This window comes from Chelon labrosus (assembly GCF_963514085.1).
Source record: "Chelon labrosus genome assembly, contig: SCAFFOLD_36, whole genome shotgun sequence".
NCBI classification, from domain to species: Eukaryota; Metazoa; Chordata; class Actinopteri; order Mugiliformes; family Mugilidae; genus Chelon; species Chelon labrosus.
Genome location: NW_028181555.1, coordinates 361,448 through 433,026, shown reverse-complemented (window position 1 = coordinate 433,026; position 71,579 = coordinate 361,448).

Here is a 71,579-nt window from a genome sequence, read left to right as displayed (position 1 = left end):
GACCTCATCCAAATCACACATTGCAGCTCAATATTCAGTGAGGACAGGGCCTTTTTAAGTCGAAATGTGCAAAAAAAGCATCCTCTCGCTCTGAAACGGCTGTTTTGCTCTCCACCACATTTCACTGTCAGACTGGCCGAATTAGACCGATTCTGCCTCTTTCTTGCCTCTACATGTGAAGAACAGGGCGCTTGTGAGCATATTGTGCAGTTTCAAGCAGGTAGCTGGCTTGGAACGGGGCCGGTGGGGCAGAGCAATCCTAGCGGCTCGCCCGAGCAGTGGAAGCCGGCGAGGGTGCGCGTTCAGCCGGATGAATGGGGCGCTGTCAGGGCCCCATTCATGTCGTGGAGGATAAAAATCATGCTTTTTCCCTCATTACACATCCCATGCGAGCTTGTAATGATAAGACCTCATCCAAATCACACATTGCAGCTCAATATTCAGTGAGGACAGGGCCTTTTTAAGTCGAAATGTGCAAAAAAAGCATCCTCTCGCTCTGAAACGGCTGTTTTGCTCTCCACCACATTTCACTGTCAGACTGGCCGAATTAGACCGATTCTGCCTCTTTCTTGCCTCTACATGTGAAGAACAGGGCGCTTGTGAGCATATTGTGCAGTTTCAAGCAGGTAGCTGGCTTGGAACGGGGCCGGTGGGGCAGAGCAATCCTAGCGGCTCGCCCGAGCAGTGGAAGCCGGCGAGGGTGCGCGTTCAGCCGGATGAATGGGGCGCTGTCAGGGCCCCATTCATGTCGTGGAGGATAAAAATCATGCTTTTTCCCTCATTACACATCCCATGCGAGCTTGTAATGATAAGACCTCATCCAAATCACACATTGCAGCTCAATATTCAGTGAGGACAGGGCCTTTTTAAGTCGAAATGTGCAAAAAAAGCATCCTCTCGCTCTGAAACGGCTGTTTTGCTCTCCACCACATTTCACTGTCAGACTGGCCGAATTAGACCGATTCTGCCTCTTTCTTGCCTCTACATGTGAAGAACAGGGCGCTTGTGAGCATATTGTGCAGTTTCAAGCAGGTAGCTGGCTTGGAACGGGGCCGGTGGGGCAGAGCAATCCTAGCGGCTCGCCCGAGCAGTGGAAGCCGGCGAGGGTGCGCGTTCAGCCGGATGAATGGGGCGCTGTCAGGGCCCCTCTCGTGGAGGATAAAAATCATGCTTTTTCCCTCATTACACATCCCATGCGAGCTTGTAATGATAAGACCTCATCCAAATCACACATTGCAGCTCAATATTCAGTGAGGACAGGGCCTTTTTAAGTCGAAATGTGCAAGAAAGCATCCTCTCGCTCTGAAACGGCTGTTTTGCTCTCCACCACATTTAACTGTCAGACTGGCCGAATTAGACCGATTCTGCCTCTTTCTTGCCTCTACATGTGAAGAACAGGGCGCTTGTGAGCATATTGTGCAGTTTCAAGCAGGTAGCTGGCTTGGAACGGGGCCGGTGGGGCAGAGCAATCCTAGCGGCTCGCCCGAGCAGTGGAAGCCGGCGAGGGTGCGCGTTCAGCCGGATGAATGGGGCGCTGTCAGGGCCCCATTCATGTCATGGAGGATAAAAATCATGCTTTTTCCCTCATTACACATCCCATGCGAGCTTGTAATGATAAGACCTCATCCAAATCACACATTGCAGCTCAATATTCAGTGAGGACAGGGCCTTTTTAAGTCGAAATGTGCAAAAAAAGCATCCTCTCGCTCTGAAACGGCTGTTTTGCTCTCCACCACATTTCACTGTCAGACTGGCCGAATTAGACCGATTCTGCCTCTTTCTTGCCTCTACATGTGAAGAACAGGGCGCTTGTGAGCATATTGTGCAGTTTCAAGCAGGTAGCTGGCTTGGAACGGGGCCGGTGGGGCAGAGCAATCCTAGCGGCTCGCCCGAGCAGTGGAAGCCGGCGAGGGTGCGCGTTCAGCCGGATGAATGGGGCGCTGTCAGGGCCCCATTCATGTCGTGGAGGATAAAAATCAGGCTTTTTCCCTCATTACACATCCCATGCGAGCTTGTAATGATAAGACCTCATCCAAATCACACATTGCAGCTCAATATTCAGTGAGGACAGGGCCTTTTTAAGTCGAAATGTGCAAAAAAAGCATCCTCTCGCTCTGAAACGGCTGTTTTGCTCTCCACCACATTTCACTGTCAGACTGGCCGAATTAGACCGATTCTGCCTCTTTCTTGCCTCTACATGTGAAGAACAGGGCGCTTGTGAGCATATTGTGCAGTTTCAAGCAGGTAGCTGGCTTGGAACGGGGCCGGTGGGGCAGAGCAATCCTAGCGGCTCGCCCGAGCAGTGGAAGCCGGCGAGGGTGCGCGTTCAGCCGGATGAATGGGGCGCTGTCAGGGCCCCATTCATGTCGTGGAGGATAAAAATCATGCTTTTTCCCTCATTACACATCCCATGCGAGCTTGTAATGATAAGACCTCATCCAAATCACACATTGCAGCTCAATATTCAGTGAGGACAGGGCCTTTTTAAGTCGAAATGTGCAAAAAAAGCATCCTCTCGCTCTGAAACGGCTGTTTTGCTCTCCACCACATTTCACTGTCAGACTGGCCGAATTAGACCGATTCTGCCTCTTTCTTGCCTCTACATGTGAAGAACAGGGCGCTTGTGAGCATATTGTGCAGTTTCAAGCAGGTAGCTGGCTTGGAACGGGGCCGGTGGGGCAGAGCAATCCTAGCGGCTCGCCCGAGCAGTGGAAGCCGGCGAGGGTGCGCGTTCAGCCGGATGAATGGGGCGCTGTCAGGGCCCCATTCATGTCGTGGAGGATAAAAATCATGCTTTTTCCCTCATTACACATCCCATGCGAGCTTGTAATGATAAGACCTCATCCAAATCACACATTGCAGCTCAATATTCAGTGAGGACAGGGCCTTTTTAAGTCGAAATGTGCAAGAAAGCATCCTCTCGCTCTGAAACGGCTGTTTTGCTCTCCACCACATTTAACTGTCAGACTGGCCGAATTAGACCGATTCTGCCTCTTTCTTGCCTCTACATGTGAAGAACAGGGCGCTTGTGAGCATATTGTGCAGTTTCAAGCAGGTAGCTGGCTTGGAACGGGGCCGGTGGGGCAGAGCAATCCTAGCGGCTCGCCCGAGCAGTGGAAGCCGGCGAGGGTGCGCGTTCAGCCGGATGAATGGGGCGCTGTCAGGGCCCCTCTCGTGGAGGATAAAAATCATGCTTTTTCCCTCATTACACATCCCATGCGAGCTTGTAATGATAAGACCTCATCCAAATCACACATTGCAGCTCAATATTCAGTGAGGACAGGGCCTTTTTAAGTCGAAATGTGCAAGAAAGCATCCTCTCGCTCTGAAACGGCTGTTTTGCTCTCCACCACATTTAACTGTCAGACTGGCCAAATTAGACCGATTCTGCCTCTTTCTTGCCTCTACATGTGAAGAACAGGGCGCTTGTGAGCATATTGTGCAGTTTCAAGCAGGTAGCTGGCTTGGAACGGGGCCGGTGGGGCAGAGCAATCCTAGCGGCTCGCCCGAGCAGTGGAAGCCGGCGAGGGTGCGCGTTCAGCCGGATGAATGGGGCGCTGTCAGGGCCCCTCTCGTGGAGGATAAAAATCATGCTTTTTCCCTCATTACACATCCCATGCGAGCTTGTAATGATAAGACCTCATCCAAATCACACATTGCAGCTCAATATTCAGTGAGGACAGGGCCTTTTTAAGTCGAAATGTGCAAAAAAAGCATCCTCTCGCTCTGAAACGGCTGTTTTGCTCTCCACCACATTTCACTGTCAGACTGGCCGAATTAGACCGATTCTGCCTCTTTCTTGCCTCTACATGTGAAGAACAGGGCGCTTGTGAGCATATTGTGCAGTTTCAAGCAGGTAGCTGGCTTGGAACGGGGCCGGTGGGGCAGAGCAATCCTAGCGGCTCGCCCGAGCAGTGGAAGCCGGCGAGGGTGCGCGTTCAGCCGGATGAATGGGGCGCTGTCAGGGCCCCATTCATGTCATGGAGGATAAAAATCATGCTTTTTCCCTCATTACACATCCCATGCGAGCTTGTAATGATAAGACCTCATCCAAATCACACATTGCAGCTCAATATTCAGTGAGGACAGGGCCTTTTTAAGTCGAAATGTGCAAAAAAAGCATCCTCTCGCTCTGAAACGGCTGTTTTGCTCTCCACCACATTTCACTGTCAGACTGGCCGAATTAGACCGATTCTGCCTCTTTCTTGCCTCTACATGTGAAGAACAGGGCGCTTGTGAGCATATTGTGCAGTTTCAAGCAGGTAGCTGGCTTGGAACGGGGCCGGTGGGGCAGAGCAATCCTAGCGGCTCGCCCGAGCAGTGGAAGCCGGCGAGGGTGCGCGTTCAGCCGGATGAATGGGGCGCTGTCAGGGCCCCATTCATGTCGTGGAGGATAAAAATCATGCTTTTTCCCTCATTACACATCCCATGCGAGCTTGTAATGATAAGACCTCATCCAAATCACACATTGCAGCTCAATATTCAGTGAGGACAGGGCCTTTTTAAGTCGAAATGTGCAAGAAAGCATCCTCTCGCTCTGAAACGGCTGTTTTGCTCTCCACCACATTTAACTGTCAGACTGGCCGAATTAGACCGATTCTGCCTCTTTCTTGCCTCTACATGTGAAGAACAGGGCGCTTGTGAGCATATTGTGCAGTTTCAAGCAGGTAGCTGGCTTGGAACGGGGCCGGTGGGGCAGAGCAATCCTAGCGGCTCGCCCGAGCAGTGGAAGCCGGCGAGGGTGCGCGTTCAGCCGGATGAATGGGGCGCTGTCAGGGCCCCTCTCGTGGAGGATAAAAATCATGCTTTTTCCCTCATTACACATCCCATGCGAGCTTGTAATGATAAGACCTCATCCAAATCACACATTGCAGCTCAATATTCAGTGAGGACAGGGCCTTTTTAAGTCGAAATGTGCAAGAAAGCATCCTCTCGCTCTGAAACGGCTGTTTTGCTCTCCACCACATTTAACTGTCAGACTGGCCAAATTAGACCGATTCTGCCTCTTTCTTGCCTCTACATGTGAAGAACAGGGCGCTTGTGAGCATATTGTGCAGTTTCAAGCAGGTAGCTGGCTTGGAACGGGGCCGGTGGGGCAGAGCAATCCTAGCGGCTCGCCCGAGCAGTGGAAGCCGGCGAGGGTGCGCGTTCAGCCGGATGAATGGGGCGCTGTCAGGGCCCCTCTCGTGGAGGATAAAAATCATGCTTTTTCCCTCATTACACATCCCATGCGAGCTTGTAATGATAAGACCTCATCCAAATCACACATTGCAGCTCAATATTCAGTGAGGACAGGGCCTTTTTAAGTCGAAATGTGCAAAAAAAGCATCCTCTCGCTCTGAAACGGCTGTTTTGCTCTCCACCACATTTCACTGTCAGACTGGCCGAATTAGACCGATTCTGCCTCTTTCTTGCCTCTACATGTGAAGAACAGGGCGCTTGTGAGCATATTGTGCAGTTTCAAGCAGGTAGCTGGCTTGGAACGGGGCCGGTGGGGCAGAGCAATCCTAGCGGCTCGCCCGAGCAGTGGAAGCCGGCGAGGGTGCGCGTTCAGCCGGATGAATGGGGCGCTGTCAGGGCCCCATTCATGTCGTGGAGGATAAAAATCATGCTTTTTCCCTCATTACACATCCCATGCGAGCTTGTAATGATAAGACCTCATCCAAATCACACATTGCAGCTCAATATTCAGTGAGGACAGGGCCTTTTTAAGTCGAAATGTGCAAAAAAAGCATCCTCTCGCTCTGAAACGGCTGTTTTGCTCTCCACCACATTTCACTGTCAGACTGGCCGAATTAGACCGATTCTGCCTCTTTCTTGCCTCTACATGTGAAGAACAGGGCGCTTGTGAGCATATTGTGCAGTTTCAAGCAGGTAGCTGGCTTGGAACGGGGCCGGTGGGGCAGAGCAATCCTAGCGGCTCGCCCGAGCAGTGGAAGCCGGCGAGGGTGCGCGTTCAGCCGGATGAATGGGGCGCTGTCAGGGCCCCATTCATGTCGTGGAGGATAAAAATCATGCTTTTTCCCTCATTACACATCCCATGCGAGCTTGTAATGATAAGACCTCATCCAAATCACACATTACAGCTCAATATTCAGTGAGGACAGGGCCTTTTTAAGTCGAAATGTGCAAGAAAGCATCCTCTCGCTCTGAAACGGCTGTTTTGCTCTCCACCACATTTAACTGTCAGACTGGCCGAATTAGACCGATTCTGCCTCTTTCTTGCCTCTACATGTGAAGAACAGGGCGCTTGTGAGCATATTGTGCAGTTTCAAGCAGGTAGCTGGCTTGGAACGGGGCCGGTGGGGCAGAGCAATCCTAGCGGCTCGCCCGAGCAGTGGAAGCCGGCGAGGGTGCGCGTTCAGCCGGATGAATGGGGCGCTGTCAGGGCCCCATTCATGTCGTGGAGGATAAAAATCATGCTTTTTCCCTCATTACACATCCCATGCGAGCTTGTAATGATAAGACCTCATCCAAATCACACATTGCAGCTCAATATTCAGTGAGGACAGGGCCTTTTTAAGTCGAAATGTGCAAAAAAAGCATCCTCTCGCTCTGAAACGGCTGTTTTGCTCTCCACCACATTTCACTGTCAGACTGGCCGAATTAGACCGATTCTGCCTCTTTCTTGCCTCTACATGTGAAGAACAGGGCGCTTGTGAGCATATTGTGCAGTTTCAAGCAGGTAGCTGGCTTGGAACGGGGCCGGTGGGGCAGAGCAATCCTAGCGGCTCGCCCGAGCAGTGGAAGCCGGCGAGGGTGCGCGTTCAGCCGGATGAATGGGGCGCTGTCAGGGCCCCTCTCGTGGAGGATAAAAATCATGCTTTTTCCCTCATTACACATCCCATGCGAGCTTGTAATGATAAAACCTCATCCAAATCACACATTGCAGCTCAATATTCAGTGAGGACAGGGCCTTTTTAAGTCGAAATGTGCAAAAAAGCATCCTCTCGCTCTGAAACGGCTGTTTTGCTCTCCACCACATTTCACTGTCAGACTGGCCGAATTAGACCGATTCTGCCTCTTTCTTGCCTCTACATGTGAAGAACAGGGCGCTTGTGAGCATATTGTGCAGTTTCAAGCAGGTAGCTGGCTTGGAACGGGGCCGGTGGGGCAGAGCAATCCTAGCGGCTCGCCCGAGCAGTGGAAGCCGGCGAGGGTGCGCGTTCAGCCGGATGAATGGGGCGCTGTCAGGGCCCCATTCATGTCGTGGAGGATAAAAATCATGCTTTTTCCCTCATTACACATCCCATGCGAGCTTGTAATGATAAGACCTCATCCAAATCACACATTGCAGCTCAATATTCAGTGAGGACAGGGCCTTTTTAAGTCGAAATGTGCAAAAAAAGCATCCTCTCGCTCTGAAACGGCTGTTTTGCTCTCCACCACATTTCACTGTCAGACTGGCCGAATTAGACCGATTCTGCCTCTTTCTTGCCTCTACATGTGAAGAACAGGGCGCTTGTGAGCATATTGTGCAGTTTCAAGCAGGTAGCTGGCTTGGAACGGGGCCGGTGGGGCAGAGCAATCCTAGCGGCTCGCCCGAGCAGTGGAAGCCGGCGAGGGTGCGCGTTCAGCCGGATGAATGGGGCGCTGTCAGGGCCCCATTCATGTCGTGGAGGATAAAAATCATGCTTTTTCCCTCATTACACATCCCATGCGAGCTCGTAATGATAAGACCTCATCCAAATCACACATTGCAGCTCAATATTCAGTGAGGACAGGGCCTTTTTAAGTCGAAATGTGCAAAAAAAGCATCCTCTCGCTCTGAAACGGCTGTTTTGCTCTCCACCACATTTCACTGTCAGACTGGCCGAATTAGACCGATTCTGCCTCTTTCTTGCCTCTACATGTGAAGAACAGGGCGCTTGTGAGCATATTGTGCAGTTTCAAGCAGGTAGCTGGCTTGGAACGGGGCCGGTGGGGCAGAGCAATCCTAGCGGCTCGCCCGAGCAGTGGAAGCCGGCGAGGGTGCGCGTTCAGCCGGATGAATGGGGCGCTGTCAGGGCCCCATTCATGTCGTGGAGGATAAAAATCATGCTTTTTCCCTCATTACACATCCCATGCGAGCTTGTAATGATAAGACCTCATCCAAATCACACATTGCAGCTCAATATTCAGTGAGGACAGGGCCTTTTTAAGTCGAAATGTGCAAAAAAAGCATCCTCTCGCTCTGAAACGGCTGTTTTGCTCTCCACCACATTTCACTGTCAGACTGGCCGAATTAGACCGATTCTGCCTCTTTCTTGCCTCTACATGTGAAGAACAGGGCGCTTGTGAGCATATTGTGCAGTTTCAAGCAGGTAGCTGGCTTGGAACGGGGCCGGTGGGGCAGAGCAATCCTAGCGGCTCGCCCGAGCAGTGGAAGCCGGCGAGGGTGCGCGTTCAGCCGGATGAATGGGGCGCTGTCAGGGCCCCATTCATGTCGTGGAGGATAAAAATCATGCTTTTTCCCTCATTACACATCCCATGCGAGCTTGTAATGATAAGACCTCATCCAAATCACACATTGCAGCTCAATATTCAGTGAGGACAGGGCCTTTTTAAGTCGAAATGTGCAAAAAAAGCATCCTCTCGCTCTGAAACGGCTGTTTTGCTCTCCACCACATTTCACTGTCAGACTGGCCGAATTAGACCGATTCTGCCTCTTTCTTGCCTCTACATGTGAAGAACAGGGCGCTTGTGAGCATATTGTGCAGTTTCAAGCAGGTAGCTGGCTTGGAACGGGGCCGGTGGGGCAGAGTAATCCTAGCGGCTCGCCCGAGCAGTGGAAGCCGGCGAGGGTGCGCGTTCAGCCGGATGAATGGGGCGCTGTCAGGGCCCCATTCATGTCGTGGAGGATAAAAATCATGCTTTTTCCCTCATTACACATCCCATGCGAGCTTGTAATGATAAAACCTCATCCAAATCACACATTGCAGCTCAATATTCAGTGAGGACAGGGCCTTTTTAAGTCGAAATGTGCAAAAAAGCATCCTCTCGCTCTGAAACGGCTGTATTGCTCTCCACCACATTAACTGTCAGACTGGCCGAATTAGACCGATTCTGCCTCTTTCTTGCCTCTACATGTGAAGAACAGGGTGCTTGTGAGCATATTGTGCAGTTTCAAGCAGGTAGCTGGCTTGGAACGGGGCCGGTGGGGCAGAGCAATCCTAGCGGCTCGCCCGAGCAGTGGAAGCCGGCGAGGGTGCGCGTTCAGCCGGATGAATGGGGCGCTGTCAGGGCCCCTCTCGTGGAGGATAAAAATCATGCTTTTTCCCTCATTACACATCCCATGCGAGCTTGTAATGATAAAACCTCATCCAAATCACACATTGCAGCTCAATATTCAGTGAGGAGAGGGCCTTTTTAAGTCGAAATGTGCAAAAAAAGCATCCTCTCGCTCTGAAACGGCTGTTTTGCTCTCCACCACATTTCACTGTCAGACTGGCCGAATTAGACCGATTCTGCCTCTTTCTTGCCTCTACATGTGAAGAACAGGGCGCTTGTGAGCATATTGTGCAGTTTCAAGCAGGTAGCTGGCTTGGAACGGGGCCGGTGGGGCAGAGCAATCCTAGCGGCTCGCCCGAGCAGTGGAAGCCGGCGAGGGTGCGCATTCAGCCGGATGAATGGGGCGCTGTCAGGGCCCCATTCATGTCGTGGAGGATAAAAATCATGCTTTTTCCCTCATTACACATCCCATGCGAGCTTGTAATGATAAGACCTCATCCAAATCACACATTGCAGCTCAATATTCAGTGAGGACAGGGCCTTTTTAAGTCGAAATGTGCAAAAAAAGCATCCTCTCGCTCTGAAACGGCTGTTTTGCTCTCCACCACATTTCACTGTCAGACTGGCCGAATTAGACCGATTCTGCCTCTTTCTTGCCTCTACATGTGAAGAACAGGGCGCTTGTGAGCATATTGTGCAGTTTCAAGCAGGTAGCTGGCTTGGAACGGGGCCGGTGGGGCAGAGCAATCCTAGCGGCTCGCCCGAGCAGTGGAAGCCGGCGAGGGTGCGCGTTCAGCCGGATGAATGGGGCGCTGTCAGGGCCCCATTCATGTCGTGGAGGATAAAAATCATGCTTTTTCCCTCATTACACATCCCATGCGAGCTTGTAATGATAAGACCTCATCCAAATCACACATTACAGCTCAATATTCAGTGAGGACAGGGCCTTTTTAAGTCGAAATGTGCAAGAAAGCATCCTCTCGCTCTGAAACGGCTGTTTTGCTCTCCACCACATTTAACTGTCAGACTGGCCGAATTAGACCGATTCTGCCTCTTTCTTGCCTCTACATGTGAAGAACAGGGCGCTTGTGAGCATATTGTGCAGTTTCAAGCAGGTAGCTGGCTTGGAACGGGGCCGGTGGGGCAGAGCAATCCTAGCGGCTCGCCCGAGCAGTGGAAGCCGGCGAGGGTGCGCGTTCAGCCGGATGAATGGGGCGCTGTCAGGGCCCCATTCATGTCGTGGAGGATAAAAATCATGCTTTTTCCCTCATTACACATCCCATGCGAGCTTGTAATGATAAGACCTCATCCAAATCACACATTGCAGCTCAATATTCAGTGAGGACAGGGCCTTTTTAAGTCGAAATGTGCAAAAAAAGCATCCTCTCGCTCTGAAACGGCTGTTTTGCTCTCCACCACATTTCACTGTCAGACTGGCCGAATTAGACCGATTCTGCCTCTTTCTTGCCTCTACATGTGAAGAACAGGGCGCTTGTGAGCATATTGTGCAGTTTCAAGCAGGTAGCTGGCTTGGAACGGGGCCGGTGGGGCAGAGCAATCCTAGCGGCTCGCCCGAGCAGTGGAAGCCGGCGAGGGTGCGCGTTCAGCCGGATGAATGGGGCGCTGTCAGGGCCCCTCTCGTGGAGGATAAAAATCATGCTTTTTCCCTCATTACACATCCCATGCGAGCTTGTAATGATAAAACCTCATCCAAATCACACATTGCAGCTCAATATTCAGTGAGGACAGGGCCTTTTTAAGTCGAAATGTGCAAAAAAGCATCCTCTCGCTCTGAAACGGCTGTTTTGCTCTCCACCACATTTCACTGTCAGACTGGCCGAATTAGACCGATTCTGCCTCTTTCTTGCCTCTACATGTGAAGAACAGGGCGCTTGTGAGCATATTGTGCAGTTTCAAGCAGGTAGCTGGCTTGGAACGGGGCCGGTGGGGCAGAGCAATCCTAGCGGCTCGCCCGAGCAGTGGAAGCCGGCGAGGGTGCGCGTTCAGCCGGATGAATGGGGCGCTGTCAGGGCCCCATTCATGTCGTGGAGGATAAAAATCATGCTTTTTCCCTCATTACACATCCCATGCGAGCTTGTAATGATAAGACCTCATCCAAATCACACATTGCAGCTCAATATTCAGTGAGGACAGGGCCTTTTTAAGTCGAAATGTGCAAAAAAAGCATCCTCTCGCTCTGAAACGGCTGTTTTGCTCTCCACCACATTTCACTGTCAGACTGGCCGAATTAGACCGATTCTGCCTCTTTCTTGCCTCTACATGTGAAGAACAGGGCGCTTGTGAGCATATTGTGCAGTTTCAAGCAGGTAGCTGGCTTGGAACGGGGCCGGTGGGGCAGAGCAATCCTAGCGGCTCGCCCGAGCAGTGGAAGCCGGCGAGGGTGCGCGTTCAGCCGGATGAATGGGGCGCTGTCAGGGCCCCATTCATGTCGTGGAGGATAAAAATCATGCTTTTTCCCTCATTACACATCCCATGCGAGCTCGTAATGATAAGACCTCATCCAAATCACACATTGCAGCTCAATATTCAGTGAGGACAGGGCCTTTTTAAGTCGAAATGTGCAAAAAAAGCATCCTCTCGCTCTGAAACGGCTGTTTTGCTCTCCACCACATTTCACTGTCAGACTGGCCGAATTAGACCGATTCTGCCTCTTTCTTGCCTCTACATGTGAAGAACAGGGCGCTTGTGAGCATATTGTGCAGTTTCAAGCAGGTAGCTGGCTTGGAACGGGGCCGGTGGGGCAGAGCAATCCTAGCGGCTCGCCCGAGCAGTGGAAGCCGGCGAGGGTGCGCGTTCAGCCGGATGAATGGGGCGCTGTCAGGGCCCCATTCATGTCGTGGAGGATAAAAATCATGCTTTTTCCCTCATTACACATCCCATGCGAGCTTGTAATGATAAGACCTCATCCAAATCACACATTGCAGCTCAATATTCAGTGAGGACAGGGCCTTTTTAAGTCGAAATGTGCAAAAAAAGCATCCTCTCGCTCTGAAACGGCTGTTTTGCTCTCCACCACATTTCACTGTCAGACTGGCCGAATTAGACCGATTCTGCCTCTTTCTTGCCTCTACATGTGAAGAACAGGGCGCTTGTGAGCATATTGTGCAGTTTCAAGCAGGTAGCTGGCTTGGAACGGGGCCGGTGGGGCAGAGCAATCCTAGCGGCTCGCCCGAGCAGTGGAAGCCGGCGAGGGTGCGCGTTCAGCCGGATGAATGGGGCGCTGTCAGGGCCCCATTCATGTCGTGGAGGATAAAAATCATGCTTTTTCCCTCATTACACATCCCATGCGAGCTTGTAATGATAAGACCTCATCCAAATCACACATTGCAGCTCAATATTCAGTGAGGACAGGGCCTTTTTAAGTCGAAATGTGCAAAAAAAGCATCCTCTCGCTCTGAAACGGCTGTTTTGCTCTCCACCACATTTCACTGTCAGACTGGCCGAATTAGACCGATTCTGCCTCTTTCTTGCCTCTACATGTGAAGAACAGGGCGCTTGTGAGCATATTGTGCAGTTTCAAGCAGGTAGCTGGCTTGGAACGGGGCCGGTGGGGCAGAGTAATCCTAGCGGCTCGCCCGAGCAGTGGAAGCCGGCGAGGGTGCGCGTTCAGCCGGATGAATGGGGCGCTGTCAGGGCCCCATTCATGTCGTGGAGGATAAAAATCATGCTTTTTCCCTCATTACACATCCCATGCGAGCTTGTAATGATAAAACCTCATCCAAATCACACATTGCAGCTCAATATTCAGTGAGGACAGGGCCTTTTTAAGTCGAAATGTGCAAAAAAGCATCCTCTCGCTCTGAAACGGCTGTATTGCTCTCCACCACATTAACTGTCAGACTGGCCGAATTAGACCGATTCTGCCTCTTTCTTGCCTCTACATGTGAAGAACAGGGTGCTTGTGAGCATATTGTGCAGTTTCAAGCAGGTAGCTGGCTTGGAACGGGGCCGGTGGGGCAGAGCAATCCTAGCGGCTCGCCCGAGCAGTGGAAGCCGGCGAGGGTGCGCGTTCAGCCGGATGAATGGGGCGCTGTCAGGGCCCCTCTCGTGGAGGATAAAAATCATGCTTTTTCCCTCATTACACATCCCATGCGAGCTTGTAATGATAAAACCTCATCCAAATCACACATTGCAGCTCAATATTCAGTGAGGAGAGGGCCTTTTTAAGTCGAAATGTGCAAAAAAAGCATCCTCTCGCTCTGAAACGGCTGTTTTGCTCTCCACCACATTTCACTGTCAGACTGGCCGAATTAGACCGATTCTGCCTCTTTCTTGCCTCTACATGTGAAGAACAGGGCGCTTGTGAGCATATTGTGCAGTTTCAAGCAGGTAGCTGGCTTGGAACGGGGCCGGTGGGGCAGAGCAATCCTAGCGGCTCGCCCGAGCAGTGGAAGCCGGCGAGGGTGCGCATTCAGCCGGATGAATGGGGCGCTGTCAGGGCCCCATTCATGTCGTGGAGGATAAAAATCATGCTTTTTCCCTCATTACACATCCCATGCGAGCTTGTAATGATAAGACCTCATCCAAATCACACATTGCAGCTCAATATTCAGTGAGGACAGGGCCTTTTTAAGTCGAAATGTGCAAAAAAAGCATCCTCTCGCTCTGAAACGGCTGTTTTGCTCTCCACCACATTTCACTGTCAGACTGGCCGAATTAGACCGATTCTGCCTCTTTCTTGCCTCTACATGTGAAGAACAGGGCGCTTGTGAGCATATTGTGCAGTTTCAAGCAGGTAGCTGGCTTGGAACGGGGCCGGTGGGGCAGAGCAATCCTAGCGGCTCGCCCGAGCAGTGGAAGCCGGCGAGGGTGCGCGTTCAGCCGGATGAATGGGGCGCTGTCAGGGCCCCATTCATGTCGTGGAGGATAAAAATCATGCTTTTTCCCTCATTACACATCCCATGCGAGCTTGTAATGATAAGACCTCATCCAAATCACACATTGCAGCTCAATATTCAGTGAGGACAGGGCCTTTTTAAGTCGAAATGTGCAAAAAAAGCATCCTCTCGCTCTGAAACGGCTGTTTTGCTCTCCACCACATTTCACTGTCAGACTGGCCGAATTAGACCGATTCTGCCTCTTTCTTGCCTCTACATGTGAAGAACAGGGCGCTTGTGAGCATATTGTGCAGTTTCAAGCAGGTAGCTGGCTTGGAACGGGGCCGGTGGGGCAGAGCAATCCTAGCGGCTCGCCCGAGCAGTGGAAGCCGGCGAGGGTGCGCGTTCAGCCGGATGAATGGGGCGCTGTCAGGGCCCCATTCATGTCGTGGAGGATAAAAATCATGCTTTTTCCCTCATTACACATCCCATGCGAGCTTGTAATGATAAGACCTCATCCAAATCACACATTGCAGCTCAATATTCAGTGAGGACAGGGCCTTTTTAAGTCGAAATGTGCAAAAAAAGCATCCTCTCGCTCTGAAACGGCTGTTTTGCTCTCCACCACATTTCACTGTCAGACTGGCCGAATTAGACCGATTCTGCCTCTTTCTTGCCTCTACATGTGAAGAACAGGGCGCTTGTGAGCATATTGTGCAGTTTCAAGCAGGTAGCTGGCTTGGAATGGGGCCGGTGGGGCAGAGCAATCCTAGCGGCTCGCCCGAGCAGTGGAAGCCGGCGAGGGTGCGCGTTCAGCCGGATGAATGGGGCGCTGTCAGGGCCCCATTCATGTCGTGGAGGATAAAAATCATGCTTCTTCCCTCATTACACATCCCATGCGAGCTTGTAATGATAAGACCTCATCCAAATCACACATTGCAGCTCAATATTCAGTGAGGACAGGGCCTTTTTAAGTCGAAATGTGCAAAAAAAGCATCCTCTCGCTCTGAAACGGCTGTTTTGCTCTCCACCACATTTCACTGTCAGACTGGCCGAATTAGACCGATTCTGCCTCTTTCTTGCCTCTACATGTGAAGAACAGGGCGCTTGTGAGCATATTGTGCAGTTTCAAGCAGGTAGCTGGCTTGGAACGGGGCCGGTGGGGCAGAGCAATCCTAGCGGCTCGCCCGAGCAGTGGAAGCCGGCGAGGGTGCGCGTTCCGCCGGATGAATGGGGCGCTGTCAGGGCCCCATTCATGTCGTGGAGGATAAAAATCATGCTTTTTCCCTCATTACACATCCCATGCGAGCTTGTAATGATAAGACCTCATCCAAATCACACATTGCAGCTCAATATTCAGTGAGGACAGGGCCTTTTTAAGTCGAAATGTGCAAAAAAAGCATCCTCTCGCTCTGAAACGGCTGTTTTGCTCTCCACCACATTTCACTGTCAGACTGGCCGAATTAGACCGATTCTGCCTCTTTCTTGCCTCTACATGTGAAGAACAGGGCGCTTGTGAGCATATTGTGCAGTTTCAAGCAGGTAGCTGGCTTGGAACGGGGCCGGTGGGGCAGAGCAATCCTAGCGGCTCGCCCGAGCAGTGGAAGCCGGCGAGGGTGCGCGTTCAGCCGGATGAATGGGGCGCTGTCAGGGCCCCATTCATGTCGTGGAGGATAAAAATCATGCTTTTTCCCTCATTACACATCCCATGCGAGCTTGTAATGATAAGACCTCATCCAAATCACACATTGCAGCTCAATATTCAGTGAGGACAGGGCCTTTTTAAGTCGAAATGTGCAAAAAAAGCATCCTCTCGCTCTGAAACGGCTGTTTTGCTCTCCACCACATTTCACTGTCAGACTGGCCGAATTAGACCGATTCTGCCTCTTTCTTGCCTCTACATGTGAAGAACAGGGCGCTTGTGAGCATATTGTGCAGTTTCAAGCAGGTAGCTGGCTTGGAACGGGGCCGGTGGGGCAGAGCAATCCTAGCGGCTCGCCCGAGCAGTGGAAGCCGGCGAGGGTGCGCGTTCAGCCGGATGAATGGGGCGCTGTCAGGGCCCCATTCATGTCGTGGAGGATAAAAATCATGCTTTTTCCCTCATTACACATCCCATGCGAGCTTGTAATGATAAAACCTCATCCAAATCACACATTGCAGCTCAATATTCAGTGAGGACAGGGCCTTTTTAAGTCGAAATGTGCAAAAAAGCATCCTCTCGCTCTGAAACGGCTGTATTGCTCTCCACCACATTTCACTGTCAGACTGGCCGAATTAGACCGATTCTGCCTCTTTCTTGCCTCTACATGTGAAGAACAGGGTGCTTGTGAGCATATTGTGCAGTTTCAAGCAGGTAGCTGGCTTGGAACGGGGCCGGTGGGGCAGAGCAATCCTAGCGGCTCACCCGAGCAGTGGAAGCCGGCGAGGGTGCGCGTTCAGCCGGATGAATGGGGCGCTGTCAGGGCCCCTGTCGTGGAGGATAAAAATCATGCTTTTTCCCTCATTACACATCCCATGCGAGCTTGTAATGATAAAACCTCATCCAAATCACACATTGCAGCTCAATATTCAGTGAGGAGAGGGCCTTTTTAAGTCGAAATTTGCAAAAAAGCATCCTCTCACTCTGAAACGGCTGTTTTGCTCTCCACCACATTTACTGTCAGACTGGCCGAATTAGACCGATTCTGCCTCTTTCTTGCATCTACATGTGAAGAACAGGGTGCTTGTGAGCATATTGTGCAGTTTCAAGCAGGTAGCTGGCTTGGAACGGGACCGGTGGGGCAGAGCAATCCTAGCGGCTCGCCCGAGCAGTGGAAGCCGGCGAGGGTGCGCGTTCAGCCGGATGAATGGGGCGCTGTCAGGGCCCCATTCATGTCGTGGAGGATAAAAATCATGCTTTTTCCCTCATTACACATCCCATGCGAGCTTGTAATGATAAGACCTCATCCAAATCACACATTGCAGCTCAATATTCAGTGAGGACAGGGCCTTTTTAAGTCGAAATGTGCAAAAAAAGCATCCTCTCGCTCTGAAACGGCTGTTTTGCTCTCCACCACATTTCACTGTCAGACTGGCCGAATTAGACCGATTCTGCCTCTTTCTTGCCTCTACATGTGAAGAACAGGGCGCTTGTGAGCATATTGTGCAGTTTCAAGCAGGTAGCTGGCTTGGAACGGGGCCGGTGGGGCAGAGCAATCCTAGCGGCTCGCCCGAGCAGTGGAAGCCGGCGAGGGTGCGCGTTCAGCCGGATGAATGGGACGCTGTCAGGGCCCCATTCATGTCGTGGAGGATAAAAATCATGCTTTTTCCCTCATTACACATCCCATGCGAGCTTGTAATGATAAGACCTCATCCAAATCACACATTGCAGCTCAATATTCAGTGAGGACAGGGCCTTTTTAAGTCGAAATGTGCAAAAAAAGCATCCTCTCGCTCTGAAACGGCTGTTTTGCTCTCCACCACATTTCACTGTCAGACTGGCCGAATTAGACCGATTCTGCCTCTTTCTTGCCTCTACATGTGAAGAACAGGGCGCTTGTGAGCATATTGTGCAGTTTCAAGCAGGTAGCTGGCTTGGAACGGGGCCGGTGGGGCAGAGCAATCCTAGCGGCTCGCCCGAGCAGTGTAAGCCGGCGAGGGTGCGCGTTCAGCCGGATGAATGGGGCGCTGTCAGGGCCCCATTCATGTCGTGGAGGATAAAAATCATGCTTTTTCCCTCATTACACATCCCATGCGAGCTTGTAATGATAAGACCTCATCCAAATCACACATTGCAGCTCAATATTCAGTGAGGACAGGGCCTTTTTAAGTCGAAATGTGCAAAAAAAGCATCCTCTCGCTCTGAAACGGCTGTTTTGCTCTCCACCACATTTCACTGTCAGACTGGCCGAATTAGACCGATTCTGCCTCTTTCTTGCCTCTACATGTGAAGAACAGGGCGCTTGTGAGCATATTGTGCAGTTTCAAGCAGGTAGCTGGCTTGGAACGGGGCCGGTGGGGCAGAGCAATCCTAGCTGCTCGCCCGAGCAGTGGAAGCCGGCGAGGGTGCGCGTTCAGCCGGATGAATGGGGCGCTGTCAGGGCCCCATTCATGTCGTGGAGGATAAAAATCATGCTTTTTCCCTCATTACACATCCCATGCGAGCTTGTAATGATAAGACCTCATCCAAATCACACATTGCAGCTCAATATTCAGTGAGGACAGGGCCTTTTTAAGTCGAAATGTGCAAAAAAAGCATCCTCTCGCTCTGAAACGGCTGTTTTGCTCTCCACCACATTTCACTGTCAGACTGGCCGAATTAGACCGATTCTGCCTCTTTCTTGCCTCTGCATGTGAAGAACAGGGCGCTTGTGAGCATATTGTGCAGTTTCAAGCAGGTAGCTGGCTTGGAACGGGGCCGGTGGGGCAGAGCAATCCTAGCGGCTCGCCCGAGCAGTGGAAGCCGGCGAGGGTGCGCGTTCAGCCGGATGAATGGGGCGCTGTCAGGGCCCCATTCATGTCGTGGAGGATAAAAATCATGCTTCTTCCCTCATTACACATCCCATGCGAGCTTGTAATGATAAGACCTCATCCAAATCACACATTGCAGCTCAATATTCAGTGAGGACAGGGCCTTTTTAAGTCGAAATGTGCAAAAAAAGCATCCTCTCGCTCTGAAACGGCTGTTTTGCTCTCCACCACATTTCACTGTCAGACTGGCCGAATTAGACCGATTCTGCCTCTTTCTTGCCTCTACATGTGAAGAACAGGGCGCTTGTGAGCATATTGTGCAGTTTCAAGCAGGTAGCTGGCTTGGAACGGGGCCGGTGGGGCAGAGCAATCCTAGCGGCTCGCCCGAGCAGTGGAAGCCGGCGAGGGTGCGCGTTCAGCCGGATGAATGGGGCGCTGTCAGGGCCCCATTCATGTCGTGGAGGATAAAAATCATGCTTTTTCCCTCATTACACATCCCATGCGAGCTTGTAATGATAAGACCTCATCCAAATCACACATTGCAGCTCAATATTCAGTGAGGACAGGGCCTTTTTAAGTCGAAATGTGCAAAAAAAGCATCCTCTCGCTCTGAAACGGCTGTTTTGCTCTCCACCACATTTCACTGTCAGACTGGCCGAATTAGACCGATTCTGCCTCTTTCTTGCCTCTACATGTGAAGAACAGGGCGCTTGTGAGCATATTGTGCAGTTTCAAGCAGGTAGCTGGCTTGGAACGGGGCCGGTGGGGCAGAGCAATCCTAGCGGCTCGCCCGAGCAGTGGAAGCCGGCGAGGGTGCTCGTTCAGCCGGATGAATGGGGCGCTGTCAGGGCCCCTCTCGTGGAGGATAAAAATCATGCTTTTTCCCTCATTACACATCCCATGCGAGCTTGTAATGATAAAACCTCATCCAAATCACACATTGCAGCTCAATATTCAGTGAGGACAGGGCCTTTTTAAGTCGAAATGTGCAAAAAAGCATCCTCTCGCTCTGAAACGGCTGTATTGCTCTCCACCACATTAACTGTCAGACTGGCCGAATTAGACCGATTCTGCCTCTTTCTTGCCTCTACATGTGAAGAACAGGGTGCTTGTGAGCATATTGTGCAGTTTCAAGCAGGTAGCTGGCTTGGAACGGGGCCGGTGGGGCAGAGCAATCCTAGCGGCTCGCCCGAGCAGTGGAAGCCGGCGAGGGTGCGCGTTCAGCCGGATGAATGGGGCGCTGTCAGGGCCCCATTCATGTCGTGGAGGATAAAAATCATGCTTTTTCCCTCATTACACATCCCATGCGAGCTTGTAATGATAAGACCTCATCCAAATCACACATTGCAGCTCAATATTCAGTGAGGACAGGGCCTTTTTAAGTCGAAATGTGCAAAAAATCATCCTCTCGCTCTGAAACGGCTGTTTTGCTCTCCACCACATTTAACTGTCAGACTGGCCGAATTAGACCGATTCTGCCTCTTTCTTGCCTCTACATGTGAAGAACAGGGCGCTTGTGAGCATATTGTGCAGTTTCAAGCAGGTAGCTGGCTTGGAACGGGGCCGGTGGGGCAGAGCAATCCTAGCGGCTCGCCCGAGCAGTGGAAGCCGGCGAGGGTGCGCGTTCAGCCGGATGAATGGGGCGCTGTCAGGGCCCCATTCATGTCGTGGAGGATAAAAATCATGCTTTTTCCCTCATTACACATCCCATGCGAGCTTGTAATGATAAGACCTCATCCAAATCACACATTGCAGCTCAATATTCAGTGAGGACAGGGCCTTTTTAAGTCGAAATGTGCAAAAAAAGCATCCTCTCGCTCTGAAACGGCTGTTTTGCTCTCCACCACATTTCACTGTCAGACTGGCCGAATTAGACCGATTCTGCCTCTTTCTTGCCTCTACATGTGAAGAACAGGGCGCTTGTGAGCATATTGTGCAGTTTCAAGCAGGTAGCTGGCTTGGAATGGGGCCGGTGGGGCAGAGCAATCCTAGCGGCTCGCCCGAGCAGTGGAAGCCGGCGAGGGTGCGCGTTCAGCCGGATGAATGGGGCGCTGTCAGGGCCCCATTCATGTCGTGGAGGATAAAAATCATGCTTCTTCCCTCATTACACATCCCATGCGAGCTTGTAATGATAAGACCTCATCCAAATCACACATTGCAGCTCAATATTCAGTGAGGACAGGGCCTTTTTAAGTCGAAATGTGCAAAAAAAGCATCCTCTCGCTCTGAAACGGCTGTTTTGCTCTCCACCACATTTCACTGTCAGACTGGCCGAATTAGACCGATTCTGCCTCTTTCTTGCCTCTACATGTGAAGAACAGGGCGCTTGTGAGCATATTGTGCAGTTTCAAGCAGGTAGCTGGCTTGGAACGGGGCCGGTGGGGCAGAGCAATCCTAGCGGCTCGCCCGAGCAGTGGAAGCCGGCGAGGGTGCGCGTTCAGCCGGATGAATGGGGCGCTGTCAGGGCCCCATTCATGTCGTGGAGGATAAAAATCATGCTTTTTCCCTCATTACACATCCCATGCGAGCTTGTAATGATAAGACCTCATCCAAATCACACATTGCAGCTCAATATTCAGTGAGGACAGGGCCTTTTTAAGTCGAAATGTGCAAAAAAAGCATCCTCTCGCTCTGAAACGGCTGTTTTGCTCTCCACCACATTTCACTGTCAGACTGGCCGAATTAGACCGATTCTGCCTCTTTCTTGCCTCTACATGTGAAGAACAGGGCGCTTGTGAGCATATTGTGCAGTTTCAAGCAGGTAGCTGGCTTGGAACGGGGCCGGTGGGGCAGAGCAATCCTAGCGGCTCGCCCGAGCAGTGGAAGCCGGCGAGGGTGCGCGTTCAGCCGGATGAATGGGGCGCTGTCAGGGCCCCATTCATGTCGTGGAGGATAAAAATCATGCTTTTTCCCTCATTACACATCCCATGCGAGCTTGTAATGATAAGACCTCATCCAAATCACACATTGCAGCTCAATATTCAGTGAGGACAGGGCCTTTTTAAGTCGAAATGTGCAAAAAAAGCATCCTCTCGCTCTGAAACGGCTGTTTTGCTCTCCACCACATTTCACTGTCAGACTGGCCGAATTAGACCGATTCTGCCTCTTTCTTGCCTCTACATGTGAAGAACAGGGCGCTTGTGAGCATATTGTGCAGTTTCAAGCAGGTAGCTGGCTTGGAACGGGGCCGGTGGGGCAGAGCAATCCTAGCGGCTCGCCCGAGCAGTGGAAGCCGGCGAGGGTGCGCGTTCAGCCGGATGAATGGGGCGCTGTCAGGGCCCCTCTCGTGGAGGATAAAAATCATGCTTTTTCCCTCATTACACATCCCATGCGAGCTTGTAATGATAAAACCTCATCCAAATCACACATTGCAGCTCAATATTCAGTGAGGACAGGGCCTTTTTAAGTCGAAATGTGCAAAAAAGCATCCTCTCGCTCTGAAACGGCTGTATTGCTCTCCACCACATTAACTGTCAGACTGGCCGAATTAGACCGATTCTGCCTCTTTCTTGCCTCTACATGTGAAGAACAGGGTGCTTGTGAGCATATTGTGCAGTTTCAAGCAGGTAGCTGGCTTGGAACGGGGCCGGTGGGGCAGAGCAATCCTAGCGGCTCGCCCGAGCAGTGGAAGCCGGCGAGGGTGCGCGTTCAGCCGGATGAATGGGGCGCTGTCAGGGCCCCTCTCGTGGAGGATAAAAATCATGCTTTTTCCCTCATTACACATCCCATGCGAGCTTGTAATGATAAAACCTCATCCAAATCACACATTGCAGCTCAATATTTAGTGAGGAGAGGGCCCTTTTTAAGTCGAAATTTGCAAAAAAGCATCCTCTCACTCTGAAACGGCTGTTTTGCTCTCCACCACATTTACTGTCAGACTGGCCGAATTAGACCGATTCTGCCTCTTTCTTGCCTCTACATGTGAAGAACAGGGTGCTTGTGAGCATATTGTGCAGTTTCAAGCAGGTAGCTGGCTTGGAACGGGACCGGTGGGGCAGAGCAATCCTAGCGGCTCGCCCGAGCAGTGGAAGCCGGCGAGGGTGCGCGTTCAGCCGGATGAATGGGGCGCTGTCAGGGCCCCATTCATGTCGTGGAGGATAAAAATCATGCTTTTTCCCTCATTACACATCCCATGCGAGCTTGTAATGATAAGACCTCATCCAAATCACACATTGCAGCTCAATATTCAGTGAGGACAGGGCCTTTTTAAGTCGAAATGTGCAAAAAAAGCATCCTCTCGCTCTGAAACGGCTGTTTTGCTCTCCACCACATTTCACTGTCAGACTGGCCGAATTAGACCGATTCTGCCTCTTTCTTGCCTCTACATGTGAAGAACAGGGCGCTTGTGAGCATATTGTGCAGTTTCAAGCAGGTAGCTGGCTTGGAACGGGGCCGGTGGGGCAGAGCAATCCTAGCGGCTCGCCCGAGCAGTGGAAGCCGGCGAGGGTGCGCGTTCAGCCGGATGAATGGGGCGCTGTCAGGGCCCCATTCATGTCGTGGAGGATAAAAATCATGCTTTTTCCCTCATTACACATCCCATGCGAGCTTGTAATGATAAGACCTCATCCAAATCACACATTGCAGCTCAATATTCAGTGAGGACAGGGCCTTTTTAAGTCGAAATGTGCAAAAAAAGCATCCTCTCGCTCTGAAACGGCTGTTTTGCTCTCCACCACATTTCACTGTCAGACTGGCCGAATTAGACCGATTCTGCCTCTTTCTTGCCTCTACATGTGAAGAACAGGGCGCTTGTGAGCATATTGTGCAGTTTCAAGCAGGTAGCTGGCTTGGAACGGGGCCGGTGGGGCAGAGCAATCCTAGCGGCTCGCCCGAGCAGTGGAAGCCGGCGAGGGTGCGCGTTCAGCCGGATGAATGGGGCGCTGTCAGGGCCCCATTCATGTCGTGGAGGATAAAAATCATGCTTTTTCCCTCATTACACATCCCATGCGAGCTTGTAATGATAAGACCTCATCCAAATCACACATTGCAGCTCAATATTCAGTGAGGACAGGGCCTTTTTAAGTCGAAATGTGCAAAAAAAGCATCCTCTCGCTCTGAAACGGCTGTTTTGCTCTCCACCACATTTCACTGTCAGACTGGCCGAATTAGACCGATTCTGCCTCTTTCTTGCCTCTACATGTGAAGAACAGGGCGCTTGTGAGCATATTGTGCAGTTTCAAGCAGGTAGCTGGCTTGGAACGGGGCCGGTGGGGCAGAGCAATCCTAGCGGCTCGCCCGAGCAGTGGAAGCCGGCGAGGGTGCGCGTTCAGCCGGATGAATGGGGCGCTGTCAGGGCCCCTCTCGTGGAGGATAAAAATCATGCTTTTTCCCTCATTACACATCCCATGCGAGCTTGTAATGATAAAACCTCATCCAAATCACACATTGCAGCTCAATATTCAGTGAGGACAGGGCCTTTTTAAGTCGAAATGTGCAAAAAAGCATCCTCTCGCTCTGAAACGGCTGTATTGCTCTCCACCACATTAACTGTCAGACTGGCCGAATTAGACCGATTCTGCCTCTTTCTTGCCTCTACATGTGAAGAACAGGGTGCTTGTGAGCATATTGTGCAGTTTCAAGCAGGTAGCTGGCTTGGAACGGGGCCGGTGGGGCAGAGCAATCCTAGCGGCTCGCCCGAGCAGTGGAAGCCGGCGAGGGTGCGCGTTCAGCCGGATGAATGGGGCGCTGTCAGGGCCCCTCTCGTGGAGGATAAAAATCATGCTTTTTCCCTCATTACACATCCCATGCGAGCTTGTAATGATAAAACCTCATCCAAATCACACATTGCAGCTCAATATTTAGTGAGGAGAGGGCCCTTTTTAAGTCGAAATTTGCAAAAAAGCATCCTCTCACTCTGAAACGGCTGTTTTGCTCTCCACCACATTTACTGTCAGACTGGCCGAATTAGACCGATTCTGCCTCTTTCTTGCCTCTACATGTGAAGAACAGGGTGCTTGTGAGCATATTGTGCAGTTTCAAGCAGGTAGCTGGCTTGGAACGGGACCGGTGGGGCAGAGCAATCCTAGCGGCTCGCCCGAGCAGTGGAAGCCGGCGAGGGTGCGCGTTCAGCCGGATGAATGGGGCGCTGTCAGGGCCCCATTCATGTCGTGGAGGATAAAAATCATGCTTTTTCCCTCATTACACATCCCATGCGAGCTTGTAATGATAAGACCTCATCCAAATCACACATTGCAGCTCAATATTCAGTGAGGACAGGGCCTTTTTAAGTCGAAATGTGCAAAAAAAGCATCCTCTCGCTCTGAAACGGCTGTTTTGCTCTCCACCACATTTCACTGTCAGACTGGCCGAATTAGACCGATTCTGCCTCTTTCTTGCCTCTACATGTGAAGAACAGGGCGCTTGTGAGCATATTGTGCAGTTTCAAGCAGGTAGCTGGCTTGGAACGGGGCCGGTGGGGCAGAGCAATCCTAGCGGCTCGCCCGAGCAGTGGAAGCCGGCGAGGGTGCGCGTTCAGCCGGATGAATGGGGCGCTGTCAGGGCCCCTCTCGTGGAGGATAAAAATCATGCTTTTTCCCTCATTACACATCCCATGCGAGCTTGTAATGATAAAACCTCATCCAAATCACACATTGCAGCTCAATATTCAGTGAGGACAGGGCCTTTTTAAGTCGAAATGTGCAAAAAAGCATCCTCTCGCTCTGAAACGGCTGTATTGCTCTCCACCACATTAACTGTCAGACTGGCCGAATTAGACCGATTCTGCCTCTTTCTTGCCTCTACATGTGAAGAACAGGGTGCTTGTGAGCATATTGTGCAGTTTCAAGCAGGTAGCTGGCTTGGAACGGGGCCGGTGGGGCAGAGCAATCCTAGCGGCTCGCCCGAGCAGTGGAAGCCGGCGAGGGTGCGCGTTCAGCCGGATGAATGGGGCGCTGTCAGGGCCCCTCTCGTGGAGGATAAAAATCATGCTTTTTCCCTCATTACACATCCCATGCGAGCTTGTAATGATAAAACCTCATCCAAATCACACATTGCAGCTCAATATTTAGTGAGGAGAGGGCCCTTTTTAAGTCGAAATTTGCAAAAAAGCATCCTCTCACTCTGAAACGGCTGTTTTGCTCTCCACCACATTTACTGTCAGACTGGCCGAATTAGACCGATTCTGCCTCTTTCTTGCCTCTACATGTGAAGAACAGGGTGCTTGTGAGCATATTGTGCAGTTTCAAGCAGGTAGCTGGCTTGGAACGGGACCGGTGGGGCAGAGCAATCCTAGCGGCTCGCCCGAGCAGTGGAAGCCGGCGAGGGTGCGCGTTCAGCCGGATGAATGGGGCGCTGTCAGGGCCCCATTCATGTCGTGGAGGATAAAAATCATGCTTTTTCCCTCATTACACATCCCATGCGAGCTTGTAATGATAAGACCTCATCCAAATCACACATTGCAGCTCAATATTCAGTGAGGACAGGGCCTTTTTAAGTCGAAATGTGCAAAAAAAGCATCCTCTCGCTCTGAAACGGCTGTTTTGCTCTCCACCACATTTCACTGTCAGACTGGCCGAATTAGACCGATTCTGCCTCTTTCTTGCCTCTACATGTGAAGAACAGGGCGCTTGTGAGCATATTGTGCAGTTTCAAGCAGGTAGCTGGCTTGGAACGGGGCCGGTGGGGCAGAGCAATCCTAGCGGCTCGCCCGAGCAGTGGAAGCCGGCGAGGGTGCGCGTTCAGCCGGATGAATGGGGCGCTGTCAGGGCCCCATTCATGTCGTGGAGGATAAAAATCATGCTTTTTCCCTCATTACACATCCCATGCGAGCTTGTAATGATAAGACCTCATCCAAATCACACATTGCAGCTCAATATTCAGTGAGGACAGGGCCTTTTTAAGTCGAAATGTGCAAAAAAAGCATCCTCTTGCTCTGAAACGGCTGTTTTGCTCTCCACCACATTTCACTGTCAGACTGGCCGAATTAGACCGATTCTGCCTCTTTCTTGCCTCTACATGTGAAGAACAGGGCGCTTGTGAGCATATTGTGCAGTTTCAAGCAGGTAGCTGGCTTGGAATGGGGCCGGTGGGGCAGAGCAATCCTAGCGGCTCGCCCGAGCAGTGGAAGCCGGCGAGGGTGCGCGTTCAGCCGGATGAATGGGGCGCCGTCAGGGCCCCTCTCGTGGAGGATAAAAATCATGCTTTTTCCCTCATTACACATCCCATGCGAGCTTGTAATGATAAAACCTCATCCAAATCACACATTGCAGCTCAATATTTAGTGAGGAGAGGGCCTTTTTAAGTCGAAATTTGCAAAAAAGCATCCTCTCACTCTGAAACGGCTGTTTTGCTCTCCACCACATTTACTGTCAGACTGGCCGAATTAGACCGATTCTGCCTCTTTCTTGCCTCTACATGTGAAGAACAGGGTGCTTGTGAGCATATTGTGCAGTTTCAAGCAGGTAGCTGGCTTGGAACGGGACCGGTGGGGCAGAGCAATCCTAGCGGCTCGCCCGAGCAGTGGAAGCCGGCGAGGGTGCGCGTTCAGCCGGATGAATGGGGCGCTGTCAGGGCCCCATTCATGTCGTGGAGGATAAAAATCATGCTTTTTCCCTCATTACACATCCCATGCGAGCTTGTAATGATAAGACCTCATCCAAATCACACATTGCAGCTCAATATTCAGTGAGGACAGGGCCTTTTTAAGTCGAAATGTGCAAAAAAAGCATCCTCTCGCTCTGAAACGGCTGTTTTGCTCTCCACCACATTTCACTGTCAGACTGGCCGAATTAGACCGATTCTGCCTCTTTCTTGCCTCTACATGTGAAGAACAGGGCGCTTGTGAGCATATTGTGCAGTTTCAAGCAGGTAGCTGGCTTGGAACGGGGCCGGTGGGGCAGAGCAATCCTAGCGGCTCGCCCGAGCAGTGGAAGCCGGCGAGGGTGCGCGTTCAGCCGGATGAATGGGGCGCTGTCAGGGCCCCATTCATGTCGTGGAGGATAAAAATCATGCTTTTTCCCTCATTACACATCCCATGCGAGCTTGTAATGATAAGACCTCATCCAAATCACACATTGCAGCTCAATATTCAGTGAGGACAGGGCCTTTTTAAGTCGAAATGTGCAAAAAAAGCATCCTCTCGCTCTGAAACGGCTGTTTTGCTCTCCACCACATTTCACTGTCAGACTGGCCGAATTAGACCGATTCTGCCTCTTTCTTGCCTCTACATGTGAAGAACAGGGCGCTTGTGAGCATATTGTGCAGTTTCAAGCAGGTAGCTGGCTTGGAACGGGGCCGGTGGGGCAGAGCAATCCTAGCGGCTCGCCCGAGCAGTGGAAGCCGGCGAGGGTGCGCGTTCAGCCGGATGAATGGGGCGCTGTCAGGGCCCCTCTCGTGGAGGATAAAAATCATGCTTTTTCCCTCATTACACATCCCATGCGAGCTTGTAATGATAAAACCTCATCCAAATCACACATTGCAGCTCAATATTCAGTGAGGAGAGGGCCTTTTTAAGTCGAAATTTGCAAAAAAGCATCCTCTCACTCTGAAACGGCTGTTTTGCTCTCCACCACATTTACTGTCAGACTGGCCGAATTAGACCGATTCTGCCTCTTTCTTGCATCTACATGTGAAGAACAGGGTGCTTGTGAGCATATTGTGCAGTTTCAAGCAGGTAGCTGGCTTGGAACGGGACCGGTGGGGCAGAGCAATCCTAGCGGCTCGCCCGAGCAGTGGAAGCCGGCGAGGGTGCGCGTTCAGCCGGATGAATGGGGCGCTGTCAGGGCCCCATTCATGTCGTGGAGGATAAAAATCATGCTTTTTCCCTCATTACACATCCCATGCGAGCTTGTAATGATAAGACCTCATCCAAATCACACATTGCAGCTCAATATTCAGTGAGGACAGGGCCTTTTTAAGTCGAAATGTGCAAAAAAAGCATCCTCTCGCTCTGAAACGGCTGTTTTGCTCTCCACCACATTTCACTGTCAGACTGGCCGAATTAGACCGATTCTGCCTCTTTCTTGCCTCTACATGTGAAGAACAGGGCGCTTGTGAGCATATTGTGCAGTTTCAAGCAGGTAGCTGGCTTGGAACGGGGCCGGTGGGGCAGAGCAATCCTAGCGGCTCGCCCGAGCAGTGGAAGCCGGCGAGGGTGCGCGTTCAGCCGGATGAATGGGGCGCTGTCAGGGCCCCATTCATGTCGTGGAGGATAAAAATCATGCTTTTTCCCTCATTACACATCCCATGCGAGCTTGTAATGATAAGACCTCATCCAAATCACACATTGCAGCTCAATATTCAGTGAGGACAGGGCCTTTTTAAGTCGAAATGTGCAAAAAAAGCATCCTCTCGCTCTGAAACGGCTGTTTTGCTCTCCACCACATTTCACTGTCAGACTGGCCGAATTAGACCGATTCTGCCTCTTTCTTGCCTCTACATGTGAAGAACAGGGCGCTTGTGAGCATATTGTGCAGTTTCAAGCAGGTAGCTGGCTTGGAACGGGGCCGGTGGGGCAGAGCAATCCTAGCGGCTCGCCCGAGCAGTGGAAGCCGGCGAGGGTGCGCGTTCAGCCGGATGAATGGGGCGCTGTCAGGGCCCCTCTCGTGGAGGATAAAAATCATGCTTTTTCCCTCATTACACATCCCATGCGAGCTTGTAATGATAAAACCTCATCCAAATCACACATTGCAGCTCAATATTCAGTGAGGAGAGGGCCTTTTTAAGTCGAAATTTGCAAAAAAGCATCCTCTCACTCTGAAACGGCTGTTTTGCTCTCCACCACATTTACTGTCAGACTGGCCGAATTAGACCGATTCTGCCTCTTTCTTGCATCTACATGTGAAGAACAGGGTGCTTGTGAGCATATTGTGCAGTTTCAAGCAGGTAGCTGGCTTGGAACGGGACCGGTGGGGCAGAGCAATCCTAGCGGCTCGCCCGAGCAGTGGAAGCCGGCGAGGGTGCGCGTTCAGCCGGATGAATGGGGCGCTGTCAGGGCCCCATTCATGTCGTGGAGGATAAAAATCATGCTTTTTCCCTCATTACACATCCCATGCGAGCTTGTAATGATAAGACCTCATCCAAATCACACATTGCAGCTCAATATTCAGTGAGGACAGGGCCTTTTTAAGTCGAAATGTGCAAAAAAAGCATCCTCTCGCTCTGAAACGGCTGTTTTGCTCTCCACCACATTTCACTGTCAGACTGGCCGAATTAGACCGATTCTGCCTCTTTCTTGCCTCTACATGTGAAGAACAGGGCGCTTGTGAGCATATTGTGCAGTTTCAAGCAGGTAGCTGGCTTGGAACGGGGCCGGTGGGGCAGAGCAATCCTAGCGGCTTGCCCGAGCAGTGGAAGCCGGCGAGGGTGCGCGTTCAGCCGGATGAATGGGGCGCTGTCAGGGCCCCATTCATGTCGTGGAGGATAAAAATCATGCTTTTTCCCTCATTACACATCCCATGCGAGCTTGTAATGATAAGACCTCATCCAAATCACACATTGCAGCTCAATATTCAGTGAGGACAGGGCCTTTTTAAGTCGAAATGTGCAAAAAAAGCATCCTCTCGCTCTGAAACGGCTGTTTTGCTCTCCACCACATTTCACTGTCAGACTGGCCGAATTAGACCGATTCTGCCTCTTTCTTGCCTCTACATGTGAAGAACAGGGCGCTTGTGAGCATATTGTGCAGTTTCAAGCAGGTAGCTGGCTTGGAACGGGGCCGGTGGGGCAGAGCAATCCTAGCGGCTCGCCCGAGCAGTGGAAGCCGGCGAGGGTGCGCGTTCAGCCGGATGAATGGGGCGCTGTCAGGGCCCCTCTCGTGGAGGATAAAAATCATGCTTTTTCCCTCATTACACATCCCATGCGAGCTTGTAATGATAAAACCTCATCCAAATCACACATTGCAGCTCAATATTCAGTGAGGAGAGGGCCTTTTTAAGTCGAAATTTGCAAAAAAGCATCCTCTCACTCTGAAACGGCTGTTTTGCTCTCCACCACATTTACTGTCAGACTGGCCGAATTAGACCGATTCTGCCTCTTTCTTGCATCTACATGTGAAGAACAGGGTGCTTGTGAGCATATTGTGCAGTTTCAAGCAGGTAGCTGGCTTGGAACGGGACCGGTGGGGCAGAGCAATCCTAGCGGCTCGCCCGAGCAGTGGAAGCCGGCGAGGGTGCGCGTTCAGCCGGATGAATGGGGCGCTGTCAGGGCCCCATTCATGTCGTGGAGGATAAAAATCATGCTTTTTCCCTCATTACACATCCCATGCGAGCTTGTAATGATAAGACCTCATCCAAATCACACATTGCAGCTCAATATTCAGTGAGGACAGGGCCTTTTTAAGTCGAAATGTGCAAAAAAAGCATCCTCTCGCTCTGAAACGGCTGTTTTGCTCTCCACCACATTTCACTGTCAGACTGGCCGAATTAGACCGATTCTGCCTCTTTCTTGCCTCTACATGTGAAGAACAGGGCGCTTGTGAGCATATTGTGCAGTTTCAAGCAGGTAGCTGGCTTGGAACGGGGCCGGTGGGGCAGAGCAATCCTAGCGGCTCGCCCGAGCAGTGGAAGCCGGCGAGGGTGCGCGTTCAGCCGGATGAATGGGGCGCTGTCAGGGCCCCATTCATGTCGTGGAGGATAAAAATCATGCTTTTTCCCTCATTACACATCCCATGCGAGCTTGTAATGATAAGACCTCATCCAAATCACACATTGCAGCTCAATATTCAGTGAGGACAGGGCCTTTTTAAGTCGAAATGTGCAAAAAAAGCATCCTCTCGCTCTGAAACGGCTGTTTTGCTCTCCACCACATTTCACTGTCAGACTGGCCGAATTAGACCGATTCTGCCTCTTTCTTGCCTCTACATGTGAAGAACAGGGCGCTTGTGAGCATATTGTGCAGTTTCAAGCAGGTAGCTGGCTTGGAACGGGGCCGGTGGGGCAGAGCAATCCTAGCGGCTCGCCCGAGCAGTGGAAGCCGGCGAGGGTGCGCGTTCAGCCGGATGAATGGGGCGCTGTCAGGGCCCCATTCATGTCGTGGAGGATAAAAATCATGCTTTTTCCCTCATTACACATCCCATGCGAGCTTGTAATGATAAGACCTCATCCAAATCACACATTGCAGCTCAATATTCAGTGAGGACAGGGCCTTTTTAAGTCGAAATGTGCAAAAAAAGCATCCTCTCGCTCTGAAACGGCTGTTTTGCTCTCCACCACATTTCACTGTCAGACTGGCCGAATTAGACCGATTCTGCCTCTTTCTTGCCTCTACATGTGAAGAACAGGGCGCTTGTGAGCATATTGTGCAGTTTCAAGCAGGTAGCTGGCTTGGAACGGGGCCGGTGGGGCAGAGCAATCCTAGCGGCTCGCCCGAGCAGTGGAAGCCGGCGAGGGTGCTCGTTCAGCCGGATGAATGGGGCGCTGTCAGGGCCCCATTCATGTCGTGGAGGATAAAAATCATGCTTTTTCCCTCATTACACATCCCATGCGAGCTTGTAATGATAAGACCTCATCCAAATCACACATTGCAGCTCAATATTCAGTGAGGACAGGGCCTTTTTAAGTCGAAATGTGCAAAAAAAGCATCCTCTCGCTCTGAAACGGCTGTTTTGCTCTCCACCACATTTCACTGTCAGACTGGCCGAATTAGACCGATTCTGCCTCTTTCTTGCCTCTACATGTGAAGAACAGGGCGCTTGTGAGCATATTGTGCAGTTTCAAGCAGGTAGCTGGCTTGGAACGGGGCCGGTGGGGCAGAGCAATCCTAGCGGCTCGCCCGAGCAGTGGAAGCCGGCGAGGGTGCGCGTTCAGCCGGATGAATGGGGCGCTGTCAGGGCCCCATTCATGTCGTGGAGGATAAAAATCATGCTTTTTCCCTCATTACACATCCCATGCGAGCTTGTAATGATAAGACCTCATCCAAATCACACATTGCAGCTCAATATTCAGTGAGGACAGGGCCTTTTTAAGTCGAAATGTGCAAAAAAAGCATCCTCTCGCTCTGAAACGGCTGTTTTGCTCTCCACCACATTTCACTGTCAGACTGGCCGAATTAGACCGATTCTGCCTCTTTCTTGCCTCTACATGTGAAGAACAGGGCGCTTGTGAGCATATTGTGCAGTTTCAAGCAGGTAGCTGGCTTGGAACGGGGCCGGTGGGGCAGAGCAATCCTAGCGGCTCGCCCGAGCAGTGGAAGCCGGCGAGGGTGCGCGTTCAGCCGGATGAATGGGGCGCTGTCAGGGCCCCATTCATGTCGTGGAGGATAAAAATCATGCTTTTTCCCTCATTACACATCCCATGCGAGCTTGTAATGATAAGACCTCATCCAAATCACACATTGCAGCTCAATATTCAGTGAGGACAGGGCCTTTTTAAGTCGAAATGTGCAAAAAAAGCATCCTCTCGCTCTGAAACGGCTGTTTTGCTCTCCACCACATTTCACTGTCAGACTGGCCGAATTAGACCGATTCTGCCTCTTTCTTGCCTCTACATGTGAAGAACAGGGCGCTTGTGAGCATATTGTGCAGTTTCAAGCAGGTAGCTGGCTTGGAACGGGGCCGGTGGGGCAGAGCAATCCTAGCGGCTCGCCCGAGCAGTGGAAGCCGGCGAGGGTGCGCGTTCAGCCGGATGAATGGGGCGCTGTCAGGGCCCCATTCATGTCGTGGAGGATAAAAATCATGCTTTTTCCCTCATTACACATCCCATGCGAGCTTGTAATGATAAGACCTCATCCAAATCACACATTGCAGCTCAATATTCAGTGAGGACAGGGCCTTTTTAAGTCGAAATGTGCAAAAAAAGCATCCTCTCGCTCTGAAACGGCTGTTTTGCTCTCCACCACATTTCACTGTCAGACTGGCCGAATTAGACCGATTCTGCCTCTTTCTTGCCTCTACATGTGAAGAACAGGGCGCTTGTGAGCATATTGTGCAGTTTCAAGCAGGTAGCTGGCTTGGAACGGGGCCGGTGGGGCAGAGCAATCCTAGCTGCTCGCCCGAGCAGTGGAAGCCGGCGAGGGTGCGCGTTCAGCCGGATGAATGGGGCGCTGTCAGGGCCCCATTCATGTCGTGGAGGATAAAAATCATGCTTTTTCCCTCATTACACATCCCATGCGAGCTTGTAATGATAAGACCTCATCCAAATCACACATTGCAGCTCAATATTCAGTGAGGACAGGGCCTTTTTAAGTCGAAATGTGCAAAAAAAGCATCCTCTCGCTCTGAAACGGCTGTTTTGCTCTCCACCACATTTCACTGTCAGACTGGCCGAATTAGACCGATTCTGCCTCTTTCTTGCCTCTACATGTGAAGAACAGGGCGCTTGTGAGCATATTGTGCAGTTTCAAGCAGGTAGCTGGCTTGGAACGGGGACGGTGGGGCAGAGCAATCCTAGCGGCTCGCCCGAGCAGTGGAAGCCGGCGAGGGTGCGCGTTCAGCCGGATGAATGGGGCGCTGTCAGGGCCCCATTCATGTCGTGGAGGATAAAAATCATGCTTTTTCCCTCATTACACATCCCATGCGAGCTTGTAATGATAAGACCTCATCCAAATCACACATTGCAGCTCAATATTCAGTGAGGACAGGGCCTTTTTAAGTCGAAATGTGCAAAAAAAGCATCCTCTCGCTCTGAAACGGCTGTTTTGCTCTCCACCACATTTCACTGTCAGACTGGCCGAATTAGACCGATTCTGCCTCTTTCTTGCCTCTACATGTGAAGAACAGGGCGCTTGTGAGCATATTGTGCAGTTTCAAGCATGTAGCTGGCTTGGAACGGGGCCGGTGGGGCAGAGCAATCCTAGCGGCTCGCCCGAGCAGTGGAAGCCGGCGAGGGTGCGCGTTCAGCCGGATGAATGGGGCGCTGTCAGGGCCCCATTCATGTCGTGGAGGATAAAAATCATGCTTTTTCCCTCATTACACATCCCATGCGAGCTTGTAATGATAAGACCTCATCCAAATCACACATTGCAGCTCAATATTCAGTGAGGACAGGGCCTTTTTAAGTCGAAATGTGCAAAAAAAGCATCCTCTCGCTCTGAAACGGCTGTTTTGCTCTCCACCACATTTCACTGTCAGACTGGCCGAATTAGACCGATTCTGCCTCTTTCTTGCCTCTACATGTGAAGAACAGGGCGCTTGTGAGCATATTGTGCAGTTTCAAGCAGGTAGCTGGCTTGGAACGGGGCCGGTGGGGCAGAGCAATCCTAGCGGCTCGCCCGAGCAGTGGAAGCCGGCGAGGGTGCGCGTTCAGCCGGATGAATGGGGCGCTGTCAGGGCCCCATTCATGTCGTGGAGGATAAAAATCATGCTTTTTCCCTCATTACACATCCCATGCGAGCTTGTAATGATAAGACCTCATCCAAATCACACATTGCAGCTCAATATTCAGTGAGGACAGGGCCTTTTTCAGTCGAAATGTGCAAAAAAAGCATCCTCTCGCTCTGAAACGGCTGTTTTGCTCTCCACCACATTTCACTGTCAGACTGGCCGAATTAGACCGATTCTGCCTCTTTCTTGCCTCTACATGTGAAGAACAGGGCGCTTGTGAGCATATTGTGCAGTTTCAAGCAGGTAGCTGGCTTGGAACGGGGCCGGTGGGGCAGAGCAATCCTAGCGGCTCGCCCGAGCAGTGGAAGCCGGCGAGGGTGCGCGTTCAGCCGGATGAATGGGGCGCTGTCAGGGCCCCATTCATGTCGTGGAGGATAAAAATCATGCTTTTTCCCTCATTACACATCCCATGCGAGCTTGTAATGATAAGACCTCATCCAAATCACACATTGCAGCTCAATATTCAGTGAGGACAGGGCCTTTTTAAGTCGAAATGTGCAAAAAAAGCATCCTCTCGCTCTGAAACGGCTGTTTTGCTCTCCACCACATTTCACTGTCAGACTGGCCGAATTAGACCGATTCTGCCTCTTTCTTGCCTCTACATGTGAAGAACAGGGCGCTTGTGAGCATATTGTGCAGTTTCAAGCAGGTAGCTGGCTTGGAACGGGGCCGGTGGGGCAGAGCAATCCTAGCGGCTCGCCCGAGCAGTGGAAGCCGGCGAGGGTGCGCGTTCAGCCGGATGAATGGGGCGCTGTCAGGGCCCCATTCATGTCGTGGAGGATAAAAATCATGCTTTTTCCCTCATTACACATCCCATGCGAGCTTGTAATGATAAGACCTCATCCAAATCACACATTGCAGCTCAATATTCAGTGAGGACAGGGCCTTTTTAAGTCGAAATGTGCAAAAAAAGCATCCTCTCGCTCTGAAACGGCTGTTTTGCTCTCCACCACATTTCACTGTCAGACTGGCCGAATTAGACCGATTCTGCCTCTTTCTTGCCTCTACATGTGAAGAACAGGGCGCTTGTGAGCATATTGTGCAGTTTCAAGCAGGTAGCTGGCTTGGAACGGGGCCGGTGGGGCAGAGCAATCCTAGCGGCTCGCCCGAGCAGTGGAAGCCGGCGAGGGTGCGCGTTCAGCCGGATGAATGGGGCGCTGTCAGGGCCCCATTCATGTCGTGGAGGATAAAAATCATGCTTTTTCCCTCATTACACATCCCATGCGAGCTTGTAATGATAAGACCTCATCCAAATCACACATTGCAGCTCAATATTCAGTGAGGACAGGGCCTTTTTAAGTCGAAATGTGCAAAAAAAGCATCCTCTCGCTCTGAAACGGCTGTTTTGCTCTCCACCACATTTCACTGTCAGACTGGCCGAATTAGACCGATTCTGCCTCTTTCTTGCCTCTACATGTGAAGAACAGGGCGCTTGTGAGCATATTGTGCAGTTTCAAGCAGGTAGCTGGCTTGGAACGGGGCCGGTGGGGCAGAGCAATCCTAGCGGCTCGCCCGAGCAGTGGAAGCCGGCGAGGGTGCGCGTTCAGCCGGATGAATGGGGCGCTGTCAGGGCCCCATTCATGTCGTGGAGGATAAAAATCATGCTTTTTCCCTCATTACACATCCCATGCGAGCTTGTAATGATAAGACCTCATCCAAATCACACATTGCAGCTCAATATTCAGTGAGGACAGGGCCTTTTTAAGTCGAAATGTGCAAAAAAAGCATCCTCTCGCTCTGAAACGGCTGTTTTGCTCTCCACCACATTTCACTGTCAGACTGGCCGAATTAGACCGATTCTGCCTCTTTCTTGCCTCTACATGTGAAGAACAGGGCGCTTGTGAGCATATTGTGCAGTTTCAAGCAGGTAGCTGGCTTGGAACGGGGCCGGTGGGGCAGAGCAATCCTAGCGGCTCGCCCGAGCAGTGGAAGCCGGCGAGGGTGCGCGTTCAGCCGGATGAATGGGGCGCTGTCAGGGCCCCATTCATGTCGTGGAGGATAAAAATCATGCTTTTTCCCTCATTACACATCCCATGCGAGCTTGTAATGATAAGACCTCATCCAAATCACACATTGCAGCTCAATATTCAGTGAGGACAGGGCCTTTTTAAGTCGAAATGTGCAAAAAAAGCATCCTCTCGCTCTGAAACGGCTGTTTTGCTCTCCACCACATTTCACTGTCAGACTGGCCGAATTAGACCGATTCTGCCTCTTTCTTGCCTCTACATGTGAAGAACAGGGCGCTTGTGAGCATATTGTGCAGTTTCAAGCAGGTAGCTGGCTTGGAACGGGGCCGGTGGGGCAGAGCAATCCTAGCGGCTCGCCCGAGCAGTGGAAGCCGGCGAGGGTGCGCGTTCAGCCGGATGAATGGGGCGCTGTCAGGGCCCCATTCATGTCGTGGAGGATAAAAATCATGCTTTTTCCCTCATTACACATCCCATGCGAGCTTGTAATGATAAGACCTCATCCAAATCACACATTGCAGCTCAATATTCAGTGAGGACAGGGCCTTTTTAAGTCGAAATGTGCAAAAAAAGCATCCTCTCGCTCTGAAACGGCTGTTTTGCTCTCCACCACATTTCACTGTCAGACTGGCCGAATTAGACCGATTCTGCCTCTTTCTTGCCTCTACATGTGAAGAACAGGGCGCTTGTGAGCATATTGTGCAGTTTCAAGCAGGTAGCTGGCTTGGAACGGGGCCGGTGGGGCAGAGCAATCCTAGCGGCTCGCCCGAGCAGTGGAAGCCGGCGAGGGTGCGCGTTCAGCCGGATGAATGGGGCGCTGTCAGGGCCCCATTCATGTCGTGGAGGATAAAAATCATGCTTTTTCCCTCATTACACATCCCATGCGAGCTTGTAATGATAAGACCTCATCCAAATCACACATTGCAGCTCAATATTCAGTGAGGACAGGGCCTTTTTAAGTCGAAATGTGCAAAAAAAGCATCCTCTCGCTCTGAAACGGCTGTTTTGCTCTCCACCACATTTCACTGTCAGACTGGCCGAATTAGACCGATTCTGCCTCTTTCTTGCCTCTACATGTGAAGAACAGGGCGCTTGTGAGCATATTGTGCAGTTTCAAGCAGGTAGCTGGCTTGGAACGGGGCCGGTGGGGCAGAGCAATCCTAGCGGCTCGCCCGAGCAGTGGAAGCCGGCGAGGGTGCGCGTTCAGCCGGATGAATGGGGCGCTGTCAGGGCCCCATTCATGTCGTGGAGGATAAAAATCATGCTTTTTCCCTCATTACACATCCCATGCGAGCTTGTAATGATAAAACCTCATCCAAATCACACATTGCAGCTCAATATTCAGTGAGGACAGGGCCTTTTTAAGTCGAAATGTGCAAAAAAGCATCCTATCGCTCTGAAACGGCTGTTTTGCTCTCCACCACATTAACTGTCAGACTGGCCGAATTAGACCGATTCTGCCTCTTTCTTGCCTCTACATGTGAAGAACAGGGTGCTTGTGAGCATATTGTGCAGTTTCAAGCAGGTAGCTGGCTTGGAACGGGGCCGGTGGGGCAGAGCAATCCTAGCGGCTCGCCCGAGCAGTGGAAGCCGGCGAGGGTGCTCGTTCAGCCGGATGAATGGGGCGCTGTCAGTGCCCCTCTCGTGGAGGATAAAAATCATGCTTTTTCCCTCATTACACATCCCATGCGAGCTTGTAATGATAAAACCTCATCCAAATCACACATTGCAGCTCAATATTCAGTGAGGACAGGGCCTTTTTAAGTCGAAATGTGCAAAAAAAGCATCCTCTCGCTCTGAAACGGCTGTTTTGCTCACCACCACATTTCACTGTCAGACTGGCCGAATTAGACCGATTCTGCCTCTTTCTTGCCTCTACATGTGAAGAACAGGGCGCTTGTGAGCATATTGTGCAGTTTCAAGCAGGTAGCTGGCTTGGAACGGGGCCGGTGGGGCAGAGCAATCCTAGCGGCTCGCCCGAGCAGTGGAAGCCGGCGAGGGTGCGCGTTCAGCCGGATGAATGGGGCGCTGTCAGGGCCCCATTCATGTCGTGGAGGATAAAAATCATGCTTTTTCCCTCATTACACATCCCATGCGAGCTTGTAATGATAAGACCTCATCCAAATCACACATTGCAGCTCAATATTCAGTGAGGACAGGGCCTTTTTAAGTCGAAATGTGCAAAAAAGCATCCTCTCGCTCTGAAACGGCTGTTTTGCTCTCCACCACATTAACTGTCAGACTGGCCGAATTAGACCGATTCTGCCTCTTTCTTGCCTCTACATGTGAAGAACAGGGTGCTTGTGAGCATATTGTGCAGTTTCAAGCAGGTAGCTGGCTTGGAACGGGGCCGGTGGGGCAGAGCAATCCTAGCGGCTCGCCCGAGCAGTGGAAGCCGGCGAGGGTGCTCGTTCAGCCGGATGAATGGGGCGCTGTCAGTGCCCCTCTCGTGGAGGATAAAAATCATGCTTTTTCCCTCATTACACATCCCATGCGAGCTTGTAATGATAAAACCTCATCCAAATCACACATTGCAGCTCAATATTCAGTGAGGACAGGGCCTTTTTAAGTCGAAATGTGCAAAAAAAGCATCCTCTCGCTCTGAAACGGCTGTTTTGCTCTCCACCACATTTCACTGTCAGACTGGCCGAATTAGACCGATTCTGCCTCTTTCTTGCCTCTACATGTGAAGAACAGGGCGCTTGTGAGCATATTGTGCAGTTTCAGGCAGGTAGCTGGCTTGGAACGGGGCCGGTGGGGCAGAGCAATCCTAGCGGCTCGCCCGAGCAGTGGAAGCCGGCGAGGGTGCGCGTTCAGCCGGATGAATGGGGCGCTGTCAGGGCCCCATTCATGTCGTGGAGGATAAAAATCATGCTTTTTCCCTCATTACACATCCCATGCGAGCTTGTAATGATAAGACCTCATCCAAATCACACATTGCAGCTCAATATTCAGTGAGGACAGGGCCTTTTTAAGTCGAAATGTGCAAGAAAGCATCCTCTCGCTCTGAAACGGCTGTTTTGCTCTCCACCACATTTAACTGTCAGACTGGCCGAATTAGACCGATTCTGCCTCTTTCTTGCCTCTACATGTGAAGAACAGGGCGCTTGTGAGCATATTGTGCAGTTTCAAGCAGGTAGCTGGCTTGGAACGGGGCCGGTGGGGCAGAGCAATCCTAGCGGCTCGCCCGAGCAGTGGAAGCCGGCGAGGGTGCGCGTTCAGCCGGATGAATGGGGCGCTGTCAGGGCCCCTCTCGTGGAGGATAAAAATCATGCTTTTTCCCTCATTACACATCCCATGCGAGCTTGTAATGATAAGACCTCATCCAAATCACACATTGCAGCTCAATATTCAGTGAGGACAGGGCCTTTTTAAGTCGACATGTGCAAGAAAGCATCCTCTCGCTCTGAAACGGCTGTTTTGCTCTCCACCACATTTCACTGTCAGACTGGCCGAATTAGACCGATTCTGCCTCTTTCTTGCCTCTACATGTGAAGAACAGGGCGCTTGTGAGCATATTGTGCAGTTTCAGGCAGGTAGCTGGCTTGGAACGGGGCCGGTGGGGCAGAGCAATCCTAGCGGCTCGCCCGAGCAGTGGAAGCCGGCGAGGGTACGCGTTCAGCCGGATGAATGGGGCGCTGTCAGGGCCCCATTCATGTCGTGGAGGATAAAAATCATGCTTTTTCCCTCATTACACATCCCATGCGAGCTTGTAATGATAAGACCTCATCCAAATCACACATTGCAGCTCAATATTCAGTGAGGACAGGGCCTTTTTAAGTCGAAATGTGCAAAAAAAGCATCCTCTCGCTCTGAAACGGCTGTTTTGCTCTCCACCACATTTCACTGTCAGACTGGCCGAATTAGACCGATTCTGCCTCTTTCTTGCCTCTACATGTGAAGAACAGGGCGCTTGTGAGCATATTGTGCAGTTTCAAGCAGGTAGCTGGCTTGGAACGGGGCCGGTGGGGCAGAGCAATCCTAGCGGCTCGCCCGAGCAGTGGAAGCCGGCGAGGGTGCGCGTTCAGCCGGATGAATGGGGCGCTGTCAGGGCCCCATTCATGTCGTGGAGGATAAAAATCATGCTTTTTCCCTCATTACACATCCCATGCGAGCTTGTAATGATAAGACCTCATCCAAATCACACATTGCAGCTCAATATTCAGTGAGGACAGGGCCTTTTTAAGTCGAAATGTGCAAAAAAGCATCCTCTCGCTCTGAAACGGCTGTTTTGCTCTCCACCACATTAACTGTCAGACTGGCCGAATTAGACCGATTCTGCCTCTTTCTTGCCTCTACATGTGAAGAACAGGGTGCTTGTGAGCATATTGTGCAGTTTCAAGCAGGTAGCTGGCTTGGAACGGGGCCGGTGGGGCAGAGCAATCCTAGCGGCTCGCCCGAGCAGTGGAAGCCGGCGAGGGTGCTCGTTCAGCCGGATGAATGGGGCGCTGTCAGTGCCCCTCTCGTGGAGGATAAAAATCATGCTTTTTCCCTCATTACACATCCCATGCGAGCTTGTAATGATAAAACCTCATCCAAATCACACATTGCAGCTCAATATTCAGTGAGGACAGGGCCTTTTTAAGTCGAAATGTGCAAAAAAAGCATCCTCTCGCTCTGAAACGGCTGTTTTGCTCTCCACCACATTTCACTGTCAGACTGGCCGAATTAGACCGATTCTGCCTCTTTCTTGCCTCTACATGTGAAGAACAGGGCGCTTGTGAGCATATTGTGCAGTTTCAGGCAGGTAGCTGGCTTGGAACGGGGCCGGTGGGGCAGAGCAATCCTAGCGGCTCGCCCGAGCAGTGGAAGCCGGCGAGGGTGCGCGTTCAGCCGGATGAATGGGGCGCTCTCAGGGCCCCTCTCGTGGAGGATAAAAATCATGCTTTTTCCCTCATTACACATCCCATGCGAGCTTGTAATGATAAGACCTCATCCAAATCACACATTGCAGCTCAATATTCAGTGAGGGCAGGGCCTTTTTAAGTCGAAATGTGCAAGAAAGCATCCTCTCGCTCTGAAACGGCTGTTTTGCTCTCCACCACATTTAACTGTCAGACTGGCCGAATTAGACCGATTCTGCCTCTTTCTTGCCTCTACATGTGAAGAACAGGGCGCTTGTGAGCATATTGTGCAGTTTCAAGCAGGTAGCTGGCTTGGAACGGGGCCGGTGGGGCAGAGCAATCCTAGCGGCTCGCCCGAGCAGTGGAAGCCGGCGAGGGTGCGCGTTCAGCCGGATGAATGGGCCGCTGTCAGGGCCCCTCTCGTGGAGGATAAAAATCATGCTTTTTCCCTCATTACACATCCCATGCGAGCTTGTAATGATAAGACCTCATCCAAATCACACATTGCAGCTCAATATTCAGTGAGGACAGGGCCTTTTTAAGTCGAAATGTGCAAGAAAGCATCCTCTCGCTCTGAAACGGCTGTTTTGCTCTCCACCACATTTCACTGTCAGACTGGCCGAATTAGACCGATTCTGCCTCTTTCTTGCCTCTACATGTGAAGAACAGGGCGCTTGTGAGCATATTGTGCAGTTTCAAGCAGGTAGCTGGCTTGGAACGGGGCCGGTGGGGCAGAGCAATCCTAGCGGCTCGCCCGAGCAGTGGAAGCCGGCGAGGGTACGCGTTCAGCCGGATGAATGGGGCGCTGTCAGGGCCCCTCTCGTGGAGGATAAAAATCATGCTTTTTCCCTCATTACACATCCCATGCGAGCTTGTAATGATAAGACCTCATCCAAATCACACATTGCAGCTCAATATTCAGTGAGGACAGGGCCTTTTTAAGTCGAAATGTGCAAGAAAGCATCCTCTCGCTCTGAAACGGCTGTTTTGCTCTCCACCACATTTAACTGTCAGACTGGCCGAATTAGACCGATTCTGCCTCTTTCTTGCCTCTACATGTGAAGAACAGGGCGCTTGTGAGCATATTGTGCAGTTTCAAGCAGGTAGCTGGCTTGGAACGGGGCCGGTGGGGCAGAGCAATCCTAGCGGCTCGCCCGAGCAGTGGAAGCCGGCGAGGGTGCGCGTTCAGCCGGATGAATGGGGCGCTCTCAGGGCCCCTCTCGTGGAGGATAAAAATCATGCTTTTTCCCTCATTACACATCCCATGCGAGCTTGTAATGATAAGACCTCATCCAAATCACACATTGCAGCTCAATATTCAGTGAGGGCAGGGCCTTTTTAAGTCGAAATGTGCAAGAAAGCATCCTCTCGCTCTGAAACGGCTGTTTTGCTCTCCACCACATTTAACTGTCAGACTGGCCGAATTAGACCGATTCTGCCTCTTTCTTGCCTCTACATGTGAAGAACAGGGCGCTTGTGAGCATATTGTGCAGTTTCAAGCAGGTAGCTGGCTTGGAACGGGGCCGGTGGGGCAGAGCAATCCTAGCGGCTCGCCCGAGCAGTGGAAGCCGGCGAGGGTGCGCGTTCAGCCGGATGAATGGGCCGCTGTCAGGGCCCCTCTCGTGGAGGATAAAAATCATGCTTTTTCCCTCATTACACATCCCATGCGAGCTTGTAATGATAAGACCTCATCCAAATCACACATTGCAGCTCAATATTCAGTGAGGACAGGGCCTTTTTAAGTCGAAATGTGCAAGAAAGCATCCTCTCGCTCTGAAACGGCTGTTTTGCTCTCCACCACATTTAACTGTCAGACTGGCCGAATTAGACCGATTCTGCCTCTTTCTTGCCTCTACATGTGAAGAACAGGGCGCTTGTGAGCATATTGTGCAGTTTCAAGCAGGTAGCTGGCTTGGAACGGGGCCGGTGGGGCAGAGCAATCCTAGCGGCTCGCCTGAGCAGTGGAAGCCGGCGAGGGTGCGCGTTCAGCCGGATGAATGGGGCGCTGTCAGGGCCCCTCTCGTGGAGGATAAAAATCATGCTTTTTCCCTCATTACACATCCCATGCGAGCTTGTAATGATAAGACCTCATCCAAATCACACATTGCAGCTCAATATTCAGTGAGGACAGGGCCTTTTTAAGTCGAAATGTGCAAGAAAGCATCCTCTCGCTCTGAAACGGCTGTTTTGCTCTCCACCACATTTAACTGTCAGACTGGCCGAATTAGACCGATTCTGCCTCTTTCTTGCCTCTACATGTGAAGAACAGGGCGCTTGTGAGCATATTGTGCAGTTTCAAGCAGGTAGCTGGCTTGGAACGGGGCCGGTGGGGCAGAGCAATCCTAGCGGCTCGCCCGAGCAGTGGAAGCCGGCGAGGGTGCGCGTTCAGCCGGATGAATGGGGCGCTGTCAGGGCCCCTCTCGTGGAGGATAAAAATCATGCTTTTTCCCTCATTACACATCCCATGCGAGCTTGTAATGATAAGACCTCATCCAAATCACACATTGCAGCTCAATATTCAGTGAGGACAGGGCCTTTTTAAGTCGAAATGTGCAAAAAAAGCATCCTCTCGCTCTGAAACGGCTGTTTTGCTCTCCACCACATTTAACTGTCAGACTGGCCGAATTAGACCGATTCTGCCTCTTTCTTGCCTCTACATGTGAAGAACAGGGCGCTTGTGAGCATATTGTGCAGTTTCAAGCAGGTAGCTGGCTTGGAACGGGGCCGGTGGGGCAGAGCAATCCTAGCGGCTCGCCCGAGCAGTGGAAGCCGGCGAGGGTGCGCGTTCAGCCGGATGAATGGGGCGCTGTCAGGGCCCCTCTCGTGGAGGATAAAAATCATGCTTTTTCCCTCATTACACATCCCATGCGAGCTTGTAATGATAAGACCTCATCCAAATCACACATTGCAGCTCAATATTCAGTGAGGACAGGGCCTTTTTAAGTCGAAATGTGCAAGAAAGCATCCTCTCGCTCTGAAACGGCTGTTTTGCTCTCCACCACATTTAACTGTCAGACTGGCCGAATTAGACCGATTCTGCCTCTTTCTTGCCTCTACATGTGAAGAACAGGGCGCTTGTGAGCATATTGTGCAGTTTCAAGCAGGTAGCTGGCTTGGAACGGGGCCGGTGGGGCAGAGCAATCCTAGCGGCTCGCCCGAGCAGTGGAAGCCGGCGAGGGTGCGCGTTCAGCCGGATGAATGGGGCGCTGTCAGGGCCCCTCTCGTGGAGGATAAAAATCATGCTTTTTCCCTCATTACACATCCCATGCGAGCTTGTAATGATAAGACCTCATCCAAATCACACATTGCAGCTCAATATTCAGTGAGGACAGGGCCTTTTTAAGTCGAAATGTGCAAAAAAAGCATCCTCTCGCTCTGAAACGGCTGTTTTGCTCTCCACCACATTTAACTGTCAGACTGGCCGAATTAGACCGATTCTGCCTCTTTCTTGCCTCTACATGTGAAGAACAGGGCGCTTGTGAGCATATTGTGCAGTTTCAAGCAGGTAGCTGGCTTGGAACGGGGCCGGTGGGGCAGAGCAATCCTAGCGGCTCGCCCGAGCAGTGGAAGCCGGCGAGGGTGCGCGTTCAGCCGGATGAATGGGGCGCTGTCAGGGCCCCATTCATGTCGTGGAGGATAAAAATCATGCTTTTTCCCTCATTACACATCCCATGCGAGCTTGTAATGATAAGACCTCATCCAAATCACACATTGCAGCTCAATATTCAGTGAGGACAGGGCCTTTTTAAGTCGAAATGTGCAAGAAAGCATCCTCTCGCTCTGAAACGGCTGTTTTGCTCTCCACCACATTTAACTGTCAGACTGGCCGAATTAGACCGATTCTGCCTCTTTCTTGCCTCTACATGTGAAGAACAGGGCGCTTGTGAGCATATTGTGCAGTTTCAAGCAGGTAGCTGGCTTGGAACGGGGCCGGTGGGGCAGAGCAATCCTAGCGGCTCGCCCGAGCAGTGGAAGCCGGCGAGGGTGCGCGTTCAGCCGGATGAATGGGGCGCTGTCAGGGCCCCTCTCGTGGAGGATAAAAATCATGCTTTTTCCCTCATTACACATCCCATGCGAGCTTGTAATGATAAGACCTCATCCAAATCACACATTGCAGCTCAATATTCAGTGAGGACAGGGCCTTTTTAAGTCGAAATGTGCAAGAAAGCATCCTCTCGCTCTGAAACGGCTGTTTTGCTCTCCACCACATTTAACTGTCAGACTGGCCGAATTAGACCGATTCTGCCTCTTTCTTGCCTCTACATGTGAAGAACAGGGCGCTTGTGAGCATATTGTGCAGTTTCAAGCAGGTAGCTGGCTTGGAACGGGGCCGGTGGGGCAGAGCAATCCTAGCGGCTCGCCCGAGCAGTGGAAGCCGGCGAGGGTGCGCGTTCAGCCGGATGAATGGGGCGCTGTCAGGGCCCCTCTCGTGAAAGATAAAAATCATGCTTTTTCCCTCATTACACATCCCATGCGAGCTTGTAATGATAAGACCTCATCCAAATCACACATTGCAGCTCAATATTCAGTGAGGACAGGGCCTTTTTAAGTCGAAATGTGCAAAAAAAGCATCCTCTCGCTCTGAAACGGCTGTTTTGCTCTCCACCACATTTAACTGTCAGACTGGCCAAATTAGACCGATTCTGCCTCTTTCTTGCCTCTACATGTGAAGAACAGGGCGCTTGTGAGCATATTGTGCAGTTTCAAGCAGGTAGCTGGCTTGGAACGGGGCCGGTGGGGCAGAGCAATCCTAGCGGCTCGCCCGAGCAGTGGAAGCCGGCGAGGGTGCGCGTTCAGCCGGATGAATGGGGCGCTGTCAGGGCCCCATTCATGTCGTGGAGGATAAAAATCATGCTTTTTCCCTCATTACACATCCCATGCGAGCTTGTAATGATAAGACCTCATCCAAATCACACATTGCAGCTCAATATTCAGTGAGGACAGGGCCTTTTTAAGTCGAAATGTGCAAAAAAAGCATCCTCTCGCTCTGAAACGGCTGTTTTGCTCTCCACCACATTTCACTGTCAGACTGGCCGAATTAGACCGATTCTGCCTCTTTCTTGCCTCTACATGTGAAGAACAGGGCGCTTGTGAGCATATTGTGCAGTTTCAAGCAGGTAGCTGGCTTGGAACGGGGCCGGTGGGGCAGAGCAATCCTAGCGGCTCGCCCGAGCAGTGGAAGCCGGCGAGGGTGCGCGTTCAGCCGGATGAATGGGGCGCTGTCAGGGCCCCATTCATGTCGTGGAGGATAAAAATCATGCTTTTTCCCTCATTACACATCCCATGCGAGCTTGTAATGATAAGACCTCATCCAAATCACACATTGCAGCTCAATATTCAGTGAGGACAGGGCCTTTTTAAGTCGAAATGTGCAAAAAAAGCATCCTCTCGCTCTGAAACGGCTGTTTTGCTCTCCACCACATTTCACTGTCAGACTGGCCGAATTAGACCGATTCTGCCTCTTTCTTGCCTCTACATGTGAAGAACAGGGCGCTTGTGAGCATATTGTGCAGTTTCAAGCAGGTAGCTGGCTTGGAACGGGGCCGGTGGGGCAGAGCAATCCTAGCGGCTCGCCCGAGCAGTGGAAGCCGGCGAGGGTGCGCGTTCAGCCGGATGAATGGGGCGCTGTCAGGGCCCCTCTCGTGGAGGATAAAAATCATGCTTTTTCCCTCATTACACATCCCATGCGAGCTTGTAATGATAAGACCTCATCCAAATCACACATTGCAGCTCAATATTCAGTGAGGGCAGGGCCTTTTTAATTCGAAATGTGCAAGAAAGCATCCTCTCGCTCTGAAACGGCTGTTTTGCTCTCCACCACATTTAACTGTCAGACTGGCCGAATTAGACCGATTCTGCCTCTTTCTTGCCTCTACATGTGAAGAACAGGGCGCTTGTGAGCATATTGTGCAGTTTCAAGCAGGTAGCTGGCTTGGAACGGGGCCGGTGGGGCAGAGCAATCCTAGCGGCTCGCCCGAGCAGTGGAAGCCGGCGAGGGTGCGCGTTCAGCCGGATGAATGGGGCGCTGTCAGGGCCCCTCTCGTGGAGGATAAAAATCATGCTTTTTCCCTCATTACACATCCCATGCGAGCTTGTAATGATAAGACCTCATCCAAATCACACATTGCAGCTCAATATTCAGTGAGGACAGGGCCTTTTTAAGTCGAAATGTGCAAGAAAGCATCCTCTCGCTCTGAAACGGCTGTTTTGCTCTCCACCACATTTAACTGTCAGACTGGCCGAATTAGACCGATTCTGCCTCTTTCTTGCCTCTACATGTGAAGAGCAGGGCGCTTGTGAGCATATTGTGCAGTTTCAAGCAGGTAGCTGGCTTGGAACGGGGCCGGTGGGGCAGAGCAATCCTAGCGGCTCGCCCGAGCAGTGGAAGCCGGCGAGGGTGCGCGTTCAGCCGGATGAATGGGGCGCTGTCAGGGCCCCTCTCGTGGAGGATAAAAATCATGCTTTTTCCCTCATTACACATCCCATGCGAGCTTGTAATGATAAGACCTCATCCAAATCACACATTGCAGCTCAATATTCAGTGAGGACAGGGCCTTTTTAAGTCGAAATGTGCAAAAAAAGCATCCTCTCGCTCTGAAACGGCTGTTTTGCTCTCCACCACATTTCACTGTCAGACTGGCCGAATTAGACCGATTCTGCCTCTTTCTTGCCTCTACATGTGAAGAACAGGGCGCTTGTGAGCATATTGTGCAGTTTCAAGCAGGTAGCTGGCTTGGAACGGGGCCGGTGGGGCAGAGCAATCCTAGCGGCTCGCCCGAGCAGTGGAAGCCGGCGAGGGTGCGCGTTCAGCCGGATGAATGGGGCGCTGTCAGGGCCCCATTCATGTCGTGGAGGATAAAAATCATGCTTTTTCCCTCATTACACATCCCATGCGAGCTTGTAATGATAAGACCTCATCCAAATCACACATTGCAGCTCAATATTCAGTGAGGGCAGGGCCTTTTTAAGTCGAAATGTGCAAGAAAGCATCCTCTCGCTCTGAAACGGCTGTTTTGCTCTCCACCACATTTAACTGTCAGACTGGCCGAATTAGACCGATTCTGCCTCTTTCTTGCCTCTACATGTGAAGAACAGGGCGCTTGTGAGCATATTGTGCAGTTTCAAGCAGGTAGCTGGCTTGGAACGGGGCCGGTGGGGCAGAGCAATCCTAGCGGCTCGCCCGAGCAGTGGAAGCCGGCGAGGGTGCGCGTTCAGCCGGATGAATGGGGCGCTGTCAGGGCCCCTCTCGTGGAGGATAAAAATCATGCTTTTTCCCTCATTACACATCTCATGCGAGCTTGTAATGATAAGACCTCATCCAAATCACACATTGCAGCTCAATATTCAGTGAGGGCAGGGCCTTTTTAAGTCGAAATGTGCAAGAAAGCATCCTCTCGCTCTGAAACGGCTGTTTTGCTCTCCACCACATTTAACTGTCAGACTGGCCGAATTAGACCGATTCTGCCTCTTTCTTGCCTCTACATGTGAAGAACAGGGCGCTTGTGAGCATATTGTGCAGTTTCAAGCAGGTAGCTGGCTTGGAACGGGGCCGGTGGGGCAGAGCAATCCTAGCGGCTCGCCCGAGCAGTGGAAGCCGGCGAGGGTGCGCGTTCAGCCGGATGAATGGGGCGCTGTCAGGGCCCCTCTCGTGGAGGATAAAAATCATGCTTTTTCCCTCATTACACATCCCATGCGAGCTTGTAATGATAAGACCTCATCCAAATCACACATTGCAGCTCAATATTCAGTGAGGGCAGGGCCTTTTTAAGTCGAAATGTGCAAGAAAGCATCCTCTCGCTCTGAAACGGCTGTTTTGCTCTCCACCACATTTAACTGTCAGACTGGCCGAATTAGACCGATTCTGACTCTTTCTTGCCTCTACATGTGAAGAGCAGGGCGCTTGTGAGCATATTGTGCAGTTTCAAGCAGGTAGCTGGCTTGGAACGGGGCCGGTGGGGCAGAGCAATCCTAGCGGCTCGCCCGAGCAGTGGAAGCCGGCGAGGGTGCGCGTTCAGCCGGATGAATGGGGCGCTGTCAGGGCCCCATTCATGTCGTGGAGGATAAAAATCGTGCTTTTTCCCTCATTACACATCCCATGCGAGCTTGTAATGATAAGACCTCATCCAAATCACACATTGCAGCTCAATATTCAGTGAGGGCAGGGCCTTTTTAAGTCGAAATGTGCAAGAAAGCATCCTCTCGCTCTGAAACGGCTGTTTTGCTCTCCACCACATTTAACTGTCAGACTGGCCGAATTAGACCGATTCTGCCTCTTTCTTGCCTCTACATGTGAAGAACAGGGCGCTTGTGAGCATATTGTGCAGTTTCAAGCAGGTAGCTGGCTTGGAACGGGGCCGGTGGGGCAGAGCAATCCTAGCGGCTCGCCCGAGCAGTGGAAGCCGGCGAGGGTGCGCGTTCAGCCGGATGAATGGGGCGCTGTCAGGGCCCCTCTCGTGGAGGATAAAAATCATGCTTTTTCCCTCATTACACATCCCATGCGAGCTTGTAATGATAAGACCTCATCCAAATCACACATTGCAGCTCAATATTCAGTGAGGGCAGGGCCTTTTTAAGTCGAAATGTGCAAGAAAGCATCCTCTCGCTCTGAAACGGCTGTTTTGCTCTCCACCACATTTAACTGTCAGACTGGCCGAATTAGACCGATTCTGCCTCTTTCTTGCCTCTACATGTGAAGAGCAGGGCGCTTGTGAGCATATTGTGCAGTTTCAAGCAGGTAGCTGGCTTGGAACGGGGCCGGTGGGGCAGAGCAATCCTAGCGGCTCGCCCGAGCAGTGGAAGCCGGCGAGGGTGCGCGTTCAGCCGGATGAATGGGGCGCTGTCAGGGCCCCTCTCGTGGAGGATAAAAATCGTGCTTTTTCCCTCATTACACATCCCATGCGAGCTTGTAATGATAAGACCTCATCCAAATCACACATTGCAGCTCAATATTCAGTGAGGGCAGGGCCTTTTTAAGTCGAAATGTGCAAGAAAGCATCCTCTCGCTCTGAAACGGCTGTTTTGCTCTCCACCACATTTAACTGTCAGACTGGCCGAATTAGACCGATTCTGCCTCTTTCTTGCCTCTACATGTGAAGAACAGGGCGCTTGTGAGCATATTGTGCAGTTTCAAGCAGGTAGCTGGCTTGGAACGGGGCCGGTGGGGCAGAGCAATCCTAGCGGCTCGCCCGAGCAGTGGAAGCCGGCGAGGGTGCGCGTTCAGCCGGATGAATGGGGCGCTGTCAGGGCCCCTCTCGTGGAGGATAAAAATCATGCTTTTTCCCTCATTACACATCCCATGCGAGCTTGTAATGATAAGACCTCATCCAAATCACACATTGCAGCTCAATATTCAGTGAGGACAGGGCCTTTTTAAGTCGAAATGTGCAAGAAAGCATCCTCTCGCTCTGAAACGGCTGTTTTGCTCTCCACCACATTTAACTGTCAGACTGGCCGAATTAGACCGATTCTGCCTCTTTCTTGCCTCTACATGTGAAGAGCAGGGCGCTTGTGAGCATATTGTGCAGTTTCAAGCAGGTAGCTGGCTTGGAACGGGGCCGGTGGGGCAGAGCAATCCTAGCGGCTCGCCCGAGCAGTGGAAGCCGGCGAGGGTGCGCGTTCAGCCGGATGAATGGGGCGCTGTCAGGGCCCCATTCATGTCGTGGAGGATAAAAATCATGCTTTTTCCCTCATTACACATCCCATGCGAGCTTGTAATGATAAGACCTCATCCAAATCACACATTGCAGCTCAATATTCAGTGAGGGCAGGGCCTTTTTAAGTCGAAATGTGCAAGAAAGCATCCTCTCGCTCTGAAACGGCTGTTTTGCTCTCCACCACATTTAACTGTCAGACTGGCCGAATTAGACCGATTCTGCCTCTTTCTTGCCTCTACATGTGAAGAACAGGGCGCTTGTGAGCATATTGTGCAGTTTCAAGCAGGTAGCTGGCTTGGAACGGGGCCGGTGGGGCAGAGCAATCCTAGCGGCTCGCCCGAGCAGTGGAAGTCGGCGAGGGTGCGCGTTCAGCCGGATGAATGGGGCGCTGTCAGGGCCCCTCTCGTGGAGGATAAAAATCGTGCTTTTTCCCTCATTACACATCCCATGCGAGCTTGTAATGATAAGACCTCATCCAAATCACACATTGCAGCTCAATATTCAGTGAGGGCAGGGCCTTTTTAAGTCGAAATGTGCAAGAAAGCATCCTCTCGCTCTGAAACGGCTGTTTTGCTCTCCACCACATTTAACTGTCAGACTGGCCGAATTAGACCGATTCTGCCTCTTTCTTGCCTCTACATGTGAAGAACAGGGCGCTTGTGAGCATATTGTGCAGTTTCAAGCAGGTAGCTGGCTTGGAACGGGGCCGGTGGGGCAGAGCAATCCTAGCGGCTCGCCCGAGCAGTGGAAGCCGGCGAGGGTGCGCGTTCAGCCGGATGAATGGGGCGCTGTCAGGGCCCCTCTCGTGGAGGATAAAAATCGTGCTTTTTCCCTCATTACACATCCCATGCGAGCTTGTAATGATAAGACCTCATCCAAATCACACATTGCAGCTCAATATTCAGTGAGGGCAGGGCCTTTTTAAGTCGAAATGTGCAAGAAAGCATCCTCTCGCTCTGAAACGGCTGTTTTGCTCTCCACCACATTTAACTGTCAGACTGGCCGAATTAGACCGATTCTGCCTCTTTCTTGCCTCTACATGTGAAGAACAGGGCGCTTGTGAGCATATTGTGCAGTTTCAAGCAGGTAGCTGGCTTGGAACGGGGCCGGTGGGGCAGAGCAATCCTAGCGGCTCGCCCGAGCAGTGGAAGCCGGCGAGGGTGCGCGTTCAGCCGGATGAATGGGGCGCTGTCAGGGCCCCTCTCGTGGAGGATAAAAATCATGCTTTTTCCCTCATTACACATCCCATGCGAGCTTGTAATGATAAGACCTCATCCAAATCACACATTGCAGCTCAATATTCAGTGAGGGCAGGGCCTTTTTAAGTCGAAATGTGCAAGAAAGCATCCTCTCGCTCTGAAACGGCTGTTTTGCTCTCCACCACATTTAACTGTCAGACTGGCCGAATTAGACCGATTCTGCCTCTTTCTTGCCTCTACATGTGAAGAGCAGGGCGCTTGTGAGCATATTGTGCAGTTTCAAGCAGGTAGCTGGCTTGGAACGGGGCCGGTGGGGCAGAGCAATCCTAGCGGCTCGCCCGAGCAGTGGAAGCCGGCGAGGGTGCGCGTTCAGCCGGATGAATGGGGCGCTGTCAGGGCCCCTCTCGTGGAGGATAAAAATCGTGCTTTTTCCCTCATTACACATCCCATGCGAGCTTGTAATGATAAGACCTCATCCAAATCACACATTGCAGCTCAATATTCAGTGAGGGCAGGGCCTTTTTAAGTCGAAATGTGCAAGAAAGCATCCTCTCGCTCTGAAACGGCTGTTTTGCTCTCCACCACATTTAACTGTCAGACTGGCCGAATTAGACCGATTCTGCCTCTTTCTTGCCTCTACATGTGAAGAACAGGGCGCTTGTGAGCATATTGTGCAGTTTCAAGCAGGTAGCTGGCTTGGAACGGGGCCGGTGGGGCAGAGCAATCCTAGCGGCTCGCCCGAGCAGTGGAAGCCGGCGAGGGTGCGCGTTCAGCCGGATGAATGGGGCGCTGTCAGGGCCCCATTCATGTCGTGGAGGATAAAAATCGTGCTTTTTCCCTCATTACACATCCCATGCGAGCTTGTAATGATAAGACCTCATCCAAATCACACATTGCAGCTCAATATTCAGTGAGGGCAGGGCCTTTTTAAGTCGAAATGTGCAAGAAAGCATCCTCTCGCTCTGAAACGGCTGTTTTGCTCTCCACCACATTTAACTGTCAGACTGGCCGAATTAGACCGATTCTGCCTCTTTCTTGCCTCTACATGTGAAGAACAGGGCGCTTGTGAGCATATTGTGCAGTTTCAAGCAGGTAGCTGGCTTGGAACTTGGCCGGTGGGGCAGAGCAATCCTAGCGGCTCGCCCGAGCAGTGGAAGCCGGCGAGGGTGCGCGTTCAGCCGGATGAATGGGGCGCTGTCAGGGCCCCTCTCGTGGAGGATAAAAATCATGCTTTTTCCCTCATTACACATCCCATGCGAGCTTGTAATGATAAGACCTCATCCAAATCACACATTGCAGCTCAATATTCAGTGAGGACAGGGCCTTTTTAAGTCGAAATGTGCAAGAAAGCATCCTCTCGCTCTGAAACGGCTGTTTTGCTCTCCACCACATTTAACTGTCAGACTGGCCGAATTAGACCGATTCTGCCTCTTTCTTGCCTCTACATGTGAAGAGCAGGGCGCTTGTGAGCATATTGTGCAGTTTCAAGCAGGTAGCTGGCTTGGAACGGGGCCGGTGGGGCAGAGCAATCCTAGCGGCTCGCCCGAGCAGTGGAAGCCGGCGAGGGTGCGCGTTCAGCCGGATGAATGGGGCGCTGTCAGGGCCCCTCTCGTGGAGGATAAAAATCGTGCTTTTTCCCTCATTACACATCCCATGCGAGCTTGTAATGATAAGACCTCATCCAAATCACACATTGCAGCTCAATATTCAGTGAGGGCAGGGCCTTTTTAAGTCGAAATGTGCAAGAAAGCATCCTCTCGCTCTGAAACGGCTGTTTTGCTCTCCACCACATTTAACTGTCAGACTGGCCGAATTAGACCGATTCTGCCTCTTTCTTGCCTCTACATGTGAAGAACAGGGCGCTTGTGAGCATATTGTGCAGTTTCAAGCAGGTAGCTGGCTTGGAACGGGGCCGGTGGGGCAGAGCAATCCTAGCGGCTCGCCCGAGCAGTGGAAGCCGGCGAGGGTGCGCGTTCAGCCGGATGAATGGGGCGCTGTCAGGGCCCCTCTCGTGGAGGATAAAAATCATGCTTTTTCCCTCATTACACATCCCATGCGAGCTTGTAATGATAAGACCTCATCCAAATCACACATTGCAGCTCAATATTCAGTGAGGGCAGGGCCTTTTTAAGTCGAAATGTGCAAGAAAGCATCCTCTCGCTCTGAAACGGCTGTTTTGCTCTCCACCACATTTAACTGTCAGACTGGCCGAATTAGACCGATTCTGACTCTTTCTTGCCTCTACATGTGAAGAGCAGGGCGCTTGTGAGCATATTGTGCAGTTTCAAGCAGGTAGCTGGCTTGGAACGGGGCCGGTGGGGCAGAGCAATCCTAGCGGCTCGCCCGAGCAGTGGAAGCCGGCGAGGGTGCGCGTTCAGCCGGATGAATGGGGCGCTGTCAGGGCCCCATTCATGTCGTGGAGGATAAAAATCGTGCTTTTTCCCTCATTACACATCCCATGCGAGCTTGTAATGATAAGACCTCATCCAAATCACACATTGCAGCTCAATATTCAGTGAGGGCAGGGCCTTTTTAAGTCGAAATGTGCAAGAAAGCATCCTCTCGCTCTGAAACGGCTGTTTTGCTCTCCACCACATTTAACTGTCAGACTGGCCGAATTAGACCGATTCTGCCTCTTTCTTGCCTCTACATGTGAAGAACAGGGCGCTTGTGAGCATATTGTGCAGTTTCAAGCAGGTAGCTGGCTTGGAACTTGGCCGGTGGGGCAGAGCAATCCTAGCGGCTCGCCCGAGCAGTGGAAGCCGGCGAGGGTGCGCGTTCAGCCGGATGAATGGGGCGCTGTCAGGGCCCCTCTCGTGGAGGATAAAAATCATGCTTTTTCCCTCATTACACATCCCATGCGAGCTTGTAATGATAAGACCTCATCCAAATCACACATTGCAGCTCAATATTCAGTGAGGACAGGGCCTTTTTAAGTCGAAATGTGCAAGAAAGCATCCTCTCGCTCTGAAACGGCTGTTTTGCTCTCCACCACATTTAACTGTCAGACTGGCCGAATTAGACCGATTCTGCCTCTTTCTTGCCTCTACATGTGAAGAGCAGGGCGCTTGTGAGCATATTGTGCAGTTTCAAGCAGGTAGCTGGCTTGGAACGGGGCCGGTGGGGCAGAGCAATCCTAGCGGCTCGCCCGAGCAGTGGAAGCCGGCGAGGGTGCGCGTTCAGCCGGATGAATGGGGCGCTGTCAGGGCCCCATTCATGTCGTGGAGGATAAAAATCATGCTTTTTCCCTCATTACACATCCCATGCGAGCTTGTAATGATAAGACCTCATCCAAATCACACATTGCAGCTCAATATTCAGTGAGGGCAGGGCCTTTTTAAGTCGAAATGTGCAAGAAAGCATCCTCTCGCTCTGAAACGGCTGTTTTGCTCTCCACCACATTTAACTGTCAGACTGGCCGAATTAGACCGATTCTGCCTCTTTCTTGCCTCTACATGTGAAGAACAGGGCGCTTGTGAGCATATTGTGCAGTTTCAAGCAGGTAGCTGGCTTGGAACGGGGCCGGTGGGGCAGAGCAATCCTAGCGGCTCGCCCGAGCAGTGGAAGCCGGCGAGGGTGCGCGTTCAGCCGGATGAATGGGGCGCTGTCAGGGCCCCTCTCGTGGAGGATAAAAATCATGCTTTTTCCCTCATTACACATCTCATGCGAGCTTGTAATGATAAGACCTCATCCAAATCACACATTGCAGCTCAATATTCAGTGAGGGCAGGGCCTTTTTAAGTCGAAATGTGCAAGAAAGCATCCTCTCGCTCTGAAACGGCTGTTTTGCTCTCCACCACATTTAACTGTCAGACTGGCCGAATTAGACCGATTCTGCCTCTTTCTTGCCTCTACATGTGAAGAACAGGGCGCTTGTGAGCATATTGTGCAGTTTCAAGCAGGTAGCTGGCTTGGAACGGGGCCGGTGGGGCAGAGCAATCCTAGCGGCTCGCCCGAGCAGTGGAAGCCGGCGAGGGTGCGCGTTCAGCCGGATGAATGGGGCGCTGTCAGGGCCCCTCTCGTGGAGGATAAAAATCATGCTTTTTCCCTCATTACACATCCCATGCGAGCTTGTAATGATAAGACCTCATCCAAATCACACATTGCAGCTCAATATTCAGTGAGGACAGGGCCTTTTTAAGTCGAAATGTGCAAGAAAGCATCCTCTCGCTCTGAAACGGCTGTTTTGCTCTCCACCACATTTAACTGTCAGACTGGCCGAATTAGACCGATTCTGCCTCTTTCTTGCCTCTACATGTGAAGAACAGGGCGCTTGTGAGCATATTGTGCAGTTTCAAGCAGGTAGCTGGCTTGGAACGGGGCCGGTGGGGCAGAGCAATCCTAGCGGCTCGCCCGAGCAGTGGAAGCCGGCGAGGGTGCGCGTTCAGCCGGATGAATGGGGCGCTGTCAGGGCCCCTCTCGTGGAGGATAAAAATCATGCTTTTTCCCTCATTACACATCCCATGCGAGCTTGTAATGATAAGACCTCATCCAAATCACACATTGCAGCTCAATATTCAGTGAGGGCAGGGCCTTTTTAAGTCGAAATGTGCAAGAAAGCATCCTCTCGCTCTGAAACGGCTGTTTTGCTCTCCACCACATTTAACTGTCAGACTGGCCGAATTAGACCGATTCTGCCTCTTTCTTGCCTCTACATGTGAAGAGCAGGGCGCTTGTGAGCATATTGTGCAGTTTCAAGCAGGTAGCTGGCTTGGAACGGGGCCGGTGGGGCAGAGCAATCCTAGCGGCTCGCCCGAGCAGTGGAAGCCGGCGAGGGTGCGCGTTCAGCCGGATGAATGGGGCGCTGTCAGGGCCCCTCTCGTGGAGGATAAAAATCATGCTTTTTCCCTCATTACACATCCCATGCGAGCTTGTAATGATAAGACCTCATCCAAATCACACATTGCAGCTCAATATTCAGTGAGGGCAGGGCCTTTTTAAGTCGAAATGTGCAAGAAAGCATCCTCTCGCTCTGAAACGGCTGTTTTGCTCTCCACCACATTTAACTGTCAGACTGGCCGAATTAGACCGATTCTGCCTCTTTCTTGCCTCTACATGTGAAGAACAGGGCGCTTGTGAGCATATTGTGCAGTTTCAAGCAGGTAGCTGGCTTGGAACGGGGCCGGTGGGGCAGAGCAATCCTAGCGGCTCGCCCGAGCAGTGGAAGCCGGCGAGGGTGCGCGTTCAGCCGGATGAATGGGGCGCTGTCAGGGCCCCTCTCGTGGAGGATAAAAATCATGCTTTTTCCCTCATTACACATCCCATGCGAGCTTGTAATGATAAGACCTCATCCAAATCACACATTGCAGCTCAATATTCAGTGAGGGCAGGGCCTTTTTAAGTCGAAATGTGCAAGAAAGCATCCTCTCGCTCTGAAACGGCTGTTTTGCTCTCCACCACATTTAACTGTCAGACTGGCCGAATTAGACCGATTCTGCCTCTTTCTTGCCTCTACATGTGAAGAACAGGGCGCTTGTGAGCATATTGTGCAGTTTCAAGCAGGTAGCTGGCTTGGAACGGGGCCGGTGGGGCAGAGCAATCCTAGCGGCTCGCCCGAGCAGTGGAAGTCGGCGAGGGTGCGCGTTCAGCCGGATGAATGGGGCGCTGTCAGGGCCCCTCTCGTGGAGGATAAAAATCGTGCTTTTTCCCTCATTACACATCCCATGCGAGCTTGTAATGATAAGACCTCATCCAAATCACACATTGCAGCTCAATATTCAGTGAGGGCAGGGCCTTTTTAAGTCGAAATGTGCAAGAAAGCATCCTCTCGCTCTGAAACGGCTGTTTTGCTCTCCACCACATTTAACTGTCAGACTGGCCGAATTAGACCGATTCTGCCTCTTTCTTGCCTCTACATGTGAAGAACAGGGCGCTTGTGAGCATATTGTGCAGTTTCAAGCAGGTAGCTGGCTTGGAACGGGGCCGGTGGGGCAGAGCAATCCTAGCGGCTCGCCCGAGCAGTGGAAGCCGGCGAGGGTGCGCGTTCAGCCGGATGAATGGGGCGCTGTCAGGGCCCCTCTCGTGGAGGATAAAAATCGTGCTTTTTCCCTCATTACACATCCCATGCGAGCTTGTAATGATAAGACCTCATCCAAATCACACATTGCAGCTCAATATTCAGTGAGGGCAGGGCCTTTTTAAGTCGAAATGTGCAAGAAAGCATCCTCTCGCTCTGAAACGGCTGTTTTGCTCTCCACCACATTTAACTGTCAGACTGGCCGAATTAGACCGATTCTGCCTCTTTCTTGCCTCTACATGTGAAGAACAGGGCGCTTGTGAGCATATTGTGCAGTTTCAAGCAGGTAGCTGGCTTGGAACGGGGCCGGTGGGGCAGAGCAATCCTAGCGGCTCGCCCGAGCAGTGGAAGCCGGCGAGGGTGCGCGTTCAGCCGGATGAATGGGGCGCTGTCAGGGCCCCTCTCGTGGAGGATAAAAATCATGCTTTTTCCCTCATTACACATCCCATGCGAGCTTGTAATGATAAGACCTCATCCAAATCACACATTGCAGCTCAATATTCAGTGAGGGCAGGGCCTTTTTAAGTCGAAATGTGCAAGAAAGCATCCTCTCGCTCTGAAACGGCTGTTTTGCTCTCCACCACATTTAACTGTCAGACTGGCCGAATTAGACCGATTCTGCCTCTTTCTTGCCTCTACATGTGAAGAGCAGGGCGCTTGTGAGCATATTGTGCAGTTTCAAGCAGGTAGCTGGCTTGGAACGGGGCCGGTGGGGCAGAGCAATCCTAGCGGCTCGCCCGAGCAGTGGAAGCCGGCGAGGGTGCGCGTTCAGCCGGATGAATGGGGCGCTGTCAGGGCCCCTCTCGTGGAGGATAAAAATCGTGCTTTTTCCCTCATTACACATCCCATGCGAGCTTGTAATGATAAGACCTCATCCAAATCACACATTGCAGCTCAATATTCAGTGAGGGCAGGGCCTTTTTAAGTCGAAATGTGCAAGAAAGCATCCTCTCGCTCTGAAACGGCTGTTTTGCTCTCCACCACATTTAACTGTCAGACTGGCCGAATTAGACCGATTCTGCCTCTTTCTTGCCTCTACATGTGAAGAACAGGGCGCTTGTGAGCATATTGTGCAGTTTCAAGCAGGTAGCTGGCTTGGAACGGGGCCGGTGGGGCAGAGCAATCCTAGCGGCTCGCCCGAGCAGTGGAAGCCGGCGAGGGTGCGCGTTCAGCCGGATGAATGGGGCGCTGTCAGGGCCCCTCTCGTGGAGGATAAAAATCATGCTTTTTCCCTCATTACACATCCCATGCGAGCTTGTAATGATAAGACCTCATCCAAATCACACATTGCAGCTCAATATTCAGTGAGGGCAGGGCCTTTTTAAGTCGAAATGTGCAAGAAAGCATCCTCTCGCTCTGAAACGGCTGTTTTGCTCTCCACCACATTTAACTGTCAGACTGGCCGAATTAGACCGATTCTGCCTCTTTCTTGCCTCTACATGTGAAGAGCAGGGCGCTTGTGAGCATATTGTGCAGTTTCAAGCAGGTAGCTGGCTTGGAACGGGGCCGGTGGGGCAGAGCAATCCTAGCGGCTCGCCCGAGCAGTGGAAGCCGGCGAGGGTGCGCGTTCAGCCGGATGAATGGGGCGCTGTCAGGGCCCCTCTCGTGGAGGATAAAAATCATGCTTTTTCCCTCATTACACATCCCATGCGAGCTTGTAATGATAAGACCTCATCCAAATCACACATTGCAGCTCAATATTCAGTGAGGACAGGGCCTTTTTAAGTCGAAATGTGCAAGAAAGCATCCTCTCGCTCTGAAACGGCTGTTTTGCTCTCCACCACATTTAACTGTCAGACTGGCCGAATTAGACCGATTCTGCCTCTTTCTTGCCTCTACATGTGAAGAACAGGGCGCTTGTGAGCATATTGTGCAGTTTCAAGCAGGTAGCTGGCTTGGAACGGGGCCGGTGGGGCAGAGCAATCCTAGCGGCTCGCCCGAGCAGTGGAAGCCGGCGAGGGTGCGCGTTCAGCCGGATGAATGGGGCGCTGTCAGGGCCCCTCTCGTGGAGGATAAAAATCGTGCTTTTTCCCTCATTACACATCCCATGCGAGCTTGTAATGATAAGACCTCATCCAAATCACACATTGCAGCTCAATATTCAGTGAGGGCAGGGCCTTTTTAAGTCGAAATGTGCAAGAAAGCATCCTCTCGCTCTGAAACGGCTGTTTTGCTCTCCACCACATTTAACTGTCAGACTGGCCGAATTAGACCGATTCTGCCTCTTTCTTGCCTCTACATGTGAAGAACAGGGCGCTTGTGAGCATATTGTGCAGTTTCAAGCAGGTAGCTGGCTTGGAACGGGGCCGGTGGGGCAGAGCAATCCTAGCGGCTCGCCCGAGCAGTGGAAGCCGGCGAGGGTGCGCGTTCAGCCGGATGAATGGGGCGCTGTCAGGGCCCCATTCATGTCGTGGAGGATAAAAATCATGCTTTTTCCCTCATTACACATCCCATGCGAGCTTGTAATGATAAGACCTCATCCAAATCACACATTGCAGCTCAATATTCAGTGAGGGCAGGGCCTTTTTAAGTCGAAATGTGCAAGAAAGCATCCTCTCGCTCTGAAACGGCTGTTTTGCTCTCCACCACATTTAACTGTCAGACTGGCCGAATTAGACCGATTCTGCCTCTTTCTTGCCTCTACATGTGAAGAGCAGGGCGCTTGTGAGCATATTGTGCAGTTTCAAGCAGGTAGCTGGCTTGGAACGGGGCCGGTGGGGCAGAGCAATCCTAGCGGCTCGCCCGAGCAGTGGAAGCCGGCGAGGGTGCGCGTTCAGCCGGATGAATGGGGCGCTGTCAGGGCCCCTCTCGTGGAGGATAAAAATCGTGCTTTTTCCCTCATTACACATCCCATGCGAGCTTGTAATGATAAGACCTCATCCAAATCACACATTGCAGCTCAATATTCAGTGAGGGCAGGGCCTTTTTAAGTCGAAATGTGCAAGAAAGCATCCTCTCGCTCTGAAACGGCTGTTTTGCTCTCCACCACATTTAACTGTCAGACTGGCCGAATTAGACCGATTCTGCCTCTTTCTTGCCTCTACATGTGAAGAACAGGGCGCTTGTGAGCATATTGTGCAGTTTCAAGCAGGTAGCTGGCTTGGAACGGGGCCGGTGGGGCAGAGCAATCCTAGCGGCTCGCCCGAGCAGTGGAAGCCGGCGAGGGTGCGCGTTCAGCCGGATGAATGGGGCGCTGTCAGGGCCCCTCTCGTGGAGGATAAAAATCATGCTTTTTCCCTCATTACACATCCCATGCGAGCTTGTAATGATAAGACCTCATCCAAATCACACATTGCAGCTCAATATTCAGTGAGGGCAGGGCCTTTTTAAGTCGAAATGTGCAAGAAAGCATCCTCTCGCTCTGAAACGGCTGTTTTGCTCTCCACCACATTTAACTGTCAGACTGGCCGAATTAGACCGATTCTGCCTCTTTCTTGCCTCTACATGTGAAGAGCAGGGCGCTTGTGAGCATATTGTGCAGTTTCAAGCAGGTAGCTGGCTTGGAACGGGGCCGGTGGGGCAGAGCAATCCTAGCGGCTCGCCCGAGCAGTGGAAGCCGGCGAGGGTGCGCGTTCAGCCGGATGAATGGGGCGCTGTCAGGGCCCCTCTCGTGGAGGATAAAAATCATGCTTTTTCCCTCATTACACATCCCATGCGAGCTTGTAATGATAAGACCTCATCCAAATCACACATTGCAGCTCAATATTCAGTGAGGACAGGGCCTTTTTAAGTCGAAATGTGCAAGAAAGCATCCTCTCGCTCTGAAACGGCTGTTTTGCTCTCCACCACATTTAACTGTCAGACTGGCCGAATTAGACCGATTCTGCCTCTTTCTTGCCTCTACATGTGAAGAACAGGGCGCTTGTGAGCATATTGTGCAGTTTCAAGCAGGTAGCTGGCTTGGAACGGGGCCGGTGGGGCAGAGCAATCCTAGCGGCTCGCCCGAGCAGTGGAAGCCGGCGAGGGTGCGCGTTCAGCCGGATGAATGGGGCGCTGTCAGGGCCCCTCTCGTGGAGGATAAAAATCGTGCTTTTTCCCTCATTACACATCCCATGCGAGCTTGTAATGATGCGAGCTTGTAATGATAAGACCTCATCCAAATCACACATTGCAGCTCAATATTCAGTGAGGACAGGGCCTTTTTAAGTCGAAATGTGCAAGAAAGCATCCTCTCGCTCTGAAACGGCTGTTTTGCTCTCCACCACATTTAACTGTCAGACTGGCCGAATTAGACCGATTCTGCCTCTTTCTTGCCTCTACATGTGAAGAACAGGGCGCTTGTGAGCATATTGTGCAGTTTCAAGCAGGTAGCTGGCTTGGAACGGGGCCGGTGGGGCAGACCAATCCTAGCGGCTCGCCCGAGCAGTGGAAGCCGGCGAGGGTGCGCGTTCAGCCGGATGAATGGGCCGCTGTCAGGGCCCCTCTCGTGGAGGATAAAAATCATGCTTTTTCCCTCATTACACATCCCATGCGAGCTTGTAATGATAAGACCTCATCCAAATCACACATTGCAGCTCAATATTCAGTGAGGACAGGGCCTTTTTAAGTCGAAATGTGCAAGAAAGCATCCTCTCGCTCTGAAACGGCTGTTTTGCTCTCCACCACATTTAACTGTCAGACTGGCCGAATTAGACCGATTCTGCCTCTTTCTTGCCTCTACATGTGAAGAACAGGGCGCTTGTGAGCATATTGTGCAGTTTCAAGCAGGTAGCTGGCTTGGAACGGGGCCGGTGGGGCAGAGCAATCCTAGCGGCTCGCCCGAGCAGTGGAAGCCGGCGAGGGTGCGCGTTCAGCCGGATGAATGGGGCGCTGTCAGGGCCCCATTCATGTCGTGGAGGATAAAAATCATGCTTTTTCCCTCATTACACATCCCATGCGAGCTTGTAATGATAAGACCTCATCCAAATCACACATTGCAGCTCAATATTCAGTGAGGACAGGGCCTTTTTAAGTCGAAATGTGCAAGAAAGCATCCTCTCGCTCTGAAACGGCTGTTTTGCTCTCCACCACATTTAACTGTCAGACTGGCCGAATTAGACCGATTCTGCCTCTTTCTTGCCTCTACATGTGAAGAACAGGGCGCTTGTGAGCATATTGTGCAGTTTCAAGCAGGTAGCTGGCTTGGAACGGGGCCGGTGGGGCAGAGCAATCCTAGCGGCTCGCCCGAGCAGTGGAAGCCGGCGAGGGTGCGCGTTCAGCCGGATGAATGGGGCGCTGTCAGGGCCCCTCTCGTGGAGGATAAAAATCATGCTTTTTCCCTCATTACACATCCCATGCGAGCTTGTAATGATAAGACCTCATCCAAATCACACATTGCAGCTCAATATTCAGTGAGGACAGGGCCTTTTTAAGTCGAAATGTGCAAAAAAAGCATCCTCTCGCTCTGAAACGGCTGTTTTGCTCTCCACCACATTTAACTGTCAGACTGGCCGAATTAGACCGATTCTGCCTCTTTCTTGCCTCTACATGTGAAGAACAGGGCGCTTGTGAGCATATTGTGCAGTTTCAAGCAGGTAGCTGGCTTGGAACGGGGCCGGTGGGGCAGAGCAATCCTAGCGGCTCGCCCGAGCAGTGGAAGCCGGCGAGGGTGCGCGTTCAGCCGGATGAATGGGCCGCTGTCAGGGCCCCTCTCGTGGAGGATAAAAATCATGCTTTTTCCCTCATTACACATCCCATGCGAGCTTGTAATGATAAGACCTCATCCAAATCACACATTGCAGCTCAATATTCAGTGAGGACAGGGCCTTTTTAAGTCGAAATGTGCAAGAAAGCATCCTCTCGCTCTGAAACGGCTGTTTTGCTCTCCACCACATTTAACTGTCAGACTGGCCGAATTAGACCGATTCTGCCTCTTTCTTGCCTCTACATGTGAAGAACAGGGCGCTTGTGAGCATATTGTGCAGTTTCAAGCAGGTAGCTGGCTTGGAACGGGGCCGGTGGGGCAGAGCAATCCTAGCGGCTCGCCCGAGCAGTGGAAGCCGGCGAGGGTGCGCGTTCAGCCGGATGAATGGGGCGCTGTCAGGGCCCCATTCATGTCGTGGAGGATAAAAATCATGCTTTTTCCCTCATTACACATCCCATGCGAGCTTGTAATGATAAGACCTCATCCAAATCACACATTGCAGCTCAATATTCAGTGAGGGCAGGGCCTTTTTAAGTCGAAATGTGCAAGAAAGCATCCTCTCGCTCTGAAACGGCTGTTTTGCTCTCCACCACATTTAACTGTCAGACTGGCCGAATTAGACCGATTCTGCCTCTTTCTTGCCTCTACATGTGAAGAACAGGGCGCTTGTGAGCATATTGTGCAGTTTCAAGCAGGTAGCTGGCTTGGAACGGGGCCGGTGGGGCAGAGCAATCCTAGCGGCTCGCCCGAGCAGTGGAAGCCGGCGAGGGTGCGCGTTCAGCCGGATGAATGGGGCGCTGTCAGGGCCCCTCTCGTGGAGGATAAAAATCATGCTTTTTCCCTCATTACACATCCCATGCGAGCTTGTAATGATAAGACCTCATCCAAATCACACATTGCAGCTCAATATTCAGTGAGGACAGGGCCTTTTTAAGTCGAAATGTGCAAGAAAGCATCCTCTCGCTCTGAAACGGCTGTTTTGCTCTCCACCACATTTAACTGTCAGACTGGCCGAATTAGACCGATTCTGCCTCTTTCTTGCCTCTACATGTGAAGAACAGGGCGCTTGTGAGCATATTGTGCAGTTTCAAGCAGGTAGCTGGCTTGGAACGGGGCCGGTGGGGCAGAGCAATCCTAGCGGCTCGCCCGAGCAGTGGAAGCCGGCGAGGGTGCGCGTTCAGCCGGATGAATGGGGCGCTGTCAGGGCCCCATTCATGTCGTGGAGGATAAAAATCATGCTTTTTCCCTCATTACACATCCCATGCGAGCTTGTAATGATAAGACCTCATCCAAATCACACATTGCAGCTCAATATTCAGTGAGGACAGGGCCTTTTTAAGTCGAAATGTGCAAGAAAGCATCCTCTCGCTCTGAAACGGCTGTTTTGCTCTCCACCACATTTAACTGTCAGACTGGCCGAATTAGACCGATTCTGCCTCTTTCTTGCCTCTACATGTGAAGAACAGGGCGCTTGTGAGCATATTGTGCAGTTTCAAGCAGGTAGCTGGCTTGGAACGGGGCCGGTGGGGCAGAGCAATCCTAGCGGCTCGCCCGAGCAGTGGAAGCCGGCGAGGGTGCGCGTTCAGCCGGATGAATGGGGCGCTGTCAGGGCCCCTCTCGTGGAGGATAAAAATCATGCTTTTTCCCTCATTACACATCCCATGCGAGCTTGTAATGATAAGACCTCATCCAAATCACACATTGCAGCTCAATATTCAGTGAGGACAGGGCCTTTTTAAGTCGAAATGTGCAAAAAAAGCATCCTCTCGCTCTGAAACGGCTGTTTTGCTCTCCACCACATTTAACTGTCAGACTGGCCGAATTAGACCGATTCTGCCTCTTTCTTGCCTCTACATGTGAAGAACAGGGCGCTTGTGAGCATATTGTGCAGTTTCAAGCAGGTAGCTGGCTTGGAACGGGGCCGGTGGGGCAGAGCAATCCTAGCGGCTCGCCCGAGCAGTGGAAGCCGGCGAGGGTGCGCGTTCAGCCGGATGAATGGGGCGCTGTCAGGGCCCCTCTCGTGGAGGATAAAAATCATGCTTTTTCCCTCATTACACATCCCATGCGAGCTTGTAATGATAAGACCTCATCCAAATCACACATTGCAGCTCAATATTCAGTGAGGACGGGGCCTTTTTAAGTCGAAATGTGCAAAAAAAGCATCCTCTCGCTCTGAAACGGCTGTTTTGCTCTCCACCACATTTCACTGTCAGACTGGCCGAATTAGACCGATTCTGCCTCTTTCTTGCCTCTACATGTGAAGAACAGGGTGCTTGTGAGCATATTGTGCAGTTTCAAGCAGGTAGCTGGCTTGGAACGGGGCCGGTGGTGCAGAGCAATCCTAGCGGCTCGCCCGAGCAGTGGAAGCCGGCGAGGGTGCGCGTTCAGCCGGATGAATGGGGCGCTGTCAGGGCCCCATTCATGTCGTGGAGGATAAAAATCATGCTTTTTCCCTCATTACACATCCCATGCGAGCTTGTAATGATAAGACCTCATCCAAATCACACATTGCAGCTCAATATTCAGTGAGGACAGGGCCTTTTTAAGTCGAAATGTGCAAAAAAAGCATCCTCTAGCTCTGAAACGGCTGTTTTGCTCTCCACCACATTTGACTGTCAGACTGGCCGAATTAGACCGATTCTGCCTCTTTCTTGCCTCTACATGTGAAGAACAGGGTGCTTGTGAGCATATTGTGCAGTTTCAAGCAGGTAGCTGGCTTGGAACGGGACCGGTGGGGCAGAGCAATCCTAGCGGCTCGCCCGAGCAGTGGAAGCCGGCGAGGGTGCGCGTTCAGCCGGATGAATGGGGCGCTGTCAGGGCCCCATTCATGTCGTGGAGGATAAAAATCATGCTTTTTCCCTCATTACACATCCCATGCGAGCTTGTAATGATAAGACCTCATCCAAATCACACATTGCAGCTCAATATTCAGTGAGGACAGGGCCTTTTTAAGTCGAAATGTGCAAGAAAGCATCCTCTCGCTCTGAAACGGCTGTTTTGCTCTCCACCACATTTAACTGTCAGACTGGCCGAATTAGACCGATTCTGCCTCTTTCTTGCCTCTACATGTGAAGAACAGGGCGCTTGTGAGCATATTGTGCAGTTTCAAGCAGGTAGCTGGCTTGGAACGGGGCCGGTGGGGCAGAGCAATCCTAGCGGCTCGCCCGAGCAGTGGAAGCCGGCGAGGGTGCGCGTTCAGCCGGATGAATGGGCCGCTGTCAGGGCCCCTCTCGTGGAGGATAAAAATCATGCTTTTTCCCTCATTACACATCCCATGCGAGCTTGTAATGATAAGACCTCATCCAAATCACACATTGCAGCTCAATATTCAGTGAGGACAGGGCCTTTTTAAGTCGAAATGTGCAAGAAAGCATCCTCTCGCTCTGAAACGGCTGTTTTGCTCTCCACCACATTTAACTGTCAGACTGGCCGAATTAGACCGATTCTGCCTCTTTCTTGCCTCTACATGTGAAGAACAGGGCGCTTGTGAGCATATTGTGCAGTTTCAAGCAGGTAGCTGGCTTGGAACGGGGCCGGTGGGGCAGAGCAATCCTAGCGGCTCGCCCGAGCAGTGGAAGCCGGCGAGGGTGCGCGTTCAGCCGGATGAATGGGGCGCTGTCAGGGCCCCATTCATGTCGTGGAGGATAAAAATCATGCTTTTTCCCTCATTACACATCCCATGCGAGCTTGTAATGATAAGACCTCATCCAAATCACACATTGCAGCTCAATATTCAGTGAGGACAGGGCCTTTTTAAGTCGAAATGTGCAAGAAAGCATCCTCTCGCTCTGAAACGGCTGTTTTGCTCTCCACCACATTTAACTGTCAGACTGGCCGAATTAGACCGATTCTGCCTCTTTCTTGCCTCTACATGTGAAGAACAGGGCGCTTGTGAGCATATTGTGCAGTTTCAAGCAGGTAGCTGGCTTGGAACGGGGCCGGTGGGGCAGAGCAATCCTAGCGGCTCGCCCGAGCAGTGGAAGCCGGCGAGGGTGCGCGTTCAGCCGGATGAATGGGCCGCTGTCAGGGCCCCTCTCGTGGAGGATAAAAATCATGCTTTTTCCCTCATTACACATCCCATGCGAGCTTGTAATGATAAGACCTCATCCAAATCACACATTGCAGCTCAATATTCAGTGAGGACAGGGCCTTTTTAAGTCGAAATGTGCAAGAAAGCATCCTCTCGCTCTGAAACGGCTGTTTTGCTCTCCACCACATTTAACTGTCAGACTGGCCGAATTAGACCGATTCTGCCTCTTTCTTGCCTCTACATGTGAAGAACAGGGCGCTTGTGAGCATATTGTGCAGTTTCAAGCAGGTAGCTGGCTTGGAACGGGGCCGGTGGGGCAGAGCAATCCTAGCGGCTCGCCCGAGCAGTGGAAGCCGGCGAGGGTGCGCGTTCAGCCGGATGAATGGGGCGCTGTCAGGGCCCCATTCATGTCGTGGAGGATAAAAATCATGCTTTTTCCCTCATTACACATCCCATGCGAGCTTGTAATGATAAGACCTCATCCAAATCACACATTGCAGCTCAATATTCAGTGAGGACAGGGCCTTTTTAAGTCGAAATGTGCAAGAAAGCATCCTCTCGCTCTGAAACGGCTGTTTTGCTCTCCACCACATTTAACTGTCAGACTGGCCGAATTAGACCGATTCTGCCTCTTTCTTGCCTCTACATGTGAAGAACAGGGCGCTTGTGAGCATATTGTGCAGTTTCAAGCAGGTAGCTGGCTTGGAACGGGGCCGGTGGGGCAGAGCAATCCTAGCGGCTCGCCCGAGCAGTGGAAGCCGGCGAGGGTGCGCGTTCAGCCGGATGAATGGGGCGCTGTCAGGGCCCCATTCATGTCGTGGAGGATAAAAATCATGCTTTTTCCCTCATTACACATCCCATGCGAGCTTGTAATGATAAGACCTCATCCAAATCACACATTGCAGCTCAATATTCAGTGAGGACAGGGCCTTTTTAAGTCGAAATGTGCAAGAAAGCATCCTCTCGCTCTGAAACGGCTGTTTTGCTCTCCACCACATTTAACTGTCAGACTGGCCGAATTAGACCGATTCTGCCTCTTTCTTGCCTCTACATGTGAAGAACAGGGCGCTTGTGAGCATATTGTGCAGTTTCAAGCAGGTAGCTGGCTTGGAACCGGGCCGGTGGGGCAGAGCAATCCTAGCGGCTCGCCCGAGCAGTGGAAGCCGGCGAGGGTGCGCGTTCAGCCGGATGAATGGGGCGCTGTCAGGGCCCCATTCATGTCGTGGAGGATAAAAATCATGCTTTTTCCCTCATTACACATCCCATGCGAGCTTGTAATGATAAGACCTCATCCAAATCACACATTGCAGCTCAATATTCAGTGAGGACAGGGCCTTTTTAAGTCGAAATGTGCAAGAAAGCATCCTCTCGCTCTGAAACGGCTGTTTTGCTCTCCACCACATTTAACTGTCAGACTGGCCGAATTAGACCGATTCTGCCTCTTTCTTGCCTCTACATGTGAAGAACAGGGCGCTTGTGAGCATATTGTGCAGTTTCAAGCAGGTAGCTGGCTTGGAACGGGGCCGGTGGGGCAGAGCAATCCTAGCGGCTCGCCCGAGCAGTGGAAGCCGGCGAGGGTGCGCGTTCAGCCGGATGAATGGGGCGCTGTCAGGGCCCCTCTCGTGGAGGATAAAAATCATGCTTTTTCCCTCATTACACATCCCATGCGAGCTTGTAATGATAAGACCTCATCCAAATCACACATTGCAGCTCAATATTCAGTGAGGACAGGGCCTTTTTAAGTCGAAATGTGCAAAAAAAGCATCCTCTCGCTCTGAAACGGCTGTTTTGCTCTCCACCACATTTAACTGTCAGACTGGCCGAATTAGACCGATTCTGCCTCTTTCTTGCCTCTACATGTGAAGAACAGGGCGCTTGTGAGCATATTGTGCAGTTTCAAGCAGGTAGCTGGCTTGGAACGGGGCCGGTGGGGCAGAGCAATCCTAGCGGCTCGCCCGAGCAGTGGAAGCCGGCGAGGGTGCGCGTTCAGCCGGATGAATGGGGCGCTGTCAGGGCCCCTCTCGTGGAGGATAAAAATCATGCTTTTTCCCTCATTACACATCCCATGCGAGCTTGTAATGATAAGACCTCATCCAAATCACACATTGCAGCTCAATATTCAGTGAGGACGGGGCCTTTTTAAGTCGAAATGTGCAAAAAAAGCATCCTCTCGCTCTGAAACGGCTGTTTTGCTCTCCACCACATTTCACTGTCAGACTGGCCGAATTAGACCGATTCTGCCTCTTTCTTGCCTCTACATGTGAAGAACAGGGCACTTGTGAGCATATTGTGCAGTTTCAAGCAGGTAGCTGGCTTGGAACGGGGCCGGTGGTGCAGAGCAATCCTAGCGGCTCGCCCGAGCAGTGGAAGCCGGCGAGGGTGCGCGTTCAGCCGGATGAATGGGGCGCTGTCAGGGCCCCATTCATGTCGTGGAGGATAAAAATCATGCTTTTTCCCTCATTACACATCCCATGCGAGCTTGTAATGATAAGACCTCATCCAAATCACACATTGCAGCTCAATATTCAGTGAGGACAGGGCCTTTTTAAGTCGAAATGTGCAAAAAAAGCATCCTCTAGCTCTGAAACGGCTGTTTTGCTCTCCACCACATTTGACTGTCAGACTGGCCGAATTAGACCGATTCTGCCTCTTTCTTGCCTCTACATGTGAAGAACAGGCCGCTTGTGAGCATATTGTGCAGTTTCAAGCAGGTAGCTGGCTTGGAACGGGGCCGGTGGGGCAGAGCAATCCTAGCGGCTCGCCCGAGCAGTGGAAGCCGGCGAGGGTGCGCGTTCAGCCGGATGAATGGGGCGCTGTCAGGGCCCCATTCATCTCGTGGAGGATAAAAATCATGCTTTTTCCCTCATTACACATCCCATGCGAGCTTGTAATGATAAGACCTCATCCAAATCACACATTGCAGCTCAATATTCAGTGAGGACAGGGCCTTTTTAAGTCGAAATGTGCAAAAAAAGCATCCTCTCGCTCTGAAACGGCTGTTTTGCTCTCCACCACATTTCACTGTCAGACTGGCCGAATTAGACCGATTCTGCCTCTTTCTTGCCTCTACATGTGAAGAACAGGGCGCTTGTGAGCATATTGTGCAGTTTCAAGCAGGTAGCTGGCTTGGAACGGGGCCGGTGGGGCAGAGCAATCCTAGCGGCTCGCCCGAGCACTGGAAGCCGGCGAGGGTGCGCGTTCAGCCGGATGAATGGGGCGCTGTCAGGGCCCCATTCATGTCGTGGAGGATAAAAATCATGCTTTTTCCCTCATTACACATCCCATGCGAGCTTGTAATGATAAAACCTCATCCAAATCACACATTGCAGCTCAATATTCAGTGAGGACAGGGCCTTTTTAAGTCGAAATGTGCAAAAAAGCATCCTATCGCTCTGAAACGGCTGTTTTGCTCTCCACCACATTTACTGTCAGACTGGCCGAATTAGACCGATTCTGCCTCTTTCTTGCCTCTACATGTGAAGAACAGGGTGCTTGTGA